Source organism: Mya arenaria, chromosome 1 (assembly GCF_026914265.1).
Source record: "Mya arenaria isolate MELC-2E11 chromosome 1, ASM2691426v1".
NCBI classification, from domain to species: Eukaryota; Metazoa; Mollusca; class Bivalvia; order Myida; family Myidae; genus Mya; species Mya arenaria.
In genome coordinates this window covers 22,875,094-22,947,182 of record NC_069122.1, presented here as the reverse complement: position 1 = coordinate 22,947,182, position 72,089 = coordinate 22,875,094, and the positions used below count along the sequence as shown (strand labels likewise).

The 72,089-nt window shown below is 37.8% G+C and overlaps 2 protein-coding genes across 5 annotated transcripts in view; both read left to right on the top strand.

The window, feature by feature from the left end:
* Window positions 1-6,233, top strand: part of LOC128231409 (late secretory pathway protein AVL9 homolog) — a 36,345-nt gene extending 30,112 nt beyond the window's left edge. For 3 of the 4 annotated variants that reach the window (XM_052944203.1, XM_052944224.1, XM_052944232.1), the window contains 3 exons: window positions 1-41; window positions 1,368-1,456; window positions 5,744-6,233. The exon at window positions 1-41 is cut by the window's left edge and continues 13 nt beyond it. In XM_052944203.1, the coding sequence (XP_052800163.1) occupies window positions 1-41; window positions 1,368-1,456; window positions 5,744-5,817 (204 nt within the window). In that variant the 3' untranslated portion in view covers window positions 5,818-6,233. Of the gene's footprint in view, window positions 42-1,367; window positions 1,457-5,397; window positions 5,463-5,743 lie in introns of those variants that run through there. The other variant, XM_052944213.1, reaches the window with a different exon arrangement.
* Window positions 6,234-42,597: 36,364 nt separating this feature from the next.
* LOC128225574 (uncharacterized) lies at window positions 42,598-68,932 on the top strand. The gene is made up of 6 exons (XM_052935451.1): window positions 42,598-42,799; window positions 54,988-55,108; window positions 55,834-55,947; window positions 57,336-57,520; window positions 68,533-68,682; window positions 68,829-68,932. The coding sequence occupies exons 1-6, from the start codon at window positions 42,727-42,729 to the stop codon at window positions 68,930-68,932; spliced, it is 747 nt and encodes a 248-aa protein (XP_052791411.1). The 5' UTR covers window positions 42,598-42,726.
* Window positions 68,933-72,089: the final 3,157 nt, after the last annotated feature.

Sequence of the window (72,089 nt, the reverse complement as noted above, 5' to 3'; positions counted from 1 at the left end):
GGCAACCTTAGTATGGCTGATATTAAAGTTCGGCTTGCACAGTAAGTATACATGCTGCAAGTAATTATCAAGGATGTGAGAAATCTATTGAAAACTACAAAGGACCTCATTCATACCAGTTTCATAAGTTTTTTTGTTTATTTCTTCTTTGTTTGATAAAAAATTTCATCAAAAATCGCTATTTCAAAAATTATCGCTATTTCAAAATTCACAAATCAAAATCGTAACAAGGAAAAGTATGACAACAAAGTGCAGCAGGACATCACATCATTCTCGAGAAATTAACCAGATCAATACTGAGTTAATCTGAGTTTATTTTCAGTGCATGTATTCTGAACGATGTAACATGTTGGTAACATGTGGCCCTCATTGCAATCTTTAGGACTAAATATTTAATGTTAACAATAATTCGTGAACGCTGTCATTTTCTAATTATTGTTAACTCTAAATATTGTTAATCAGAAGAATTTTTCTGGGTCCAGTAGACTTCCGATAAATGGTGTTTAAATGTATGCATAATTGATGCTGGATTCTGTCTTACTCATTCCTTAATTGACATGCATGCAGATGATTGAATGTTGTATGCAACAGACAGCAACATTAAATGTTAACAGTCACAACAACAAACAGACAGCAACATTAAATGTCTACAGTCACAACAACAAATTGATATTGACACTGTGGTTTACTGGTGTGAAGCCAACAATTTGTTCATCCTTAAAAGTCAAAGGGTACGTTAAAGAGGCTCTTCAAATATATTAAAACTTGAGGTAAACTTAACTTATCAATATACATGTACAGCCCACAAATAGAACAAGTTGAAAATCAAAAGGCATTTACATTGATCAAAATTTAAATTTAAAGTACCAATTAAATCATGCTTGCACTAAAGTAAAAAATGCACTGCTATTGGAAATAAATAATTATCTTTTCAGGATATGAAAAACCTCTATTTTAATTCCTACATATTATCAACAACCTTCTATGGAGCAAATGCAAAAAATCTTACATTTCTGAAATATCAATCCTGCAAAAACATTGCGCTGAAATAGTTCTTCAAAAACTTACTTGCACACCGTTTACGTCCTTGTTTTAAGAGTTGCAATGGCTATCTTTTGAAAAATCAATTTGAATATCACGCAGCAATCCTGGTTCACATACGGGATATTGTGCACTTAGCCAATAACTAATCGCAGACATTAAGATCCACCACCAATAACAATATTTTTCATGTGAAAAAAATATTTGGTACTAAATCCTCATATATTGCAATGCAAACATGGAATGTCTATGAAAGATATTTATGTAACCATATTATGTCTTAATGTGTTATTATTATTACTATTATTATTATTATTAACCCACAGTACCATGCATAATACGGAGGGTGGCAAGAAGATTAATGCTGCCGTGTCCCAGACAGGAAAATATGTCGTACAGACGGGAAAGGCTGTTGGTAGGTACTTGATTCATGGACGATTTAGTAGGCACATCTTCATTTGCTTTTGAACCAGGTTTTCACAAAGTGAAACCCAGTTGTTAGAATGACTTACGTTGATGTTCAGGCAGGCCCGCGGTCTGGAGGGCAGCGTCAATTTAACCTATGGTATTGAATAATTATGCCCCCCTTCGAAGAAGAGGGGTATATTGCTTTGCACAGGCATGTCAGTATGTCGGTCGGTCCGTCGGTAGACCAAAGCTTGTCCGAGTGATAACTCAACAATCCCTGGACGTATGGTCATCAAACTTCACATGAAGGTTGGGGCTGACCAGTAGATGACCCCCATTGATTTTGGGGGTCATCGGGTCAAAGGTCAAGGTCACAGTGACCTTTAATGGTAAAATAATTTTAAAGCTTGTCCGAGTGATAACTCGACAATGCCTGCACCCATGGCCCTCAAACTTGACATGGAGGTTGGGCCTGACCAGTAGATGACCCCTATTGTTTTTGGGGGTCATCAGGCCAAAGGTCAAGGTCACAGTAACATTGAATGGTAAAAGGTTGTCCGAGTGATAACGTGACAATGCCTGCTCCCATGGCCCTCAAACTTGACATGGAGGTTGGGCCTGACCAGTAGTTGACCCCTATTGTTTTTGGGGGTCATCAGGCCAAAGGTCAAGGTCACAGTGACCTTGAATGGTAAAAGGTTGTCCGAGTGATAACGTGACAATGCCTGCGCCCATGGCCCTCAAACTTGACTTGGAGGTTGGGCCTGACCAGTAGTTGCCCCCTATTGTTTTTGGGGGTCATCAGGCCAAAGGTCAAGGTCACAGTGACCTTGAACGGTAAAAGGTTGTCCAAGTGATAACGTGACAATGCCTGCACCCATGGCCCTCAAACTTGACTTTGAGGTTGGGCCTGACCAGTAGCTGACCCCTATTGTTTTTTGGGCTCAATGGGTCAAAGATCAAGGTCACAGTGACCTTTAATAGTAAAAGGTTGTTCATGTGATAACTCAACAATGCCTGCACCCATGGCCCTCAAACTTGACTTGGAGGTTGGGCCTGACCAGTAGATGACCCCTATTGTTTTTGGGGGTCATTGAGCCAAAGGTCAAGGTCACAGTGACCTTGAATTGTAAAAGGTTGTCCGATTGATAACTCAACAATGCCTGCACCCATGGCCCTCAAATTTGACTTGGAGAATTGGCCTGACCAGGAGATGACCCCTATGGTTTTTGGGGGTCATCTGGCCAAAGGTCAAGGTTGCAGTGACCTGGAATGGTAAAAGGTTGTCCGAGTGATAACTCAACAATGCCTGCACCCATGGCCCTCAAACTTGATTTAGAGATTGAGCCTGGCCAGAAAATTGTCCCTATTAATTTTAGGGGTCATTGGGCCAAAATTCAAGGTCACTATGACCTTGAATGATAAAAGGTTGTCCAAGTGATAACTCAACAATGCCTGCACCCATGGCCCTCAAACTTGACATGGAGGTTGGGCCTGACCAGTAGATGACCCCTATTGATTTTAGGGGTCAAAGGTCAAGGTTACAGTGACCTTGAAAGCAAACTCGACAATTGTTGGACCTTTGGTCATCAAACTTGACATGAAGGTTGGGCCTGCCCAGTAGATGACCCCTATCGACTTCGGGGGTCATCAGGCCAAGGTCAATGTCACAGTAACCTTTAACGCAAAAAAGTTCACAAATCTTCCCCCACTGATTTCTCAACAATGCCTGAACCTATGATCATTAAACTTGACATGGATGTTAAGCCTGACCAGTAGATCACCCTTATTGATTTTAGGATTCATAGAGCCAAAGGTCAAGGTCACAGTGATTTTGAATGGTAAAAGGTTGTCAGAGTGATAACTCAACAATGCCTGAACCCATGGCCTTCAAACTTGACTTGGAGTTGCATCTGACTTGTAGATGACCCCTTATGATTTAAGGGGTCATCAGGTCAAAGGTCAAGGTCACAGTGACCTTGAACGAAAAAAAACTTGTCTTGTGATAACTTGACAATGCCTGCACCAATAGCCCTCAAACTTGACATTTAGGTTTCTGGTGACCAGCTGATGACTCTGGATTTTGAGTTCATAGAGTCAAAGGTCATGACGGTCATAACACACTTTATCCTCACACTTTAATGGTCATAATCTTAAAACAGCAACAAATCAGCTGTCATTTCGGTCCATGCATATTTCATTCAATTGTCCATTTAATCCTGACAACATGGCGCTCAGGGGGGGGGGGGCATAATGTTTGACAAACATCTCTTGTTTTAGTTAGGTTTGATATATATGTCGACCAAACTTGTTATATAGGCAGAGTTTATGAGACCTTTCATCGGATGGATTTGGGGACCCAAGGGTCAAGGTCAAAGTCATTTGGCTACAAATGAATGGTTGGTTCTGAATAAAATTAGTTAGAGTTGACATATTGCATCCAAACTTGTTTCTTTATAGAAGAGCATAAAGCTTTGAAAGTGTTGGGTATCAACACAGGTAAATGTAAATGTTGTTTCCAGAGTTGGAATTAACACTGGCCAAATCCTCCCTGTCCTCCATGTACATATGTCCTGGTGAATTGTTGTTTCCAGGTAGACATTTACCCAGACAAATCCTCCCTGCCCTCCATGTACTTATAACCTTGTGTTATTTTTGTTTCTAGACTTGGGATTAACACAGGCCAAATCCTCCCTGCCCTCCATGTACATATAACCTTGTGTTATTGTTGTTTCCAGGCTGGGCAATAACACAGGCCAAATCCTCCCTGCCCTCCATGTACATGTAACCTTGTGTAATTGTTATTTCCAGGCTGGGCATTAACACGGGCCAAATCCTCCCTGCCCTCCATGTACATATAACCTTGTGTTTTTGTTGTTGCCAGGCAGACATTAACACAGGCCAAATCCTTCCTGCCCTCCATGTACATACAACCTTGTGTTATTGTTGTTTCCAGGCTGGGCATTAACACAGGCCAAATCCTTCCTGCCCTCCATGTTCATATAACCATGTGTAACTGTTGTTTCCAGGCTGGGCATTAACACATGCCAAATCCTCCCTGCCCTCCATGTACATATAACCTTGTGTTTTTGTTGTTGCCAGGCAGACATTAACACAGGCCAAATCCTTCCTGCCCTCCATGTTCATATAACCTTGTGTAATTGTTGTTTCCAGGCTGGGCATTAACACAGGCCAAATCCTCCCTGCCCTCCATGTACGTATTACCTTGTGTTATTGTTGTTTCCAGGCTGGGCAATAACACAGTCCAAATCCTCCCTTCCCTCCATGTTACGGCACCTTGTGCTATTGTTGTTTCCAGTCTTGGCAATAACACAGGCCAAATCCCCCCTGCCCTCCATGTACATGTTACCTTGTGCTATTGTTGTTTCTAGACTTGGTATTAACACAGGCCAAATCCCTCCTGCCCTCCATGTACATGTAACCTTGTGTTATTGTTGTTTCCAGGCAGACATTATACTGGCTGTACTCTGTGTGATGAAATAGCGAAAAAAAAGAAAACTGTCCAAAACTGACATAAGCTTGGTATCGATGTGTACTGAAGTACCACATAGTTAACAATTAATTTATTTTTCGCATTTTTTTTTTAATTTTTCATTAAAAAAGATTTCTTGGTATGTCTGCCTAGTAGAATTCATTCCTTATGCGTGCTGGTTAGTCGATGTTATCACGTGATATTACCAAGTTAGGTATATAGCTTAAATATTCCAACTGTTTAGGGTAAGCCTTCGTGGCACAGTGGATACAACACTGGACTGCAATTTTGGCGACACGGGTTCGAACCCTGGTGTCATTAACCCAGCCAAATCCTCCCTGCCCTCCATGTACATGCAACCTTGTGTTATTGTTGTTTCCAGGCTGGGCAATAACACAGACCAAATCCTCCCTGCCCTTCATGTACATATAACCTTGTGTTATTGTTTATTTCAGGTGGGGCATTAACACAGGCCAAATCCTCCCTGCCCTCCATGTACATATAACCTTGTGTTATTGTTTATTTCAGGTGGGGCATTAACACAGGCCAAATCCTCCATGTACATATAACCTGTGTTATTGTTCATTTCAGGTGGGGCAATAACACAGGCCAAATCCTCACTGCCCTTCATGTACATATAACCTTGTGTTATTGTTTATTTCAGGTGGGGCATTAACACAGGCCAAATCCTCCCTGCCCTCCATGTACATATAACCTTGTGTTATTGTTTATTTCAGGTGGGGCATTAACACAGGCCAAATCCTCCATGTACATATAACCTTGTGTTATTGTTTATTTCAGGTGGGGCATTAACACAGGCCAAATCCTCCCTGTCCTCCTGGTTTTCGACATGGAAGACCAGCAACAATATATAACTAGTGGCATTCATAGATGCAAGGGGGGGCATTATGATATCTTTATATTAAAGTAAATGGCTAATACTTAGATTCATTGCTGATGTCAAATTTTGTAATAAATATTACTGAGTGTCCATTTATTGGTCATTGAACATTTATATATGTATGGTACAATCATGCTTTGTTAGTTAATTGAAAAAAGGTTTTTTTGTCTGTTTTCTCGTAGATTTATTTAAATAGAGTTAAGTTTATTAATCATTTTAATGGCTTATTCATTATACATGTATGTTTGTGACATATCCATTTGCTTGTTGGTGTTTTTCAAATATGATATTACTTCTATCTTTTGTCATAATTGTTTGTGCAATATCATGTGTCATTCCTGACTTTGTTTAGTAATTATTACTGTATGTGAAATAAATGAGAAATAACTTGTAAAATTTTGTTTGTAAATCCTCCTCAGACTTCCTCATACTATTATGCATTGGTTTTGCTGTTTTCTTTGATACTAAAGGTATATAGTGTTGTATTAAGGATGCTTTTAAAAAGTCATTCAATTTGTATATTTTATATATGTTGAAATTCTTGATAACCACCTGCTTACATTTTTATGTCGCCTGCGCAGACATGTTTGTCTGTCTACATCATCGGTGGCGATGTTCTTCATATTCAATCACTAACTTATTTTATCTTTACCAAACTATTCACTCTAGAGTTATGGCCCTTGATTTGTCAAAATATAACCAATTTCATTTTGTCTGCTCCTATTTTTCCTTGGTCATAGAGGTGGGACAATGAGGTCATGTTTGAGCTACAGGAAACACGGAGCCAGGCGTGAAGGGTTCGATTTTTTGTCAGGCCAATATTGCAAAGGGCGGAGTAGACTGATGATGTGGAACAGGATTTAAAGTTGATTTGGAAGCTGCAAGGGAGGGTTGTAAGGTGAATGTTGGGTGAAGGAGATTCCATTTACGAATGATAGAAGAATGAATTGGTAGAATTGTGATTTGCAATATTTATGCAAAAAGCTACAGAAACATGCTCAGTAGCAAAAAGTTTAAACATAAACCCGGTTTTGTGGCAATGGGTAAACGCCAAAGACATAGAACACAAAATCACAAACAAGAAACATAGAACAGCACAAAACTCTACACACAGCACAGTGCATAAATATTATATATATATATATATATATATATATATATATATATATATATATATATATATATATATATATATATATATATACATATAAAAATAATTGGTATGTTTATCAAGAATTGTTAGGTACCGCCTTGGAACGGTCAGTAAAATGTAAATTTACTGGGGGTTTAAACCAGTTTATGTGCACAAATCACACTCTTATCCCAACAATCCTTAATAAAGATAAAACGCAAAAGGTAAATCTTATCAAAAAATGCATTAACTTGGGGAAACTTGTCAATAAAACAAATGATAATAAAAAAACGAAAAGGTAAACCCGAAGTACTTCTATGATTAGAGATCCCAACTCTATCTGCAGACAGAGCACCTAATGCAAATACTTATCAAAGATACGATGCAGTCATCGTTGGAAACCAATAACATCACACACAGTCTGCCTTATGAAATAAAAGGTTTAAAACTGTGTGATCATCGAGTTTCATAATAAAAAGCACCATTGTACTAAAACTGGGAACAAATAAAGAAAAACATTACCAAAAATAAGAGCGACTTGTATATGCTATTCTCTCCTTCCAAATGATTTGAAAACGTAAAATATATGAAGAAAATTAAGTCACAGCTAAAACACTCGGAGTCAGTCAACACGTGTTCGCCAAAAAAGGTTTTAAAGATAACATGAATTAGCAAATTCTTCATAAAAATCAAAGCACTCAAAGTTCAGTAATGAAAGAATGCTATATTCAACCCAATATTTTGTTTCAGGTATTCATCTTCAAAAACAAGAAGGCAAGTGCTCTTCAAAATATTGCCTTTATATCTACGGTTTTTATAAAATCCAAGTAATTCATTAAGTCTATCTGCCAAACTAATTAAACATTTTAATTTTACGAATTTTCTTTAAAACATCACCATAAAAATCGGGATGAGCATTACTATCAGCAATGAGTGATTTAAGACTACTATTGTACTTTGATATGAGATTATAATGACCATTAACACATTTTGAGAAAGTTTTCCTTAATTTAAAAGCAATGATGGAATGGAATTATTTTTCTGAAAGTGTACCTGTGGTCGGGCTCGTCAGCAAGCGAGAGCGATAAATATGTAGGTGTTAGATAATGATTCATTTTATACAAAACGGTAAGTTTGTTTGTGCCATCTGTTCAGAGGTTCAATGTTGACTCCATTGTAAAGTTTCAATATATTATATTTTTTATACGAAAAATATACAAAAAAACGGAAGCCCATTAACGTTGCTTTATAGAATTCACAAAGCAGTTGACTCTGTTAACTATTCATCATTTTATGATGTTCTACGTAAAGCAATATCTCAAAACAATATCTCGGGTGTTCGTATTGAAAAATTAAGTCAATATATGCCTTTGTCATAGGTGTTGTTAAAACCAAAATAGGACTTTCCGATATTTTTATTGACCAATAGGATAGCGTCAAGATTGTAGTTTAACTCCAATATTGTTTGCCTTGTTCATAAATGAATTGTATAGCTTGTAAGTTTCAATATATTATATTTTTTATAACGAAAAATATACAAAGAAAACGTAAGCCCATTAATGTTGCTTTATAGAATTCACAAAGCATTTGACTCTGTTTACCATTCATCGTTTTATGATGTTCTACGTAAAGCAATATCTCAAACAATATCTCGGGGTGATCGTATAGAAAAATTAAGTCAATATATGCCTTTTGTCATTGGTTTTGTTAAAACCAAAATAGGACTTTCCGATATTTTTATTGACCAATAGGGTAGCGTCAAGATTGTAGTTTAATTCCAATATTGTTTGCCTTGTTCATAAATGAATTGCATAGCTTGACGTTGTTCTTAAACGAGAATGTAAGAGGTATTCAATCTTTTCCTGTATGTGTATCTGACACCATTGTAGGCCTACAAAGGCAGGTAAATATACTACAGGGCCCAGGTCTTTTGCGATGAATGCAAGCTTGTGGTTAATATAGACAAAATGAAAGTTATGGTATTTAAGAATGGTGGGCAATTATCAAGGCATGGGAATTGGTTTTATGCAAATAGTAAACTGTAGATGTTGTAAAGAGTTTTGATTATATTAGGGTTCATTTCTAAAGTACATTATTTCTTTATAAAATCGCCGAACATACAGTACTGTTAAGACCAAACTTGACAGTAAGTGAACTTCTTGTTCACTATCAGTTCACCATCAGTGCACTTCGTGGTGCACTAGGGTAAGACCAGGGAAAGACTAAATGCAGATAAGGCTTCTTCAGTCTATCATAAAAGCTATCTTTACAGTGAAACTTAGAATGATGAGTGTAGTTTAAACAGATGTTTTTATGTTAATTAATACATAGAGAATAATTATAATCCATTTGGACCTTTCATGTAAATAATATAGATTTATAAAATTAAATAACTGATGTTGTTTTATAAAAAAAAATGGCAAACAAAGATATTTAAATGTTTTTTGTTTTCTTTTGAAATATGCATTGCATTATTTTGATATAAATTGATAGGTATAATGATATAATTTTGCCTCTGGGTTAATGGGTTTCATCTTCAAACACTTATTGAACATAACAATGAAAGGAATTCACGAGCCTTTATTTAAAGTAAAACAATGAGTTTCACAAGGTGATAATTACAAGTTGTTCGTTATTTGAAATAGTAAATCATCAAAGTTCACGTCTTATTGTTTCAAGCTCAAACTGTGAAATTGTTGATTCATTCAAAGGTTATAGAAACAAAGATTTTCTTCCATCTATTCTGAAACTTTCAATTTTATGTTTATTTTTGTTTAACAAATGTATTATGACTTAAGGTGACAACCTCACAGCAATCATTATCAAATAAGTACACCATTAATTATTATAGAATATTTAATACATTGTACCCAGATTTATTAATTGCATTTCTGATTTGAAACACATAATAGATAAACACATATTTTAAATGTTTTGTATAAATGAAAATACAAATGAAATACTATCCATTGAAGGCTAATTTAAGCCTTCTTTAAGTGCCCCCCCCCCCATAGTACACAATTCTGTGTATTGATCTGTATCTTTATTGCCTCCTGCTGCCTGTCAAATCTCAGATCTGTCAGTGTTTGAATAATCGTTTATTTTTTTAAATCATATTAAAGGCATTATTACGATGCTTTAGAGTAAGAATAAGAGTAATGTTAGATATTATTTATAATATCCAATTAATATCATTTATATTATACAACATAAATGGAATGAAACCCTTTTAACTTTATGTGTTTATTATTTACTTCCCATCAGTCAAATTAATACATTGGCTATGCATACATTGTTTATGCAAGAATTGGTTGTGTATTAGAGACAATGCTATTTTCTTCTCTAAATGGTGTCACCTCTAAATGGCCCCGCGCCAATAAACAAATACACAGGAAATTGGCCCTGCAATGACACTAGTGCAATAAACAAGGGATACACAGCAAATAATTATCATGACAATCATTCCTAAAACTAGGCCTTTGAAGGAAACTCAATATATTTTTATAAATTTTGATTTAGAGAAAAGATATAAACAAATATGTGTTGATAAAAGATATGAAATAGGCTATATTTTGTGTTGCAACTGCATTATAAAATAAAAGTACTGCTTCTTTAGGACACTTTTCATCATTTGTTAATCAAATTGTATAGATTTTTTTTATTTACCATGCATATCATGTATTTTTACATCAAATAGCAAGTTTAATAGGAACTCATTCATTGTAATGCCTGCTTAATGGTTGCATGCATAGGATAATTCCCTTTTTTTGGTTCCTGATACTTCCTGTGTTTATTCTATTGGTTCCTACCTATCGGGGCTAACACTGTTAAAATCTCATAATCTCATCACAAAAGTATGAATAAGCATTTTATCATTTTGCTAAAATTCAATTAATTTTAATGCCAGGTTAGTCGGCCATTTGGTAGGATAATTTCCTTTTGTGCTATTTTTATAGACAAAGATAAATAGATACATTCAGTATCAAATGCTCAAACTAGGCTTTTAAAATGTTAATGTTTGAAAAGTAATGAAATAAATCGTGAATATAGTTACATAACATCTTTACAGGACAGTATCAGACAATTGCAATATCATTTAGATTAGCATTTATTAACTTTTTGATGAAGTTATAATGTAATGCATATGAAAAAGCCTGAGCTACTATTTTTAAATCATTTTTTTTCAACATCTTTAAATCACAATTACTTTTTTATCTTAAACATTGGTTTTGCATTCACAGTTTGAATATAAAAGTGCTGTTCTCTAATATACGTAGGATTCAGAATTATTATTTTGTAATCACTAATTGACTTTAATTAAATGTCTGAATTACCAAAAAAATCATAATTGTTTGGATGTTATAATTGTAGCACAATTATATTTATATCACCCCTATTTTCAAATATTGGCTTACAAAGAAATTTATTGTATTTATTTAAGAAATGTTTTATTCTCATTTCACCTACATTAGAATTAAAAAAATGTCAAATATAGTCAGTAAATGACGGGTAGAAACCCCTTGTCTTTAGTTACTGGCCCATTAAATGATTAACATCATAAAGTCATCAGTAAACTGTAACTGCTTGAGGAAATGATCTTATCAGTAAAATTAAATTAATATAGTAAGGCCAATCTGAGTGGACCAGTAAAATCAATACTGACTTATCTAATAGACTATAGACTACATTAGTTTATCCATAGTGCACAAATTGTTCACTACGAGTGCACTCCTAGTGAACAATTTAAGAGTGTAAAGTTTGGTCTTACCAGTACTGTATGCCAATTAAGGCAAATCGAGAATGTTTGCATGTTTTAAGTTCATTTCAGAATTATAGTTATATACCGTATAAAGCATTTTCCAAAGTATTTGATGCACAAATTATGCCAATTATGTAATATGGCTCAGAATTATTGGGACTGAAACGTAATAGTATTGCACGAGCGAAAATACATTTCTATGTATTGCTACGTATAACTATTGCATGGGCTGTTCTCCCCCTGAGAGCATTGCGATCTTTGTGGAGCGAACACCAAACGAAGCAACAAAATGCTTGTAATGATGTGATTATAATTGACTTTGGACGTTTCCCTATGTATATTTATTCATCGAAACGTTGTATTAAATACTGGACTCGTCTTCTTAATATGCCAAAATACTAGATGCCCTAGATTTTGTTATGATATGCGTGTATATTATGATAGGTTTGGCTTGATAATTGAGAGAATGCTGTTAAAGAAAATATATAATAACGGCGTTGGCTACATTTGGGAACGCCAACATGTCGATAATGTTACACTGTTTCCATTTAATATGCATATACTAATAGGTTAAAAGATCAGTATTTACAAATGCGGAGGGCCAGATGTACAGCGAATGTATACGCAACATTAATCAAATTTATCAATTGAACCATATGTTTATGTTTGAAATGTAGGTAAATTTTGGAAATGTTTTGCATCATTTATCATTTAGATGTTCTATAAATATTAATTCTAATGTAGCTGGTAGAAAATGTGGCATACACCGAGAAGAACGCTCTTGTCCATACTGCGAATGCCGTGTATTGAAGATAAATTAATTTTTGTCGTTGACACGTCCTTTATATACTGTTATAATTATAAGGTAGGTATTACGCATTTTGATGAAAAAAGCTTATAGGAGTTTAGTTATGAAATCTTTACATATAATTGTCACAATCTATCACATTTGTATTATAGGTTCTTGTGTTTGAGAATGGGCCGGAAAAATCGAGCTTGAATTTGATCTATTGCTGTATTTTGTAGTACCAGTTATGACCGCCTCAATGTCAGCTTTTAGCTGCTCTGAGACATTGTCCCAGATCAGGTTTCCGTTTTAGAAGGATTAAACAAGCCAATTTAAAATTTCTGTACAATCAGCAGGATTACAGTGTATTAACACTTATAAGTATATATGCTAGTGTCAACAGTAAAACGTCTGACATTGAAGCGTATGTGATGTGGGTGACTATTAAATTGATATAGATAAGAAAGAATAAGGGTCCAACAATATATTGTTCGGGGACCACGGATGAGATATAAGACAAGATTGATTGCCCGTAAGCAACGACTACTCGTTGTTTGCGAGAAGACGGGTATGAGTTTATTCAGTTAAGGGGAATTCCTTTAATTCCGAGATTCTGTAGCTTGAAAAAGAAGGCGCTGTGCCAGACACAGTCGAAGGACTTTGATATATCACAGAAAACAGCACGGACTTCTGTTCCTTCGCCAATGGCCCTACAGATATCATTGTAGATGTAAATGAGTTTATTTACCGTTGAGTATCCGCGGATGAAGCCATCGTTCCATTAGTTTGCCAACACAGCAAAGAAGAAAGATAGGCCGGTAGTTCTGGGGAGCTACCGAGTCAGATTTCTTCAAAGATCGGAGAGACATTTGAAAGTTCCAATTTGAATGGAAGCGTGATGACGATATCAACTTTGTAAAGAACAACGATAGAAGACGCACAAGAGTATCTCAACCTTCGTTGGGGAGTTTAGGACTGACCATGTCCAAGCCACATGACTTAAAAGGATTGGCCTTTGTAAGAGCGTCTCTGATGTCTTGTGGGGGAAATAACAGTTGTTGATAGGAAAAGGATGATTTCACCATAGGCAGTGGATTGTTGACAGAAGAATGCATTCAATAGTTTTCTAAGTCACTGATTGCAGTGGTTCCAGTAGCTGTTAGGGTGATAAATCAGTTTGATTGCTTTTTATTTAACCGTTTTAAAGTTATATGTAGCTTGAACCACTCCTTGATACTTATGTTTTCGCTGATTATTCGTTGATTTAGCTTATATTTGAAAATCGAGTTAGGGTTTACGTATTTCTCTTGTGATTTCGTTGCGTTCAAAGTTTTACCATACCATTTAATTATTTGTTACTGATTTAGCTTTTTTGTGAAGTATTTTACATTTTTTTTATTAAATTGCGGAGGTGAGAATTGAACCAAGAAATGTTGTTTGGGCGGATAGTTTCTTTTGATGGGATAGTTTTTAAAGCTCCATTTAGTAAGTTTTCATTTACTAAGAGACAACTAGATTGTTACTGTTAATAATTTTGTTCCAATCAACATTTTAAAGTTCGTTTCCAAACCTGTCAAAATATTTCGCCTGGTCGTATATTTTCCTTTTGAAATTTTATATTTTAGGTTTATTTAAACAGACTTAAATTGGTACCTGAAGAGTTCTTTCCCTGCCAAAAAGCAGAGAGGGAATAGTATACACGCCTTCCAAAGAAAATGCCTGTTTTTTTTTCGTTTCGCTTCACATCCCGTTCATCCATTGATTATATTTACTACAATTATACTCACTAATGAAACATGGGGTCAAGCTCAATATCACACGGTTAGGTAAAGGATTTGAGTCTCGGCTCTGTGTTCATTCAATTCATTTAACAATTGTTCCAATCAACCTGGGACAATACCAGAATGTGTTTTACGTCTGTGTAAATTTTGGAGCGCGTTAATTTCTTAATTAGGGCTAAGACATGCGGAACATTCGCCAAACAGTCTTCCATGTCGTGAAGTCCAATTAAAAGTACACCTAAATCAAACTAATGACAGCAACAAGGTAACCTAAATGATGATTTTACAACAACAATAACACACTTCTAAGAATGACGGGCATCATGCTCTGCTCCGTCAACTAGCGTTTGTATTTTGTATGATGGGACACACAGCCTCAAAAATAAAGTTACAAAACTTACGATTATTTTACGATAGCGTAGCAGACTCTGTCCGTAAGTATGTAGACCTGTATGTTCCTTATTTCTACACTATACCAATTAATTGACTTTCAGTCTATCGTTTGAATCCTGAACGAAGAGTCAGCACCAGTCCTGTGTCCGAACTGGCAATGGTTGATCGCGGTACATAATGTAAGGGCGGAATTGCAAATTCTGAGCTGAGGTCCACGAATACCTCTGGCACTTTAGAGCTATTTGTTGTCAAGTTTGCCCTTTTACAGTCATATTCTAGTCTAACTAGATTGTGCTCAGATGTATGATTGACTCTGCAACCTGATTGGAATTTTAGTTTGTTGGTTTCAAGGAAGTTACATGACCTAGATTTCATTGTTTGCATTAATTCAGTGAAAGTTAATGTGCGTGGCCGGTGTAACGTTGTAAAGTGACCCCCATAGAATAATGACCCCCCGGTCATTATTTTATATAAAATAATGACCCCCGGTCATTATTTTATATAAAATATTGACCGGGGGGTCATTATATTATGACTGGGGGGTCATTATATTATGACTCCTCACACGTAGAAAAATGACCCCTCACGTAGAAATGTGACCCCCTATAGAATAAGGACCCCCCCCCCAATCCAAACCTTGACCTAACCTATCTAAGGTACACTTGCACAACATAATTATCTTCATCCATAGACATCGGAGGAGAGATGGCACCCGTCCGTGCATGCGTCCATACTGCACGTTTTTTTTTGACCGCAGTTAGATGGAATTGATCCAAGCTTCAGGGATTACCACTACCGATGCCTATTTGTGTGGAAAGAAAAAATGGTTAAAGTCTCCGACCGAGAATCACTTGCCCCTCACCGTTGTGAGTTCGACGCCTACCAGGGTCGTGTATGGGTGACAGGCATACAAACTGTGCGCTGCTCAGTTTATCATTTAAAACATAGGCGATGGACTGCATAGGAACGTTCCATCAACAAAATACGCAACTACTTGTTGTAATTTACGGCCTGTTTGAATATCAACAATCAAAAATATTTATAATCACAGAACTAGCTAGTTTTCAGGGGGCGAGGGTGGCTGGATTTCAATCTAGTATCGTTGGACTTCTTACCAGAACTCGTCTAATCCTGATCTGATGTAACATACTTCGATAGCTTCCTCGCCTAAGAATCGAATCTGTGCAACTGGATTAGGAGTCAACTATATAAACCTCTCTGCGATTGAAATTAAATAATTATTAATTATACAAGCAGAATCACTGTAAGTGCACTGTAAGTGACAAGTGTTTGTTAGTGATTTGAATCATTTTCGTAGTCATCAAAGTTGTATAGTGATTAAACGTCCCACACAGATTAATGGAACTAGCAATGATGAATGACTTAAAAATATTATCCCTTTTTTTCTTTTCATGACCATTCGAAAAGTGGTTTTAGAAATCATTTAGCACAAAAAGGATAAGCAATTCATGCAAAAGATCTGAGTTACAGGTTAATTACAGCAACCTCTTATTATCATAAATGTTCTTTCTTCCCCAGGACTGTGTACCATTGGAACAACCTACCACTTACTGTTGCCCTCCTCCCTACCCCTGAGCAGTTCAGTGCAGCTATATTTAAGAAATGAACGCCTTCTCGCGTCGGTTCACGATTATATGAATACAACAAGTCTCGTGCATAGTTCGTAAACCCCGAAGGGGTTTACGTTAACTATGCACGCTACTTGTTGTATTCATATACCCGTTGAACTATAGCGAGAAGGCGTTCATTTCTTATATTTATATTATCATTTATATTATTTCTACTTATATCAAAAGAATAATAGTCGATTTATTGGATTATCTTCTAAGAAAATCGATTGCATCTTATTAACACGACGATCGCGTCCGTTATTCGGAAGAGCGGTGGCCAGCCCATATGACGTCACGGAGACTTGTTTATTTCGTATGTGCCAATCAGATTGCGTGACGAAATATCTCGCTCATTTTTTGAAGGAATTTAACATTAACTTGAGATATATTTTAACCTTAATTAGAAGACGTGTCGCGCACACCACCCAGATCCGCTCGTCAAAGGTCAAGGTCACACTTGGAGTCGGCGCAAAATCCGTGTCCGGAGCATAACTTCTATATGGATGGAGGGATTTTAATATAATTTGGCATAAATGTTCTCCATGGCAAGGCGGTGTGTCGCGCGAAAAAATTATGTCTCTGTGGCAAAGGTCAAGGTCACACTTAGAGGTCAAATGTCAAATAACAAGTTCAAGGTTACATAGACCTTAAAACTGAAAACGGTTTCCGCTCAATAACTTAATTATTGTTCAACCTTCAGCTGCCAAACCTGATAGGATGATCACCCATATTGAGTAAATGACCCCTATTGTTTTTGGGGTCACAATATCAAAGGTCAAGGTCATTATCATTCTTTCATCTTCACAAATGTCCATTATGAATCTTTCTGTGAAAATTTAAACCTACAAAGCGGGCTCGACATCTGCCCGTGGGCATGCAGAATGTATTTCTAGTTAACCCTTTTAAACATTCTTTTAAATCTTTTTAAACTACTCTTTAAACCTTCTTGCGATTTTGACGCGCAACCATGTCTACGTCCCCGGGGGTGTTTGACATTACCGGAAGACAGACAGACAGACGGACGGACGGACAAACGGACAGACGGACGGACATACTTCTAATTTTGACCTAATATGACTCAGTTTTAAACTCACTCGAATTAACTAGCATTCTGACCAAATTTTATAAAGATTCATATAAAAATGTGGCCTCTAGAGTGTTTTTACTTTTGTGTGAATATAGATACGGGTCTTGGTAGCATTATCGTTGAATTTGCTAGATCTGATTTTATCACATGACATCGCTTGTTTTTCATGTAATATAATCATTACGAATTTCTTTATATTTAACACGTGTAATATAACTTTGACGTGACTCATTTCCGCCAATACATTCCATATAGAAAAAAGGCGTGAAAAGCGTGCGTACTCATAGCGTTAAAAAGGGTTTATTTTATATGTTTTATTTTTATGTTTTAAGTCATGTGATAAAACGAATCTCACATTCGTTGTCAAAAAATATAATATTTTATTAAACTCGTTCAAGAAAATGTTATAAAGCTCGCCCGAGGCTCGCTATGTAACATTTTCTTGAGCTCGTTTAATAAAATCTTATATCATATGACAACTCATGTGAGATCCTATATATCCGTGGTTCGGGAGTGTTGTTCGGTATATAATAAGGACAATTTCATAAACGAAAGGACTTTTTATTTAAAACTGTATGGAATATAGAGGCGAATCCAACAAAACGTCCCAGGGTGTTGACCTGTGCTTTGGTAAAACTACATGTCACATATGTTTATATCTTAAGCTATTATTTTAGTTAGTAAATCACACAAGGTATATTTAGCACGCATTGTTATGCTCATCAGATGCAATATGTTAAACCAAATTTAGCATAAATTGTATCGTTCTCCACTGAGTTGTTGATTTATTCTTGCACGTGTCACTTATCAATTAAGTATGTTTTCGACATCGCTCCAGTCACATACTATATTGAAAATATTTGCATCCACCTCGTCAGATAACCCACGCAGCCCTTCTACATTGTAAGGCGTGTTAGTAAAAGCCTTCACATATACAGTCTTTACACTTTTGTCAAGTTTTAATAGCAAGGCTTCGTCTGCGTAACAATTCACTAAAGCAGCATCTAATATGTCATCACTTATAAGGGCGTGGTATCTTTCTGGAATGTGGTTCCGAATTCGTTTGTATGGCTTTCTTGAGAACTCTTCGCCATCTACCTCTAGCACCGGGACAAAATGGTCGCTGGAATTCTGAATGTACACTGCTCGACCCCTTAAATTACCACCAATGAGGCCTAACGGTTTGTATTCTAACCAACGCCACTGTTCCTTACTGCCATACTGTGAATAAACATACACAACGCTTCTGGTGAGAGTTGCAAAAGCAAATATCTCCACTTCTGTTCCCCAAGTGTTTTCGGAGGCCATCATTGACGTGTCTAGATATCTGGAAACCGAATCACGTGTAATGCCTTTCATTAGAGTTTCGTTTTCTTTCATGAAGTCAACAATCGCTTGCCTTATCAAGCTATGGTGTGTTTGTACGCCAAAAACTAAATAACTGAATGTTCTAAACAAACAATTGCCATCCCCACGCATGTTTACAGTTTTAGTAGGTTTGGCGTCTCGTCGTATATATTTGTCTGGACCGGATGCATACGTGTTTTTGACTGCCGACTTAAATACACTCGAGATTTGTTCCTGCCATTCTTGATTAGATGGTCTGAATTGAAATGGTTGGGGTTCTTGATTAGTAGATTCTGTAGAATTGGTAGGTTGTGTTGCAACATCTTCTCGCGATACTCTTCTCTTTTTTGGAGGGAGATTGCAGTCGTCAGATTTATCGTTTCTTTTTGCAGGTCTTTCAAACGCTTTCTCGTTTGCTTGGGTTCCTGTTTCTTTGTTTATTAGACTGTGGTCATCTTTTGGACCTTCAGTTGGTCGCTTTTCTGTGTTATCTGTAGCAGCATCGTCATTACTCTGCCTATAGCGATTCAGTCTGTTCCCACTTACACTTGTTTTCATTCCTTCTAGGAAATAAGTGCCTTTTCCAGTTACTTTTGTTATTTTGAATGGTCCTTTCCATTTTAGACCCAATTTCCCTCCTTTTCTCGTCAATTTTCTGGTGTTATGAAGAAGGACTTGGTCGCCGACTTCAAAACCTGCTGTATCGTCTTTAGGTAGTGAAGAATCGTAATATTTCTTCTGCTTCGATTGTGCCGTTTTAATATTGGACGATGCTTCTTTTCTGTTGCACGACAGTTTAATGAACGAGTCTATTCTTTCCTTTAGTGACAATTCAGAGTCTTGGTTATCATCCGATTGCATTGCTAAGTCTAGTTCTATTGGTAAGCGTGCGTGCCTTCCAAACACAAGATAGAATGGTGTTTGTTTCGTCGACTCATGTTTAGACGTTCTATAGGCAAACAGTACGTATGGTAACTTAATGTCCCAATTTTTCTGCGACAAATCTACACTGTGCACAAGCATATCGCACAAAGTCCTGTTAAATCTTTCAGTATGTCCTCCTGTTTGTGGGTGATATGCTGATGCAATTCTATGTTCTATCCCAAACTGCTTGCAAAACTTTTCATTCAAGTCGTTGCAGAATTCTCTCCCCTGATCCGTTATTAATACGCTGGGGCAACCATGTGTCGTGACAAACTTTGTGAATACTGATAGTACAGTTTCAGATGACTTGTCTGGAATCCCTTCTGCCTCTACCCATTTTGTCAAATATTCTGTTATAACGACAATGTACTTGTTTCCTGAAATGTATAAATGTAAGCATTTTACAATACTTATTTTAATCAACGATGCATTGTCAAAGACAATACTAGTATATCCCCAGCCGATAGATGTTTCTTTTCAAGTTTGAGTTTGCATAGAAACTAGAATTTCATTCTGCATGTCTACGGGCCAGCATCGCAGTTTTAAGATGTTGCATAAAAATTCCCTCATGCATATAGGATATCCTCTAGAAAAGCACTTCTAATGACCTCTGTTATCTTTACCTTTAACTGGAGACCTGGTTGATGCGTGCGACACTAGATCTCATGGTAGTTAACATTTGTGTGAAGTTATAGTAAAAAAAATCTCTTCATGCAGTTACCAGATATGCCCTGCACAAGCATTTATCAGTGATCTCTAAGAAGACCTTTACCTTTGACCCATAAACCCAGTTCATGCGCGCAGAACTAGAACTCATGGAGGTGATCACTTGTGTGAAGTTTTTACAGAAATTCCTCCATTTTCATTCAAATTGGAGTTATGGTCCGTAAAAATCAGGACGGACACATGCACGCACATATAGCGAACATCAAAACCTGGCGACTAAGGGTCGAGTTCACCGAAGGTGGGCTCGACAAAAATGGAAGGAAAATAAAAAAGCACTACTCTGTTTCTTAATAATATCTTTCTCAAGTTTACAGTTGATATGTTCTATACAAACTACTTTAAGAAAAAAATCCCCCATTCATTTCGCTTGAAAATTGCAAATTGCTAGTCAAATGCTATAACTCTTAAAAAAAATAATTGAAATCTGGCCAATAGTCTTCAAGAAATAGCCCGGAAACAAAATTTGGACGGACGGACAGACGGGACAGACGGACGGAGGGCAATCCTATCTCGGTTACACCGGTAGGGGAGTTCCATAAAAAAATTCAATGTACTTTTGGAGATATAGTGGAATCCAGTTAGGTTAAAGATGTGTTGAATGTTTTTTAAAGCAGACAGACAGACGGACGCAAAAACGAAAAAAATAAATAAATAAAAAGACGTGCATAATCTCCATATTGCCCTTTATCACTATTCCAAGTTTCATGAATTTTTTTTAAGTATTTTGAAGATATCGCGGGATCCAGATTTTCGGACGGACGGACGGACAGACGGACGGACGGACAGACTGACGGAGGGCATTCCTATAGTCCTCGTAGGGGACTAATAAGCCTGATCATATTTGACTGACAGGTCATAAACAGCTGGTACATTGACATATCAGCTGGCAACCGTCGACGGCGTTTAAGTTACAGAACTATCAAAATTTAATTTAATAAACTATGGTTTTCCCGTAAAAATACAGAACTATCAAAATTTAATTTAATAAACTATGGTTTTCCCGTAAAAATACGACATATATTTACAGTGCTTAAAAAGAAATGCAGTTGCTTTCGCACATGGCCCTGTTTCACATGGGCGGTCGCTTTGCTTGTAACTAATCGTAAACTGCGTAAAATCTATTTCAGTTTACCACCACTCAACAGGTGCATTACCGATACGTCTCTACCGCTCCAGTAACTAAAAATCTCAAGTTAAACTGACTACAATGTATTACAACGTTTCAAATGAGTACGGTGGTACAGAGGTGAAATACCCAGTAGGTTGTTTTCCACCATCATTTAGCATTAACTTCACCGTCAAACCACGTGAAGACTGGACATGGTGATTTTATCAATATAAGTATATTGTAACTTAGCAAACTGATCCTTATAGAAATATGAGTCGCATCATTACTTTTATGCATAATAGTGACTAAAAATGAGCAGTGCAACCGTTGGTACTATGTGAAGGGCGTTTTCTATGTGTAGGGGAGATGTAAAATTATGACCCCCAGTCACAGTTTATGACCGGGGGCACAATATTATGACTCTGCCTCACACAGAAAATAACCCTCATATAGTGGTTTGTGTGAGACTCATTTTCCTATGTGTGGAGGAGTCGTAATATTATGACCCCCGGTCACAGTATTATGACCCCCCGGTCATAGTATTATGACCCCCGGTCACAGTATTATGACCCCCGGTCATAGTATTATGACCCCCGGTCATAGTATTATGACCCCCAGTCATAGTATTATTACGGGGGTCATAACATTATTATGCCCTGTGGTGCCGCATAGCGGTGTTGCCGCATAAAGGTGGTCGGACTCGTTTATGCGGTGATTTTCAACGCATATAGAGGGTGACCACCTTTATGCGGCGACATGCCACGCATAAAACAACTAGATATGTGTCCATAGGACACTGGTGCACCCCTACATGATGCTTAGTAACATGTTATATCATTTGATCTTTAGCGCATATTAAGTTTGTCTTAAAAAGGTTGTTGTGCTCAAGCATGAAGAAAACTAATAAATAAATAGCAAAGTTTTAGTCACTTTTGGGAAATTTCAAACTTTAAAGTCCCATAAGGCTTTTATTTTTATGTTAAAAATGGGTTTAACATTTGTCTAAATAGGGAATGTCAACAATAAAACGTAAAGAAACACTCACTTTTAATTATCCTACATGTAAACATATAGTAAAAAGAATTAAGGGAGGTAATAAAATATTTTGTTTTCCTTATAATGCTTATTGGATATACAAATCTGTTAAAAAGCTTTAAGAAAACAGTTATTTCTTATATAATTTAACTTGAAAAATATATAATTTCTTTAGTATACTTTAGTCACAAAAATAGTGGCAGCCACTCCAAACACAAAGGCCTTATGAGGCTTTAAATTTGAAGGTCAAGGTCATTCAGAGGCCAAGGTTATCTTCATATTAATTTTTTGAAGGTCCAGTTCAAAGCTTTGTTGTGTTCAAATATGAAATTAATAAGTATATTAATACCAAAATTATTACTTCACAAATATTTCCTTATATAATGTATAGTGAATAAAACAACAAAGGGCCATAATTCTGCTAAGACTAAACGCAGCAAAAATTCCTGTCTGTACGATCATCAACATATTAAGGTTGATCATCTGTGAAAGTTTGAACAAAATCCCCCAAGCGGTGTAGGAGGAGTTGCGTTCACAATTTTTTTTCCATATATAATGTATAGTGAATAAAACATCAAAAGGCCATAATTTTGCTAAAACCAATCACAGCCAAAATTCCTGTCTTTACGATCATCTACACATTAAGGTTGATCATCTGTGAAAGTTTGAACAAAATCCACCAAGCGGTGTAGGAGAAGTTGCGTTCACAATTTTTTTCCCTATATAATGTATAGTGAATAAAATATGCCCCCACTTAAGATGGAATGACCTTCGGAACTTAAGACTTTTTCAGAGGAAGAGAGAGTGAGTACATAAAACTAGATCCTGGTCTGGTTGAAACTTCATAGAAGTAACTAGTAATTATCGTTTATGTTTTAATGGGTTTCTTTATGCGGCGAAAGGGGGCCTTTCTGCCGCCTAAACATGCCCTCTGCATGCGTTGAAAATCGCCGCATAATTTTGTTTGACCATCTTTATGCAGCAACACCGCTATGCGGCACCACAATGCCCCGACATATATTGTCTACGAGTCAAAGTCACCAGGGTCTACCAAAGCAGCCCAACAAACCGACAGACAAAACTTACCCTGATAAGAGGTTTCTAGAGGACCTATAAGGTCCATGCCCACTTGCTTGAAAGCCTCGGCGGGAACTGTGATAGGTCGCAGTGGCTTCTTTGCTTTCTTCAGGTTCACCTTTCTTTGACAGTTGTCGCAGTTCTGTATAAACGTGTGTACATCTTCGAAACATCCTTTCCAGTAAAACCTAGTCGAAATCTTTTCCCATCTGAAACAAAGCAAACATAACTATTAGTCCAGATAAGTTACCAAAATACAGTCAACCTTGCCTTAGCGACTCACTGATTTAGACAACTTCCTGCCGTATACGACCCTGTTTACGACCGCCTGACGTAAAAAAATCTATATAAAGTCACTGACTGAATTAAAAGACTCCCTGTCTGACGCCACAAACGACCGTAATGTTTGCACCCCGTGATGATAATATGGCTTAATTAAACGAATTTCATGCATTTTTCAGTCATTAACATATAGCGCTTCGGATCTTGGATTTCTTACCAGCGTGTTAACTTTACTGTGTGCTATGGCAAAAATGTTTATTTTTCTCTTTTATTATCTGAGTTAAGTCAATTTAACCATAACTTCTAATATGTCCAAAATTGGACGATCTGTGGATGCACGAGTTCATTTTATATAATCCGTACGAACAACTTTTCTTGTGAGAAAATCGAATTGGAGCTACCAACCTAATTAAAATTTCGAAATTTCAAAATCCCTGCTCCTTTTAGTATTACCAAACAATAATAAAATATGATGGAAATATAATCTCATATAAACCTATCCATTACCCGATGAATAAACGCGGGATTTGAAAACTCAACCGATGTGCAGTAATATGATATCACGGCAGACAAAATGGCTTGCAAAACAAGTAAAAAGGAATTAGACAAATAATAATGCAAATACGTATACATATTCTAAATAGGGAATATCTTATATCAATTTAAATACCATAATCCAAGAAAAAGACAGGCATCAGGATTTACAAGAACAAATAATAAATTGAAACACTTGACGTTAGTGGACCTGAATTAAAAGACTCCCAGTCATACGTGACCTTTTGTTAAGGTCTCACGGAAAGTCACCTATTACAAGTTTCACTGTAGTATCATTACTAAAAATAAAGCTAGCCATGGATGCACCTGAGACAAGTTGAAATCCAATACATGTTGTTCTAAATGTTCTAAATGACGATAGAATTATTAGAATTAGTTTTGAGTTTACATAAGCAACTTTCAATGACTGTGGCGTAGTGGTATAATGGAAGAATGCGGAACACTACACATGTTATGATCATGGGTTCGATCCTCATAAGTGCACAGATACAACCTTTTCCTTTTCGGCGGAATTCAAATACTTTCCTGGCATTCTTATAGTTTACTTGGAAGATACTGTCTACTTATTATGTGTACTCGGACCTTATTTGAATTATACATGCAAAATCGAGATAAGTGAGGTTCTCGTGATTTAGATTTTTACATAACATTACTAAATACAAACTATGTAATTCTTTCCAAAAATGAAATAACAAGAGCTGTCACTGTAAGAGACAAATGCCCCCCTAGCACATTGACCTTAATTTGACCTTTGACCTTGAAGGATGACCTTGACCTTGAAATGTTTGAACTCAAAATTTGCAATTCTGTGAAGTTTGATTCAAATCCATTCAATAGTAAAGAAGTTATGGCTGAGACACGAAAAAATTGAACTTTGACCTTTAAGTGTGACCTTGACCTTGGACCTGGGGGACCCGAGAGTTGGATGCGACACACCGTCTCATGGTGCTTTACAATTCTGTGAAGTTTGATTCAAATCCATTCAATAGTAAAGAAGTTATGGCCAAGACACGAAAGATTTGAACTTTGACCTTTAAGTGTGACCTTGACCTTGGACCTGGGGAACTGAGAGTTGGACGCGACACACCTTCTCATGGTGCTTTACAATTCTGTGAAGTTTGATTCGAATCCATTCAACAGTTAAGAAGTTATGACGAAGACACGAAACGGGACGGACGGACGGACGAACGAACGAACGGACGAACGGACAGACAGTGCAATCACTATATGCCTCCCACTTTGTGGGGGGGGGGGGCATAAAAAAAACTTCCTCACTTGAGGTTCGAACCCACAACCGCTATCGTCATAGATCTGAACGATACCACTGGGCCAGCGACTCTATATGAGAAATTAATATCTGTAATTTCATTAAGTACAGAGCATTTTAGAGGACAATTAAATTAAAGTGAATATGCTAATGCATCAAGTAAATAAAATACTTATCAAAACAATAACATTTACCTGGAGTCATCCGATCATTACACCCCTATTTATTGACAATAAACTCGTATCTCATAATCAGCTTTTTTAAACGGACTATACTTTAATATTGCACACTGCATATCAAAATAAACCAGTATCATTTACTATTGGCATGAAAAGCGGACAATATATAGACAAAACACTTTATTTCAGTTTTATCTAATAATGGAATGATCCAAAGACCTGTTCACCTATATTATAAACTTTAAAATCAAGTACCGTTATATATTCTTTACCTTTTTCAGTATAATGGTTTTGTCAGCGAAAACCAAAATATTGCGTTCGGACTGTTCTCACAATATATTTACAGTTATTATAATCGAAAATTAATCATAACTGATACAAAGATCTAGAGCTTAATGTTAGTTTGTAAAACGACTCATCTGATACGCCTTATTTATACATACATGACTGTTTTAAAGCATGAAATAACTTTGAGAGTATCCCCTGCCTGTCGGTTGTTCGCTCTCAGTGTCCGTGTCCGTCATAATCCGTACAAGTCTAATAACAAGATAGTTGTCTCGTTATAACGAGATACTTAGTCGTTTTTACGAGATATTTATCTCGTTATTACGAGTTCAGTCACGTTTTGACGCTTTTGTTATTCAGCTTTCGTACTAATTTAAATAATCTTAAATGTCATATCTAACACAGGCTCACAGGAATCACAAGTTCCTTTTTGGTCATGATAATGAAATCATTATATCAAACTTACGTTTTTGAAACTCCCAAATGTCCTCCGTGATCTGATGCATGCATGCTCTGAATGATGTCATCTGTCTTCCCTTTCTTAACAACTTGCAAACGTTTTGATGAGCTGGTTTTCTTATAATACAACCCGTCATCAAAAATAAAAGGTTTGCACTTTCTACGAAAATTCCTCTTTTTGTTCTTGTCTTTTACAGAAACGGGATACTTCCCATTTTTTACAAACTCTACAACATCTGTGTAATCTTTCTCGTCCATGCTGCAAGGTTGGACTGACTGCTTACCACAGACCTTTATATATACACGCGTTTACGTAGAACTGCTTTCGGTGTCGCTGTCGTTTTCTTTGATGTTGAACGAGCGGCTTTTCTGAGGTAAATCAAAGGAACTATTTTTAGAAATGATGCAGTCTGCATAAAACATAAAAAACACCGCTCAGTGACATCATGGACTTTGATGTAAGTCATGGCACGAACAGTGACTGCTTAAATAGCTCCTCAAAGCCTTGCATTTTTAACACATTCGTTTTAAGCAATGCCTCCACGGTATGAACAAAGGCTATCTAACGTCAGATGAAGTAGAACAATGTTGTCTTTGAAGTTGAATCATATACAGCTACGTTAAAGCGACTTATGTATATTGTATTACATTGATGATAATTTAAATGAAATTCAAATGGAAGCAATTTTATATTTCATTTCAATAGATGTAGACACAGCAGCTTCTGCAGCAGTAACATGCAGCGGCTCCAGAAGCAAAAACAACAACAACAAATATAAAAGCCATAGAAACACGACAGTGACTTGAATTGATATAGATATGTTAGTAACAGGCTAAGTGGGGGGGGGGGGGGGTCAATATTTTACAGATAAAATCGGGGGGGTCATTATTTTATAAGGGGAGTCAGTATTTTATAGAAAATGGTCATTATTTTATATAAAATAATGACCGGGGGGTCATTATTCTATGGGGGTCACTTTACAACGTTACACCGGCAATGGTTACAGTCTCACTCCATGAATCTGGTGTTGAATCTGATTTCCAGGATTGGTTAAAGGGGCCTAGCAGCGTTTCGGTTTTGAAGAGGGTTTTTTAAGAATTGTATAGTGTACATGCTACCCTCACCTGGTGCCTACTTTCACAATTCCAGTACACGTAGCGCTTAAAAGTGCCTGGATAATGACGATTTCACCGAAACGCCGTATATTTGCTGTTTTAATGATGTTCTTTATACGGTTTCTTTGTTCTACGGTTCACAAAATATGAGATTTTATTTCAAACGTGAATAAAACAAACTTTTGAGTTGTTCAATGTGTTTGAGTAGCTACCAGATTTAATTGCATTTTTGGGCCATTGACATTTTGTTATTTTTCAAAAATGTTGTAATCCCGGGCCTACATGTATACGCCCCTGAGTCTTCAGACAAGTTGTCTTTTGATAGAATCGCGCACGCGTACATGCCCAAAAAGGCTACACACAATTACAGCTTTACCAGATATAGCTTTAATAAGCAAACTTATCTGTACTCAAAGCTATAAACAGCAATAGGCAGTAGCTAGATAATGGGGGGGGGGGGGGGCAGACACCAGGAGCCGTAAACCAGGAGCCGTAAACCAGGAGCCATAAACCAGGAGCCATAAATCAGGAGCCATAAACCAGGATTTTTTTAAAGCAAATTTCCATCATGATACAAGTATGACGTAGTCGAGCTAACCCTTACTCGAGTCCTTAACCTCGGCTTAACCCTAGAGGTGGGGATGAATATTGTCATACGTTACGAGCGCTATACCAGGGGAGGCAACTGCATAATCTTTTGTCGGTGTTTAACCTAGCCGAGCAGAATGATGACGTTCGATATCTGCTTTGTGCAATTGACATACTATCGAGAAGGCTTTGGGTGCAACAGCTAAAAAGGAAGACTGCAAGAGGTTTTAAGCGCTATGAAGAAACTATTTTAAGTGGCAACGAGGGCGATGATGCGATACTTTTTTCGTACGAAGTCATACAATAGCAAAGGGTTTAAGAATATGAGATAGTATTTTGAGTATTAGTCATACTTTGTAAAATGTGTATTGACCTAGTTTTCATGTTATCTATTCATACTACTTTCTGCGGTTACGTTTACCTTGGTTTTCAACACTAAACAGTGTTAAGTTTCTTTACTCATTGGTAAAACAGATTCGGTTGAAAGGTATTGAACGAGTTATTATAAATTAATGTTTATGTTAAAATATAAGCGATTGTTTCCCGTTTAACGAAGGAAAATGCAATGTATAATAGTTGAATCTAAACAGCCGTTTTAAACTAACCTAAGGGTATTATTTCCGGTTTTATGTATAATAAAGGAACACAATTATACAGCTGTTTAAAACGTATCTTAGACTCAAGTTAATACTAATAATACATTAATCAGACGTCTCATTTCGAATCGAGTATTTGGTATTTCAGAATGATATTCGCGTGATAAGCTTTCATGAGTCAACGATACTTATGATTTCGTTTTCGCGTGTATACTCATTTGTATTCAATTATTCTTATTTAATAATTTCGTAATGATATTCTCGGTTTCCTTTTTTGAATGTTATAACACGATGGAATGACGCAACTTGGGTATGCCACTGAAGTGAATATCAGAGTACAATCATGTTGAGGCTTAAAGAAGAGGCGATAATTTCATATTTATTCGAATGTAAACTTTAAAACTGCGACTCTTTTAAAGTTATGATTACTCATATATTTCAAGAGACATTCCTTGATTTCGCGATATTAATCGTGTCACAAAGGGCATACAAAGATGAATTAGTTTTAAAACAGTAACGATATCTGACGTTATGTTTACAGCGACAGTTTTACAAATTGTGTGCATGTATGAGGAGGGTGCATTTTCAGTCTTGTTAACGAAGACGTTTCTCAGTTATGTTAAAGAAAACGTTTTTTAGTCTTTATGAGGAAGTATAAGGTTAGTTAAGGAGTGAGAGATCAGGAAGCGAGGCATGCCTCTCCATTGCCTGTCTCCTCATTGCCTCCTCGTACCTCCTCATTGCCTCCGCATTGTTTCATCACTACCTCATCATACCTCCTCATTGCCTCCTCATCCCTCCACATTGCCTCATCATACCTCCTCCTTGCCTCCTCATACCTCCTCATTGCCTCCTCATTGCCTCCTCATTGTTTCATGACTACTTCATCATACCTCCTCATTGCCTCCTCATCCCTCCACATTGCCTCCTCATACCTCCTCATTGCCTCCTCATACCTCCTCATTGCCTCCTCATCCCTCCCCATTGCTTCCTCATTGTTTCATCATAACAATGAGATGGACTTTTGAGGGATAGAAAACGTCCGCAAAGATGGAACAAAATGCTCAAGAAAATAGCATATTTCAATGTCCCAAATGCGCCTACGTGTTCTTCTTTTGGAGAAATATTTTGCATCATTTAAGAATATGGCATACTAGCGCGTATTATTCTAATAAATGTGTATGCTGCGATGACACGTTTCAAGATAGGAGAACATTTTTTGATCATTTGAAACTTAGACTTGAAACTAAAATCTCGTGACACAATACTGGCGGATGTCGAAAGGTAAAGACGTGTATTTAAAAATGGATTTGTTCGATAAAAATAACAAGACGGCGAACAGGAAGTTTAAAAAGGGTGTTCGCAAAACAAATCAGGTGCCTTATTCCAAAATGGTAATAAGAATGGTTTTACCAGCTGAGCAGACGACGGCTATCGCCAAGAGTATGCTAGAACGTCAGTCAAAGCCTACCCGGACATTGATAGATCTGGAGTTACAGCGAATGGCGGAAGCCAGTAAAAGACGAAATCGCAAAAGTCCCGGGGCCAAGTCGGAAAGCCTTCGCAAGAAGAACAACAAGCGATCTAGAAAGAGGCGTCCTCTAAGAAAGGAAAGCCCAGGCAGAACTCCAACAAGATCGAGTCCATCACGACCATTGGAGAAATATTAAGCTGAATGCTGTCCCGACTCCTCCTCAGTATCGTTCGAGACGTTGAGGACAATGCACCAGTGCGATATTTGTTTAAAGTATTTTGGAAGGCAAGATAATATGTTACGACACAAAAAGTCTGCTCATTCCGACGTGGACTCTAAAGTAGACGCGATGTCGGATACTAGTGTTCAAGAGGATATTTTTGGACCTGTCCCCGAAACCGTTTCCGATAGCAGCGACGACGAAGACGATGACGTATCTGTTGCCTCTGAGGACTCTGTCGATAGTGATCCCTGGCAAGACATTGTTGAGGAAGCGTTTGATAAGTGTCAGTCACAATACGAGGCTGATGTAAATGGACTTATGGAGGAGGATGCAAGTATGAGTGAGCGTGAAGCTAAGGAACATGTCTTTGTAGACATGAAAAACACTTTTCGAAAAGCTATGATGAACGTTTTTGGTAGCAAACTAGGCTGGTTCACCGTTATGAAAAATGATCCGGTGTATAAAGCTGTGAAAAATACAGCGAATAAGCTCGTAGCGGAAGAAAACTATGAACCGGAGGAAGCTTTAAAGTACGCCATTCTGAAGCGGAGATTCCTCTTTGATAAAGTCTTGGATACTTACGATATTCCTCAGTTAGAGAACGACGAAGACATGGAACAAGAATAAAAGTCCAGAGTGACTTTGATACGACTCGTGTTATGCTGCCCGTTGGACATTTGCGGGTACTTTCTCTCGCAAAAGCGCCAAGAGGACTATAATTATATATTTATACTTGATTAAAGTTGTGACTTAAATCTGAGACGACTGTGTGTTCTATTACAAAATGTGGATGCTGCATAAACGTTTTGATCATGTTGCATATATTTGGTTTATGTTGCATATATCGCATTATAGCAAATACACATGAAATAGCATGTACATTTTGCTGCCAATGATATAACATGTTATGTTAGCAGCTATTATTATAATACTTATACTTGCGCGGTATCATTCGACTTATAATATTGAGAATAAAGCTATATTTTCTAAGTCTCACCTGTGCAGAATTGCTTTCATGCTAACAAACTGACGTTTATAGACAAATGCATTTGATATAAACGGTTAAAAGAAAAGAATTAAAAGGGAACAAAATACGGTGTTTGCCTTTTTTTCTTCTTTTTTTTATTCAGCATATATATACAATTAGGATGGATTGCCAAAAAACAACGCTAGCAAACGCATAACCGAACAAAGTATGAATCGAATTGAACCGAAATAATTTTAAAAAGTCAACTGAGGAATTGTTTAAAAATTCGTAAAATATTATGGATTCAAACCGAGTACTAACGAGTTGAATGAATCCCTTATCAAATAAAGTCTATACCTGAAAGCGCGACCCTATAGTATCTCAAGTATAAAACATGATTGATTTTTAAAAATGACCGCGCTTTATGAAAACCGTATGATATCGGGTGTTTAAACAAATTTATTTTGCTATAAAATAGACAACCACTTCTGGTACGATTTTAAATTCACTTTAATGACGCCGGCAAGTTGTGCCATTCCATCATGTTAATACTCTCAGAAAAGCGAACAAAGAATACCAAACGAAACTGTTCAATAAATGTAATAGAATACTAATGAATATGCGCGCGAAAATGAAAACATAATTATCGTCGAGTCAGGAATTCTTTTCACATGAATGACATTCTGAAATACGACACTCGATTCGAAATGAGATGTCTGATTTGGTAAATACGTTATTAGTATTAGCTTTACCCTTAGATACGTTTTAAACAGTGGTATATATTCCATAATTATACATGAACCCGCAACAAATACTTGGTCTACCCTTACATTAGTTTAAAGCGGTTATTTATATTCCACATTCATATATAAACTAACCAGACTGTACAATAACACATTTCAATGTCCCTTTGTTAATCGGGAAACTAATCGCTCGTATTTTAAAGTAGCTGTCTCACGTATTGGCACCAAAAAAATATAATTCTTTAACGAATCTCAGGACAATTATCTAATAGAATGTGTTACGCTTTGATATCATAATTGAAAAAAAAGTACCAAAATGTAAAAAAAAAATTGTGTCGGAGACCGGGTACGAAGGCTAACTCTAATCGGGTGACATATTTAAGCTATACACCTACTCGGTAATATCACGTGATAACACCGACTAGCCAATCAAGCATAAGGCATGAATTCTACCTGGTAGACATACCCAGTCTTTTTAAATGGAAAAATACGAAATAACTGCTAAACTTAAATAAATTGTAAACTTTGTAGTACTTCAGTTAATAAGTTTCAATGCATTGTACAAATCGATGCCAAGTTTATGTCACTTTTCGACAATTTTCTTTTTTCCCCGCTATTTTATCATACGTGAAACAGCCCCTTTAACATAATCGTTAATTAAAGATAACCCGTTTAATACATTTTAACCGATTCTATTTTATCAATGAGTAAAGAAAATAAACTGAGTAAAAAGTGTTCAGTGTTTCAAACCAGGTGTCGATGTGTACAATGTTATTGAAACTAACTTACTGGAGAATCACATTGTTTACAATTAAATCATTTTTCATAGATTATTCAATTATTTTTTTCATATACAAAAGTGAATGGGCTTTTCTACTAAGTAAACTCAACATTACGTTATTTTTCGTGCGATAAGCTAGACGATATGATCAGAGGATGGGTAGGTAGGTAGGTAGGTAGGTAGGTAGGTAGGTAGGTAGGTAGGTAGGTAGGTAGGTAGGTAGGTAGGTAGGTAGGTAGGTAGGTAGGTAGGTAGGTAGGTAGGTAGGTAGGTAGGTAGGTAGGTAGGTAGGTAGGTAGGTAGGTAGGTAGGTAGGTAGGTAGGTAGGTAGGTAGGTAGGTAGGTAGGTAGGTAGGTAGGTAGGTAGGTAGGTAGGTAGGTAGGTAGGTAGGTAGGTAGGTAGGTAGGTAGGTAGGTAGGTAGGTAGGTAGGTAGGTAGGTAGGTAGGTAGGTAGGTAGGTAGGTAGGTAGGTAGGTAGGTAGGTAGGTAGGTAGGTAGGTAGGTAGGTAGGTAGGTAGGTAGGTAGGTAGGTAGGTAGGTAGGTAGGTAGGTAGGTAGGTAGGTAGGTAGGTAGGTAGGTAGGTAGGTAGGTAGGTAGGTAGGTAGGTAGGTAGGTAGGTAGGTAGGTAGGTAGGTAGGTAGGTAGGTAGGTAGGTAGGTAGGTAGGTAGGTAGGTAGGTAGGTAGGTAGGTAGGTAGGTAGGTAGGTAGGTAGGTAGGTAGGTAGGTAGGTAGGTAGGTAGGTAGGTAGGTAGGTAGGTAGGTAGGTAGGTAGGTAGGTAGGTAGGTAGGTAGGTAGGTAGGTAGGTAGGTAGGTAGGTAGGTAGGTAGGTAGGTAGGTAGGTAGGTAGGTAGGTAGGTAGGTAGGTAGGTAGGTAGGTAGGTAGGTAGGTAGGTAGGTAGGTAGGTAGGTAGGTAGGTAGGTAGGTAGGTAGGTAGGTAGGTAGGTAGGTAGGTAGGTAGGTAGGTAGGTAGGTAGGTAGGTAGGTAGGTAGGTAGGTAGGTAGGTAGGTAGGTAGGTAGGTAGGTAGGTAGGTAGGTAGGTAGGTAGGTAGGTAGGTAGGTAGGTAGGTAGGTAGGTAGGTAGGTAGGTAGGTAGGTAGGTAGGTAGGTAGGTAGGTAGGTAGGTAGGTAGGTAGGTAGGTAGGTAGGTAGGTAGGTAGGTAGGTAGGTAGGTAGGTAGGTAGGTAGGTAGGTAGGTAGGTAGGTAGGTAGGTAGGTAGGTAGGTAGGTAGGTAGGTAGGTAGGTAGGTAGGTAGGTAGGTAGGTAGGTAGGTAGGTAGGTAGGTAGGTAGGTAGGTAGGTAGGTAGGTAGGTAGGTAGGTAGGTAGGTAGGTAGGTAGGTAGGTAGGTAGGTAGGTAGGTAGGTAGGTAGGTAGGTAGGTAGGTAGGTAGGTAGGTAGGTAGGTAGGTAGGTAGGTAGGTAGGTAGGTAGGTAGGTAGGTAGGTAGGTAGGTAGGTAGGTAGGTAGGTAGGTAGGTAGGTAGGTAGGTAGGTAGGTAGGTAGGTAGGTAGGTAGGTAGGTAGGTAGGTAGGTAGGTAGGTAGGTAGGTAGGTAGGTAGGTAGGTAGGTAGGTAGGTAGGTAGGTAGGTAGGTAGGTAGGTAGGTAGGTAGGTAGGTAGGTAGGTAGGTAGGTAGGTAGGTAGGTAGGTAGGTAGGTAGGTAGGTAGGTAGGTAGGTAGGTAGGTAGGTAGGTAGGTAGGTAGGTAGGTAGGTAGGTAGGTAGGTAGGTAGGTAGGTAGGTAGGTAGGTAGGTAGGTAGGTAGGTAGGTAGGTAGGTAGGTAGGTAGGATATGATATACACGAACATGAAAAGAACATTGTGATATAATATAGATAGACATTACGAACATTAAACATTTCCAGTAATCATTTACAAAACCAACATCTTCCATGCACATACAACTATGTATAGATAGTCAGATGTAGTCTAAATTGGCAAAATATATGAACGATAATTATTCAGAGTTATCTACTCAAGATGTATTACAGACAATCTCTACATGGCGCTTTCTGGGTAAAATACAAGTAAAGCACATTTGTCCAGATTAGTAATAGCGAAGCAAAGTAAACACTAAGGTTGCCTTAAACAAAACGAAAATTAAGACAGTTTATAGTGAAAACCGTTTTTGAAGCTATTTAGTAAACTAAAGTTACACCCTCCGCAAGAGTCTGACTATTGCAACTGTGACAGGATAGTTGGCAAAACTTTCATCATAAATATCGGTACTAAGTGAAAATAGATACACACATTGATCAGTACATGTCATTGTCATTATCGACTTAAAAATGTCGATCCCACACTGTTCGTAAATTGTATCCCAAAGGGAATTACGGTACTCTTCTTTCGCATGACAATAAAGTAAGAGATGAACAATAATATTGTCTGTCCTTAAATTACAGCATTTACAAATTTGTAAATATGAGCGTGACACAAATAGACCAAAATCACTTAGAATCTGCTTACAGATTGATCGCAGTTTGGGTTTATTTCTTGCAATAATCCATAGTGGCGAACAATTATTAAAAGATATCATATTTTGCATTGCTCGATTTTCGTTCACGGTTCGTTCAAAATGAGTTTGTCTAGCTGGGAGTAACACGCTTTTATGAATAGTTTTTTTTCCATTCATATTTGGATGGAAATTGCCCAGTATTTATATATTGCGTTATAGGTATTTTTGGTACAAGCGATAAATGTCAGGTACAAAACCTACAGTTTGTCTATCAAAGTTGATGTAGCGTATTAGTCTACTGTTGAAGATGATCTTCGCTAAATATTGACACGGAAGTCTGCACATTTGACCGAAAAATTGAAGTTTTTTACAATCGATAAGTACTTCAATAGATGTAATGTTCAAAGCAGATAAAACGAATTTAGTAGCAACACTTCTTTGAAATCTTTGCATGTGTTTTACACAAAACCTATGCGCAACTTCTAGTCTCTGAATTTCATTCTTTGATATATTAGTCCATAGTTCACACCCGTACAGGGCCCGTGGTAGGATCGCTGACTGACAAGTTAGGTATATATATTTTCTTATTTAATATTCCAGTAGTGTAGTGTAAGCCTTAAGTTAAAGATCCCGATTTGAATCCCCGCTCCGACCACGGATATTTATTTATTTCATTTACCTCATGTGTGTCAATCTGATGCATAGTCCCTTTAAACTTATATACACCCACCACGGTCGTCACTCCTTTAAACGAATGTTAGCAAATATTTATCAAAATGCATTTCTTGCTTTTGTAATACTAGCCTTGTCAAAAAGGTCTCACAAAGGTGAACTAGTTGAAATACTGCGCTGTGAATTATCATTGTGCTGACCCGATGATAAAAGTACACATTACGCTCTAATCATCCCCTTACCCATTTCTGACGACATGAGGATTGAAAGGTTATATCAAATTAGCAAGGTAGGTTATGTATCAACTCCAATTTCTTAAATGAACTGCCTTTCGGCAATTGCGGTTATCATCTCAGATTGAAATAACTGTTGTTTTATAAATGGTAGTGTTTTTTTTGAGTGTCTGTCGGCGTGATGTTTATTGCAATAATTTAAATTGGTATGTTAATTAAACATGATTTGTATAAAATAATTATATTCAAAACATCAATATTGTGATGTCATTTGATAACATGATTTCGGTTACAGTCGGGTCGTTCTATTTACGGACTAGGTAAGACAGGATTACTGAAAAGTTTTCTTAAATAAAATGAAGACTTTTTGTTTACAATTCCTGAACGCAATAATCAACTATTGGTGTAAATAAAATTAATGAATTGCGGGATTGATGTCATTATCGGTAATATGAACGCAATTGGGCTGGTTACAGTACGAATAGAGTCCGTCTTAACATTGTATTGACTCAGTTTCAATATTATCCATTCACACTACTTTTTAAACTAATGTAAGGGTTGACCATGTATTTGTTGCGAGTTTATGTATAATTATGGAATATATACCACTGTTTAAAACGTATCTAAGGGTAAAGCTAATACTAATAACGTATTTACCAAATCAGACATCTCATTTCGAATCGAGTGTCGTATTTCAGAATGTCATTCATGTGAAAAGAATTCCTGACTCGACGATAATTATGTTTTCATTTTCGCGCGCATATTCATTAGTATTCTATTACATTTATTGAACAGTTTCGTTTTGGTATTCTTTGTTCGCTTTTCTGAGAGTATTAACATGATGGAATGGCACAACTTGCCGGCGTCATTAAAGTGAATTTAAAATCGTACCAGAAGTGGTTGTCTATTTTATAGCAAAATAAATTTGTTTAAACACCCGATATCATACGGTTTTCATAAAGCGCGGTCATTTTTAAAAAATCAATCATGTTTTATACTTGAGATACTATAGGGTCGCGCTTTCAGGTATAGACTTTATTTGATAAGGGATTCATTCAACTCGTTAGTACTCGGTTTGAATCCATAATATTTTACGAATTTTTAAACAATTCCTCAGTTGACTTTTTAAAATTATTTCGGTTCAATTCGATTCATACTTTGTTCGGTTATGCGTTTGCTAGCGTTGTTTTTTGGCAATCAATCCTAATTGTATATGCTGAATAAAAAAAATAAAAAAAAACAAAGGCAAACACCGTATTTTGTTCACTATTTATTCTTTTTTTAACCGTTTATATCAAATGCATTTGTCTATAAACGTCAGTTTGTTAGCATGAAAGCAATTCTGCACAGGTGAGACTTAGAAAATATAGCTTTATTCTCAATATTATAAGTCGAATGATACCGCGTAAGTATAAGTATTATAATAATAGCTGCTAACATAACATGTTATATCATTGGCAGCAAAATGTACATGCTATTTTATGTGTATTTGCTATAATGCGATATATGCAACATAAACCAAATATATGCAACATGATCAAAACGTTTACGCAGCATCCACATTTTGTAATAGAACACACAGTCGTCTCAGATTTAAGTCACAACTTTAATCGAGTATACATATATAATTATAGTCCTCTTGGCGCTTTTGCGAGAGAAAGTACTCGCAAATGTCCAACGGGCAGCATAACACGAGTCGTATCAAAGTCACTCTGGACTTTTATTCTTGTTCCATGTCTTCGTCGTTCTCTAACTGAGGAATATCGTAAGTATCCAAGACTTTATCAAAGAGGAATCTCCGCTTCAGAATGGCGTACTTTAAAGCTTCCTCCGGTTCATAGTTTTCTTCCGCTACGAGCTTATTCGCTGTATTTTTCACAGCTTTATACACCGGATCTTTTTTCATAACGGTGAACCAGCCTAGTTTGCTACCAAAAACGTTCATCATAGCGTTTCGAAAAGTGTTTTTCATGTCTACAAAGACATGTTCCTTAGCTTCACGCTCACTCATCCTTGCATCCTCCTCCATAAATCCAGTTACATCAGCCTCGTATTTTGACTGACACTTATCAAACGCTTCCTCAACAATGTCTTGCCAGGGATCACTATCGACAGAGTCCTCAGAGGCAACAGATACGTCATCGTCTTCGTCGTCGCTGCTATCGGAAACGGTTTCGGGGACAGGTCCAAAAATATCCTCTTGAACACTAGTATCCGACATCGCGTCTACTTTAGAGTCCACGTCGGAATGAGCAGACTTTTTGTGTCGTAACATATTATCTTGCCTTCCAAAATACTTTAAACAAATATCGCACTGGTGCATTGTCCTCAACGTCTCGAACGATACTGAGGAGGAGTCGGGACAGCATTCGGCTTAATATTTCTCCAATGGTCGTGATGGACTCGAGCTTGTTGGGGTTCTGCCTGGGCTTTCCTTCCTTGGAGGACGCCTCTTTTCTAGATCGCTTGTTGTACTTCTTACGAAGGCTTTCCGACTTGGCCCCGAGACTTGCGATTTCGTCTTTTACTGGCTTCCGCCATTCGCTGTAACTCCAGATCTATCAATGTCCGGGTAGGCTTTGACTGACGTTCTAGCATACTCTTGGCGATAGCCGTCGTCTGCTCAGCTGGTAAAACCATTCTTATTACCATTTTGGAATAAGGCACCTGATTTGTTTTGCGAACACCCTTTTTAAACTTCCTGTTCGCCGTCTTGTTATTTTTATCGAACAAATCCATTTTTAAATACACGTCTTTACCTTTCGACATCCGCCAGTATTGTGTCACGAGATTTTAGTTTCAAGTCTAAGTTTCAAATGATCAAAAAATGTTCTCCTATCTTGAAACGTGTTATCGCAGCACATTTATTAGAATAATACGCGCTAGTATGCCATATTCTTAAATGATGCAAAAAATTTCTCCAAAAGAAGAACACGTAGGCGCATTTGGGACATTGAAATATGCTATTTTCTTGAGCATTTTGTTCCATCTTTGCGGACGTTTTCTATCCCTCAAAAGTCCATCTCATTGTTATGATAAAACAATGAGGAGGCAATGAGGAGGGATGAGGAGGCAATGAGGAGGTATGAGGAGGCAATGAGGAGGTATGAGGAGGCAATGTGGAGGGATGAGGAGGCAATGAGGAGGTATGATGAAGTAGTCATGAAACAATGAGGAGGCAATGAGGAGGTATGAGGAGGCAAGGAGGAGGTATGAGGAGGCAATGTGGAGGGATGAGGAGGCAATGAGGAGGTATGATGAGGAAGTGATGAAACAATGCGGAGGCTATGAGGAGGTACGAGGAGGCAATGAGGAGACAGGCAATGGAGAGTCATGCCTCGCTTCCTGATCTCTCACTCCTTAACTAACCTTATACTTCCTCATAAAGACTAAAAAACGTTTTCTTTAACATAACTGAGAAACGTCTTCGTTAACAGGACTGAAAATGCACCCTCCTCATACATGCACACAATTTGTAAAACTGTCGCTGTAAACATAACGTCAGATATCGTTACTGTTTTAAAACTAATTCATCTTTGTATGCCCTTTGTGACACGATTAATATCGCGAAATCAAGGAATGTCTCTTGAAATATATGAGTAATCATAACTTTAAAAGAGTCGCAGTTTTAAAGTTTACATTCGAATAAATATGAAATTATCGCCTCTTCTTTAAGCCTCAACATGATTGTACTCTGATATTCACTTCAGTGGCATACCCAAGTTGCGTCATTCCATCGTGTTATAACATTCAAAAAAGGAAACCGAGAATATCATTACGAAATTATTAAATAAGAATAATTGAATACAAATGAGTATACGCGCGAAAACGAAATCATAAGTATCGTTGACTCATGAAAGCTTATCACGCGAATATCATTCTGAAATACCAAATACTCGATTCGAAACGAGACGTCTGATTAATGTATTATTAGTATTAACTTGAGTCTAAGATACGTTTTAAACAGCTGTATAATTGTGGTCCTTTATTATACATAAACCCGGAAATAATACCCTTAGGTTAGTTTAAAACGGCTGTTTAGATTCAACTATTATACATTTCATTTTCCTTCGTTAAACGGGAAACCATCGCTGATATTTTAACATAAACATTAATCTATAATAACTCGTTCAATACCTTTCAACCGAATCTGTTTTATCAATGAGTAAAGAAACTTAACACTGTTTAGTGTTGAAAACCAAGGTAAACGTAACCGCAGAAAGTAGTATGAATAGATAACATGAAAACTAGGTCAATACACATTTTACAAAGTATGACTAATACTCAAAATACTATCTCATATTCTTAAACCCTTTGCTATTGTATGACTTCGTACGAAAAAAGTATCGCATCATCGCCCTCGTTGCCACTTAAAATAGTTTCTTCATAGCGCTTAAAACCTCTTGCAGTCTTCCGTTTTAGCGGTTGCACCCAAAGCCTTCTCGATAGTATGTCAATTGCACAAAGCAGATATCGACCGTCATCATTCTGCTCGGCTAGGTTAAACACCGACAAAAGATTATGCAGTTGCCTCCCCTGGTATAGCGCTCGTAACGTATGACAATATACATCCCCGCCTCTAGGGTAAAGGTCGAGGTTAAGGACTCGAGTAAGGGTTAGCTCGACTACGTCATACTTGTATCATGATGGAAATTTGCTTTAAAAAAATCCTGGTTTATGGCTCCTGGTTTATGGCTCCTGGTTTACGGCTCCTGGTTTCTGCCCCCCCCCCCCCCCATTATCTAGCTACTATAGGCCTCTACCTGGGACCAGTAACAAATCCTACTCCTAGCCTCTACTAAAATCTTTTTTTTTGTCAAAATGATCTCCAAGCCTTCGGAGTATTGGCCTTAAGGAAGCTACGCCGCTTCAGTAGTCAATCATCTGACAACTGTAAAAGACAAAATGTTTAATCGCATTAATTAAATGACTGGGGCATGTATAAGTCTAACTTTGAATAGCGCGTGATCTTCGTGTCACGTGCTTATCGACATTTTAGAAGAGTAATTTGGGATCCTGGTTAAATAGCCCCCAAGTCAAATAGCCCCAAAGTCAAATAGCCCCCATTTTGGTCAAATAGCCCCCACACTTTTGGTCAAATAGCCCCCACTTGGACACGCCTGACAACAGTAGCTAAGTGACAGAGGTGGAACACTTTGAAGTGTTAATTGTTAATCATAGTGTCTGATGACAGAATTAATATAATACTTTTTTATTTTTAGTTTATTTTTTTCGCTATTTTTCTAAATAAAAATAAAACTAAATGTTGAACACGTGATGAACATACATTCGAGACTATAATATTCTGCAGATCATATAGTAAGATTTAGTTACAGAAGTAACATAATAGGCAAATTTACTACAGGATATGAATACTATTGAAATCAATTTAATTTCGAACTATTACTGAGCGCTTCACTATTTTACATGTATTACTATATTTACCCAAAACATTTTATTTTCGCCACTTACCTTTACTTATCTCTAATATCTTTTTTTTCGCTAAAAAAGCTTGTCAAGTCTTCTTTACTAGATACACACGATCAAATTATGGAATGTTCAGTTTCATTACGTATGTAGTATAATTATTTAAGATATTTAATAGGAAAAAATATAGATGTTTTTTCTTATTTTCGCTCAAATTACTTTTATTTTCGTCTTAAAAATCCAGCCTTTTAAAAAGCTCAATAAATATCACCTTTGTATCGACTAAATTCGAAAATGACATAATTTTTGCTCCTATTTAAACCAACTTAAAAGTCAATTTTGTTTACCAAACATCGGAAACACAGGGACCGGGAATTAGGAGACCGGATAATACGGTGAGAGACCGGGAAATAGTATCGCCCTTATCCGTAAGAGGTCAAAGGTAAAGATGCTGACGGACCACTTTGCAACCGATTATAATACAGAAAGTAGTTCGGTATTGATCTATGACAATTTTTAAATATATTCTTAGTGGAAACAGAATAATGTACACGCACACGATCCAGTGGATAAAGAATGTTTTTATCTACGTTGATCTATATATTTAGCTCAAATGCAAAACTGGTTATTACGTACGTCACAGCGTAGAAGGTAATTCGGCTGTTGATGAAACTGCTATAAGTTGGAGAAAGTTAATGAGACCATTTTGTTTTGTTTTGAGATTTTAAAAATGTTTCAAGTGGTAAAAATGTTGATGTCAATTTCTTCTATCGTGTGTATGTATTTGCAGACATGATGCTTTTATTTTGCTTACAAACCATTGCTTACATTTTGATGACGAAGGCTGCCAACAGTATTGAAGCAGGTAAAATTCTATTAAAATTTAAATAAAAAATTAAAATATTTCCATGATAAAGTTAGATTACTGAGAGCGACTAGTTTTTACGTACAAGCTTTGTCATACATGTAGCCAACCTGATTGCCAATCAGGGAATTTATTCCTTTTGAAAGGTGTTTGCTCTACAGGTGGCGGTATCAGTTCCAATGGGTGGGTGTGGGATTAAAAAAAGTTCCCTTTATGCGCATTATTGTGGCTAGGTAGGGGATTTGTGTAGCTACTAGGGATTTGTGGCAAACTTGGCTTTTGTCGACCCCACCCGGTACTCGCCCCTCTTAAATCTTCTTCATTATGGGAGACAAAAAAGTAATCAAATGCGCTAAAATGCACCATTTCTGACTACAAATTCTCTCTCTAGAGTTACCTCAGCTCCCATGCATATAGTTTATGCCAAGTTTTGACCCTGATAAAGTTTTTCAAGTTAAACTTTTTAGTCAATATGGTAATAAAAATATTTATATATAACACCTTATGCACCATTTTTGATTAAAATTTGTCAAGGACTAGCCACAATAATGCGCGTATAGGGAACTTTTTTTAACATTTGGATATTCGACTGATTCGTACCAATGTAAAATATATTCTTCAACTGTAACTCCACAATATTTAACACTGCATTGTTAAATTAAAACACAAAAGTTAAACATAAATTATTTTTAGCCAATACCTTTCTCTTATTACACTTAGTGTTTTATAAAACACAAATTTAGATCGATCTATCAACAAAGCATCGCCATTTTTTAACTATCTAGCAGTTGCCCGTTATCTTTCCACTCAATATACTTAGCGTTGGGATCTGTCATTCTTGGCTAGGAAAACAAGTGGGATATGGACTTGTAGAGACGCAAACACAAAAATTGTCAAAGACTCTGAAGCGGCTGTTTATATGGACAAGGGGAGGACTAGCTACAATATATACCCGACAGTGATCTGAACAGGATTGAATTTGTCACGTCTATATATTCTGGGGTAGGAATACTCTATTATACATGTACACAACCTGTCAGATTTGTCCCAGATTTATAGATATCGTGATACTTGATAAACAATCGACACATGTGTTTTATGATATCTGAACAGGTTTTTGGTATAATGACATAAAAATAAATATGTGTTTAATAGTAGGCAATAATATTTTGGTAGAAATTTAAATTTATAACGAAGATAATTTCAAAATTGTGGCCGCAAGGATTTTCTGCGCAAGGACCGTTCGCTACTTTTTGCTGGGATGGTGTCATGACACGTGTCTGCCATAGTAAAAAAAAAATCTTCAAAAGACTCGTTGATGGCCAATTAGGTGGATAAGGGGAGGACCACCCATATGCATAATTCACTGATAGACAGTTGCAGTTCTCGTTTGATCAAGTACTGATCAATCGATATGCTATTCACTGTTTACACTGGCGAATGAGGGTTTCATGAGGTTCAATAAATGATCAATAATAAACAATGCAACAATGTTTTTGTGAAAAACTGAAGATTTTTTTTTTTAATCTTTATAAATGCATCACTAACTTATAATCAAAATAAATTAATATTTGATGATCGATAATCAAACCCTGTTTCTTGTAGTTACGTATTTTTGTTTAAAGTTGATACTTCATTGACTTATCAATACATTGATGCTGCACCCCCAACCTGCACCGATATTTACTCAATTATTGCAGTTGATTTAACAAACAAGACAGTGAATTGATGCAATATTTTTTTTGTCAGAACGCAGGTAGGCAGCAGGTCAAAATTCAAGCCCACATAGACCTTGAACACAAAAACTTTAACCGATCAATATAAAGAGAATGCTTGGACCTATGGTCCTCAAACTTGGTGGAGAGGTTGGTCATGACCTTCAAATACCACACAGATATTTTATGCAAAAGGACTGATTTGCTGCCATTAGGGAGACATGTTCTACAAACATCCCTAGTGCTCTAATAATAGCTACCCGTAAGACAGACAAAGCCCAATCAGGTGCACTTGTTACCTGACCGTGACAGCTCTTGGGGTGATGATAGTTTAACCTACGGCTTACAAGGAGGCAGGCGGTCATCCTGTATGTTGTCCAATCAATAACACAAGAACCATTTGTTCAATCATCACCAAATTTGGTCAGAATATTAATGGCATTATATCGCAGAAAAGTTTGATAACCAGCCATATGCATGTAGCTCTAGTCATTCAAGGTTTATAGCCCTTTAATAATATAAATCTCTTAAAATTGGTCTTGTTTGATCAATATCTTTAGAAGCCTTTGTCCAAGCAGCACCAAAAGTGATCAAAATGTGTAATATAATATGTCAGACAAGTTTGATAACCAGTCATATTGCTTGAGTCACTCCAGAGTTATCACTCTCTAGTTATAGAAAAAATACCTAAAATTGGTCTTGATCCATCAATAACTTCAGAAGCCTTTGTCGAATCATCACAACATTTAGTCAGCATGTGTATGGGCATAATATTTTGGACAATTTGACAGTTTGATAATAGATGTAAATATAATGTTGGACTTATTATCTATAAGTTTTTCATCTACCAATAGCACAAACTACTCATTGCTGTCTGCCACCCATAATGATTTAAGTTTGCTACAAGACAAACTGTATGGTAAGAAGTCATTTACTTATCCTGAGAATCATTATCTTTATTTGCATTTAAAACACAATTCAAAAAACACCTTATGACAAAACAATGACCTTAGTGAATGATTGTTTGTTTAAATGTGATATATTTTTGTCTTTCATAATTTTGAACATTGTATATGTTGTGTTTGAATGTTGTAGTGTTTGTTATTGTTTGAATGAGAAATGTATACTAATGCATTTGTAGAATCCATTGAAGACCATGTTGTAAAGAAGATACTTATGTAACTTAATGTGTTATCTTCACGAAATAATAATAATAATAATTATTATGCCCCCCTTCGAAGAAGAGGGGTATATTGCTTTGCACATGTCGGTCGGTAGGTCGGTCCGTCGGTAAACCAAAGCTTGTCCGGGTGATAACTCAACAATTCCTAGACGTATGGTCTTCAAACGTGACATGGAGGTTGGGCCTAACCAGTAGTTGACCCCTATTGATTGAAGGGCTCATCGGCTCAAAGGTCAAGGTCACAGTGACCTTTAATGATAAAATAATTTTAAAGCTTGTCCGAGTGATAACTCAACAATGCCTAGACCTATGGTCATCAAACTTGATATGGAAGTTGGGCCTGACCAGAAGATGACCCCTATTGTTTCTGGGGGTCATTGGGCCATAGGTCAAGGTAAAAGTGACCTTGAATGGTAAAAGGTTGTCCGAGTGATAACTCAACAATGCCTGCACCCATGGCCCTCATACTTGAATTGGAGGTTGGGCCTGACCAGTAGATGACCCCTATTGTTTTTGGGGGTCATCGCGCCAAAGGTCAAGGTCACAGTGACCTTGAATGGTAAAAGGATGTCTGTGTGATAACTCAACAATGCCTGCACCCATGGCCCTCAAACTTTACTTTGAGGTTGGACCTGACCAGTAGATGACCCCTCTTGACTTTGGGTCATTGGGTCAAGGTCAAGGTCACAGAAACCTTGAATGGTAAAAGGTTGTCTGTGTGATAACTCCACAATGCCTGCACCTATGGCCCTCAAACTTGACTTGGAGGTTGGACCTGACCAGTAGATGACCTTTAATTATTTTGGGGGTCATCAGGCCAAAGGTCAAGGTCACAGTGACCTTGAATGGTAAAAGCTTGTCCAAGTGATAACTTGACAATGCCTGCACCCATGGCCCTCAAACTTGACATGGAGGTTGAGCCTGACCAGTAGATGACCCCTATTGATTTAAGGGGTCAAAGGTCAAGGTCACAGTGACCTTGAAAGCAAACTTGACAATTCCTGGACCTATGGTCATCAAACTTGACAGGAAGGTTGGGCCTGACCAGTAGATGACCTTTCTTGACTTTGGGGGTCATCAGGCCAAGGGCAAGGTCAAAGTAAACTTTAACAACAAAAATAAAATAAATCTTCTCCCAGTGATATCTCAACAATGCCTGAACCTATGATTATCAAACTTGACATGGAAGTTGGGCCTGACCCTTAGATGACCCTTATTGATTTTAGAAGTCATCGGGTCAAAGGTCAAGTTCACAGTGACCTTGAATGCGGAAATGTTTTGAGTGATATCTTGACAATGCCTGCACCCATGGCCCTCAAACTTTACTTGGAGTTGCGTCTGACCTGTAGATGACCCCTTATGATTTTTTGGGTCATTGAGTCAAAGGTCAAGGTCACAGTGACCTTGAACGAAAAAAGCTTGTCTGTGTGATAACTTGTCAATGCCTGCACCCATGGCCCTCAAACTTGACATATAGGTTTTTGGTGACCAGCTGATGACTGCTATGGAATTTGAGGTCAATGGTCATGGTCATAACACACCCTATTCTCACACTTTGAATGGGCATAATCTTAAAACTGCCTCGATGGCATCTTATGTCAGTGACAAATCAGCTGTCATTTCAGTTCATGCATATTTCATTCAGTTGTCCACATAATGCTGACAACATGGCACTCAGGGGGGGGGGGGCATAATGTTTGATAAACATCTCTTGTTAGTATTATTATTATTATTATTATTTTTATTATTATATTGAGGCAAGTTTTCCAGATATTCCTATATTTTCCGCTATATTCAGGGATACTTCTAGTAAGTGATTTTCGCGATTTCTTTCATTAATATCATCTAAATCACATTAAAAAAAAATAAACAGGGTCGACAGATTTCATAGATTCTGCCCCCTTTTCTTATCGCAATGTTCCCTTTTTGGGTAGTGCCTTTTTCACAATTTCTCTATTAACACCTTCTTATCCCATTAGTGCCCTTTTATTACCGGGATGATCACCAAAAACGGACGGCTCTGTAATCCGCTTTCATAATTCAGACATATTGCGCAATACTCAGTCAAAGGTCAAGGTCACAGTGACCTTGAACGAAAAAAGCTTGTCTGTGTGATAACTTCTCAATGCCTGCACCCATGGCCCTCAAACTTGACATATACCATATTATATCATGTATAGGACGCTAGCATAGATAGGACGCAGGCAAAAAAATAGTTGAAAAAACGGGTAAAAACCCTTAATAAATAAGATAGGACGCAGCGGAAAAATGTCAAAATCGGATCCGAAAAATTGAGGTTGGTAAAGTATTTATAACATATAATGAAGTAAAAAAAAATAAAAAAAATTGTATATAAGGCATATTTCAATAACTGTCTTGTGTATTTCGATAATTATCGTTGTATTTTGGTAATTTGGCGTACACAACAATGATATATGTCTTGACATTTGAGAACATTCACGCATATTATAAGACTTATACAAATGCCGTAATAGTCCCGAATGACAATCAACCGTTGCAATCGTTGCAATAGTCTCGACATGCCTTCTTAATGACAGTCAACCGTTGCAATCGCAACAAAACTGTGTATTGTCAAAACTGATGATTGTTTTGATAAGGCTTGTCGCTGCGCAGATTAAAGCATGTCGGCATAATTAATGCGTGTCGGTAATTAGCCTTGCTAGCGGAAGGCACGTCGGGTCAAGTGCGAAAATCAACCATAAGGTATTACCATCGCAATATTTTGTTCTATTGATGTTTTTCTAATGACAGACAGCGGGTGTTTTTCACACGTTTGCACATTTGAAAAGATTTGATAGTGACAATAATGCTACTTTGCATTATGCACATTCCTTTATTAATTTTTTAAAACAGCAACATACAACAAAATGTTATGTAAAATATCGAGACATTAAAATCATGAACAACGATTAATTGATATTTACCTCCTTTCCTGATTTTCCATTGCCGTTATAACTCAATCCAGTTAAAGTGCTGACTCGCATTGAGTTTTTGTGAGTAGCGTCCCTTTTATAAAAAAGTAAACACTGGTGTTTTTTTCAATTTATTTCTCAATAAATCATTTTAAAGTAAACATTCAATATATTTCTGAGTGTGTTAACTTGCGTGATTTTACCTATGTCAGTTGTTCTCTTCGGTGACGCAGTACAGATACTTACTATTACTGTGTTCTTTCCCGGTCCGATATTTTCGACCTGAAATGGACTTGGAAAGACCCCAGATGAAATTCTAATAGCATAGAAAGGACGCAGGCAATTTTTAAGACGAGAATTGGGGGTAAAAAAGTGCGTCCTATGCATGATATAATACGGTAGGTTTTTGGTGACCAGCTGATGAATCCTTTGGAATTTGAGGTCAAAGGTCATGGTCATAACACACCCTATCCTCACACTTTGAATGGGCATAATCTTATAACTGCCTCGATGGCATCTTATGTCAGTGACAAATCAGCTGTCATTTCGGTTCATGCATATTTCATTCAGTTGTCCAGATATTCCTATATTTTCCGCTATATTCAGGGATACTTCTAGTAAGTGAATTTCGCGATTTCTTACATTAATATCATCTAAATCACATTGAAAATAAATAAATGGGAGATATTCTAGCACTTGTTATTAAGCGTTTTTGTGAGCTGGATGAGTTTATGGCTCCTTTTCAACAAAGAATCTGCCAAAAACTATTGTTAATTCCTTATCCCCCACCAAACAAAGTTTTGGGAGTTAGCTTGTAGTTGGTCAGTCTTGTCCTGAAGAAAACTTATGACAGGGTCGACAGATTTCATAGATTCTGCCCCCTTTTCTTATCGCACTGTTCCCTTTTTGGGTAGTGCCTTTTTCACAATTTCTCTATTAACACCTTCTTATCCTGTTATTGCCCTTTTATTACCGGAATGATCACCAAAAACGGACAGCTCTGTAATCCGCTTTCATAATTCAGACATATTGCACAATACTCATGATAGTAGTATTTTCAGGAGGTGTTTTAAGCACCTGCCAACACCATGCTGCCCCTTTGACTGCCGAAAATGTGACATCTTTTTGTGTATTTGCATAATGAGCAGACAACCTGTGTTTTCATTATTGGTAATCTCCTAATCCGATAATTGGGTAGAGTAACAGCCGATTAGTGAAACATCACCAGTAGGTGGAGCTATTGAAAGTCAGCCAATCAGAATGTACATTGAGAACTCACTCATTATATGATTAAAGTTCATGATATGCTATAGAAAAAGTGAAAGGATGGTGATACATGTTGTAAGGCACTAGTAATTACCTTTTAAAATAATGGATAGTTCAGGGCTCGATTTTAAGCTCGCATGCTCGCTAATTGCGAGTAAGTTTTGCCGATATCGACCTGATAAAAAATCTACTTGCTAAAATTTGCGAGTCCCATATTTCAAAACAAAATGACATAGGCTGAATGCTAATGAGTACATAACGAATACCATGTCGCATAGACGCTTAACAACTCATAACAGGTAAGCATAAAACGCTTTTGTGACACTGATCGCGAGTGCCGATTTTTATGACGTAGTACACATTTTTAGTACACAAAATTCCAACACAGTGATCTCCCTTGACAAGCAGACAAGTACAGCAAAATCCACTGTTTTTTTCCTGAATGTGTCGTCTGCAGATATAAATAAACTATGTCAGAATAAAGTCTATTGTTCTATTGATTAAAAAAATATTGTTATGTGTTCTTATTAATAAGGAAAAGTAATGTTTGACACTTGTTCATTAAACATTTAACTAGAACTTGCTTGTATTGACTTTTGTTTCTTTATTGTTCGGCATATAATGGTATTAAAATTAACCTAATTCAATAGTTAGGGAAAAAAGCAATTAACTTTTTGAAAATGTGAGTAAAAAATTTACCCACTTGCGAAAAATTGCAAGAAGGAAAAAAGTTTAAATTCGAGCCCTGTAATTGTATTGCACAAACCTGGCACGCCATTTTAAACATTGTTGCTTTGAAGTAGACGGTCATTGCAAGTTTGTAAACATTGGCAAGGTGGCACTAAGACAATCTCAAACATCACTTATTAAAAATGACTTATTAAAAACTGTTTTGATAGTTTGTTTGTGAAATGTTCATGATGAAATTTGCTTTGTAACCCAAAAATATATTTTAATGCTTTATGTAGCATTTTATCTATCATGTCAGAAAATGGAAGATATTGGAGACCGATTTTTGGAGTTTTATTCAATGTTCCATTCTGAAATAGTGACTTTTTCAGCAAGGGCAGTCATTTTAAATGTAATTTGGTTCCATTTTAAACATTATTTAACCAAAGACAATTAAATAACAGCCAGACTGAATGTAACCCTTCCCTGATCGTAGCAAACTAAGATTTGCCAGCTGCATTTTTTTATATGTATTTATGCCATGATGAAAGGATGAAATGTTGAACTGTCTTTGTTCCTCATTTAAGATGCTTTTTAGGAAAAAAAGTGACATTGCACAAAAGGAGACTCCAGACAAGTACACTTATACTACCTGCAAAAAGAACCATTTTAATTATGCATATGAATTTTGATATTTAGACACCCTTCTAAATTTGGAAAATCAACAACAACAACATTTTGTTAAAGCCTGGAAATGAAGGGAAATGCATTTATTTGTGTATGAAAACCAAATTTTAGTAGGGGGAGACCCCCTTAACTCCCTTAAACACCCCCATTCGCCACTATGCAACTAATGTAGCTTGCCCTTTTTGAAACTCTACCCTGTCCTTTTCAAATCCTGGCTGGAGCACTGCATGTTTAACACAACAAAATACAGGTGAAGTCTGATAATGGTTACAACCCACCAATGTTTGACAGAGTTATGGCCCTTTTCAAAGAAACATTGTTCAATGTGTTTAAACAGGCTGTGTGTGAGGGTATTTGTCCCTCATATGGCAGCTGTCATTCAGCTTAATGAATACAGGTATGATAAAATTCCGGATTAATCTGGAATTCCGGATTTAAGGCCTCACGGATCGATTTTGAGATTAATGTAAATCCGTTGAGTTTTTTTCTGGGGGGGGGGGACAGGGAGCGATTCGAGCTCACTTCGAACAATATGGGTACGAAAGGTGAGTTTTCGGAAGTGTAAAGCCGGAAATTAACGAACCTATTTACGTCTTGGCAATCGAGCTATATGATTGGTTTAGATAGCATCCGGTGATTACGGAAATTACCGATGGGACAAGAAGACAGTATCCAGATGGTCGTATCCAGCTATGACAGACGACGAAGACGAATAAAGGTATATTTACCATTTATTTTTACGAGAAATTCCCGAAACGTTTCTTTTTAAGTTAATAGAAAGTGATCAAACTGAGAATGAATTTTGCGCATGTAGCATTATTTCGGACATCCCGATTCGGATTGTGTCATAATAATTGATTTTTATTTTACAAATTTTATTTGGCTGATTGAAGTTAACGCTCTCAACTGTTTCTTTATTATTCTCATAATGTTAGAAGCATTGTTCTCAATAAGAAGTGGCTGTTGACCATAATGGGAGGTTCAAATGAAAATTAGTTTGGTTCAAATTTAAAAAAAAAATGAATAAATATTTTGTAGTAGTAATATATATTACGTAGAGGCAGTCATTTTATTTATTATTTGAGACAGTTCAACAAAACTTTTTGAGGACCCAGTGAGATTTCAATTCTATAGTTGTAATTTGTATTTCCCCATCCAGGTATGTTGATGGTTACAAAAGTCAGGGATGAAAGACACCTCAGCCAGTGCATCCAGTTGTTCCTGTCAATGACTGACAATTCAATCCAGAAAGAAATAGTGTTGAGACATTTGGCCTCCTTAAAAATCACAAGGGCTGATTCTAAATCAATTTTCATAGAATTTGAAAGCCTGTTTGAGAGACTTGAACTGCCGTGGGACAATCTAGTTTGTGTGCTACTGGACTCATGTAACACCATGAGGGGAAAAAATCTGGCTTGGGGACCAGAATACGTCAATGTCCACCATGTCCACAACGGCTACGCTGCCAAAGCATTTAAGTCCCGTTTGGATATTACTTGGAATAATATATATACTTATTAATAACATTATATTCTCATCAAATGGAATAAATACTCTTATGATACATAAAAATTGAATAAATACCACTTTTACAATAAACATTTGCAAGCATGATAATTGATATGTTGTTCATTATTATTAATCAAACATCCCACAGTGTAGATTGTTCATACATAGGCATTTGATCATAGCCAGTTGAGTTTTATGGGAAGTGGACAACTGAACCAAAATGTCAGGTACATGTCTAATGCCTGTGACTTCAGGTAAAAAAAAGAGTAAATTTAACTTTGTTTAAAGACAAAGGTGTTAATCTTCACTGCTAAGATTCCTGATAATTGTTCTGATTGTGGATGTCTCGTGTTGAACATAATTATATCTACCAAACGGAAAGGTGTACTCCTTGAACACTATTTTAAGGTAAAAAAGGGTATTAGAATCCCTGAAATACGGAAAGCTTCGGGGGGCTTTGCACCCTTTGTCCCCCCACCAGGGCTTTGCCCTGGACCCATCCGGGACCTTGAGCGGCCCCCTGAACCCCACGCAGACATTTTCAGGATTGGCAACTTGGCTCTGTTATCATCCCTGTCAATAATTGAAGTATACAGACTTGCCAATGGCTGCAGGCCTGCGGTTAAGGACTTTACCTCTGGGCCACAGAGGCAGTTAACACTTTTGGGTTATATATTACATAGACAAAACATTGTAATGACAGTGCTCCAGATGAAGTGCATAAGTACACGTAAAAATGTAATGAAAATTTATATGAAAATACAGTGATCTTTAAACCTTTCCTTTTTAAAACAAAATGGATTTAGTCAATATGCAGTGTTCTGCCAAGGATTGAAAAAGATGGGGCCGAATGGCCCAGCAGTTATGAAAATTAGGGGCCATGACCTTTTCCAGGGGAAAAATGAAAACTTTTAAATGAAAGTGTTTTATTTACCCATTATATAATGGTGTAACATCCACATGACATCAATATTCTCAAATATTGGACAGATCCATTTAACATTTAGAAAAAAACTTTAAACATGGCACAAATGAGACACCATGATATATGTTAATGAACAGTTTCACGTGTCAATGTGTTGTTATGCTTTATCAAGGATGTGATTGACCTGGTCGCTGGAGGGCTGAAACCATTTCTGTCATTGGGGCACTTTTGGGGTCAAAAGCACACTGCCGTAGCAGAAAAACTGGCCCTAAAGCACACTTGTATTTTTTTCAATCAGCTAAAAAAACTTAAAAAAAAACTTTTTTTTAAATTTATTTCTTCTTTTTTTTGGGGTGGGGTGGGGGTTGGGGGGCGGGTCCTTGGGGCCATTAGATCCGCGGAATTCCGCGAATCCGCGGCAAATCACATCCCTAAATTACAACCCTCCCTACCCAGGAACATTTTCCTCTGTTTTGCATTCCTTTAATGCACCAGGCCCTCATTGAAATTGAATTTGTTTATATCTCCCCACTCTACTTTGAGGTGTTTTCTTTTTCTCAGCCATGATGATGACATTGAATTTGGTAAAAAAAATATACTACCCCTCGCGGTTGGATAGTTACACATAAACGGACCAATGAAAATCGTTGTTTTATCGAATGAAAGCTGTGCTGTAAAACTTCTGAAAAATAAATCGATTAAGTCAAAAAGGCTCTTTAAAAATTTGATTAAGTCAAAACGGCTTTTCTAAAAATGGGCGCGCCAATCGGCCCATCTACAGGTATTTCGTTGCGCCATCCCGATTTTTTCTGCGCCAATGGCGCAAGGGCGCGTCCTTGGCAGAACACTGCAATATGTATTTATATTCGACCATAGTTTGAATCCAGACAAGGTAATACTTGATCAAAATTGGCAGGGATGAGTATAGCCAGTTTTTTCGTACTGCTTATTTCCTTTGGAAGAACAATACTATTTTCTGTTCATCAGGGAAGGTCAGTGGGTAGAACTGACAGAAATAGGTTTTGCTTCTTTGCAGCAATAAAACCAAATGTGACACACACTGACCACTGACAATTTGGGACAAACTAGGTTACTTTAATAAAGAACTTGATTCCCAGGTTTATATAAATGCCCTGGAAAAATATTTAAATAATGTTCTGAAATAATCTAGGGGTATGAAATATTAATCATCATTTTATGGACAGTTTTCACCATCAGGTAGTTGGGTAAGCATTTTAAAGGCATTAATAATTCAACCTTAATCTTTATTCAGAGATATAAATAAACTAATTTTACTTCAGGACCTGCAGACAGTTGGTTCCATGGATGTGTTGGTAACCTTGACCATGAACTCTTGTCCTGGGTTACAGACGGGTCACAGCTGGATGTGGCAGCATGCTCAAACACCTGTATGGATAATGGGTAAGGCCTTATAGTCAACTGATAAGAGCAGAGGTGAATTTCCCTACTTAAATTGTGGTCGGAGTCTAAACCACAGATGGCAAAAAGTGTATATATAATATGATATTTCTTTATAATTCTAATCTTCATGTAAAGATCTATTTGAACCAGTCAACTTTGTATGTGAAAGCTAAGTTCAAGACGACTTGCACAGCAATTTACTCTTCCTTATACCATATAGTTTTGTCCCTTGAAAAGTGTTGCCTCACCATGACACTAGCCAGGAAGCTCCAGTGTGCCAGTCTGCAGATGAGTGTCTGGCTGGATAGTGGATTAGCCAATTACTAGAACACCTGCCAAGATAACAGGCCATTACTGTTAATTGCTTCACATTGTTTCCCTAGCAACATGTTTCAGGGTCACAGCCAAGAGTTGTAATTGTTAAAGAATTAATAATAAGCAATTTGCATGTCAATTTGAATGAAGTGTGAATTGTTAGAACTGCCAAATTTATGGACTTAAAATCATGACGCCAAATAAATGGCAAGCACACAACATTAGCCCATGCTCACAATGGGTTCAACTTTTCAATATTTTTTAACAAAAATGATATATATGTATATAACGTTAAATAAACATAATAAGAGTTTAAACAATATTTAATATTTTAAAGAAAACTACAGTTAAATGTACAAAGTTAGATTTTATCAGCAAGGTTATGTTATGCTTGTTGTGCTGTCCTCTAGGTTCAGATGGTCGTTGGTAGGACAGACAGATGGCAGGCAGGACCTGCAGTGCTCTTGTACCAACATTACAGCCGCACAGTATCTGCTCCACAACACAGCATCCTGCATTTTGAGGTACTGTAACTGTGTGTGTTACAGACTATTTCTGTTAATTCCCTGGCACTTCTGGAATTATAGCAATATCTGTGGTAGTTTATACCACCTAAATTTGTCAAATGTTATGGTATTGTCTTATCATCTGTATGGAAAGCTCTTCAATATGTTTTCAGAATGATAAAGGTTCATTTAGGATAGGTCTTAAGCTGATGGTTTATATACAAATTTACATTTGTATCTATTGGTACTAAAAATATGTCTAAGACTCACTAGTTGAATGATGTCAAGGTCATGGGTAATTTTCTTATATCAGATAGCTGAGCCTTGTATTAAAGTAACAAAATGCTTCCATGGTAACTACCATGAGTGATATATACAAAAACAATGTTGCTTATAGCTAGAGCCCATTTTGTGTCTTGTAGAAAAGGTTGACTAGGTATAATGCCAGTTTTGTAGTTTTCTAGCTGGTAGAGATAAAGCCAATTATGTTTCTTCCAAAACATATGCGGGGTATTTCATAGATGAGGGTTGCCTCTACAAACATATCTGTTTATCCAATTCTTGAAGCATTTATCCCATGGATCAAGTAAAACAGATGCATCACATTTACAAATTCGGGAATGCATAAACAAAACTTTTTCCTTGTGCTAGAAATAGGTTGCTTGTAAACATTATCTGATGTACAGAATTAGATAGGAAATGAAGCTTGAACGAATATTGTCTGAAAGAAATTGAGGATATAGCAGGGCTGACAGGCAAGCCAATCTCCCAGAAATATATCCAGGCAGCAAGCTTTTTTTCCTTGATATAAAATATGATAGCCATCGCGTATATAATATTGAAAAAGCATTTATAAATATATTGAAGATTTATGCTAGCCCCAAAAGGCTAGCACTGTCACATGCACAACTAAGCTAGGTGGTACCAGTTTGGATAATATTTCACCTGCAGCAACTAACTATATGATATCTTGACACCAGCTGCTTGAAATACCTTTTTTGAAAAATGTTGGTTTAAAAATAAGAAAAAAATAATAAGTGCTTGAATTTAACAAATGTTTTTTGTGATTGCTTGAAACTCCCTATCAGCTGTGTCTATACTACTTTAAAATCATGTTGACTAGAAATAATATAGTGAAAAATGATAATACCCTTGTGAAGACATCATTGTTTTATGGGAAAACAAAGATAGGTTAATAAAAGCTTATGAACAGGAATTGGAAATTTCTATTTTTCCCAGTATGATTGCAAGTATTTTAAAGAGCATTTTCAGATTTAAACTTGCAAAATGTGAGTGTGCACTCCGTGCAAAATATATAGAAAATTACTTGTTCTGCTTAATTGGTTTCTGTAAAAATGCACATAATGAAAGGGAAAAACAATCAATCAATAAACTGTACATTACAGGTCTGGTTTACCAGTTGGTGAAATAAGTAATGGATCCACTCCACATAGTTGGGCGGTCTACAGAAGTGATGGCCCCTTTCTCTCCTCTGTCACCATAGCAACAGATGTTCCCTTGGTTGTTATTGACAAGCTGGTTGCGATAGAGATACATATTACCAGGCCAACAGCTAGAAGTGTTTCGAAAGGTGAGATTTAATTCCTTCCATGTTGGTATGCAAAACAATAATATTTCAGTTATGGTTAACTGAATGTGGACCCAGATTATACAAGTTAGAAATTCCTGTACCCTTCTTGAAAATATTTCATTGACTCCATTTCAACCCAGATTGGTGCTTAAACCCATAACATAAGCATCAGTGTAGCATGTCAGGTTTATATTTACTGCTGCTAGTTCATAAAGAAAACAGTGCAGATTATGTTATTCATTTATTGGCATGGATAAATCGTTCCTTATCAGAAAAGATTTCATTTGTCTTGGCATTGAGAGATTATTCTCATGAAGTTTGTGCTGAGCCCCTTCATGTATGTAAGATGATGTATATCTCTCTCTGAACTCTTTACTGTGACAGGGGCATTGATTTTTCCCCAGCAATCAATCATGATTTAGCGAAATAAGTTAGTTTTCCATGCAAGCTAATTCACAGCATCTACTTCACTGACTTTTTCAAATGTTATTGTCTCCCATCAGTTTTGGGGAAAGGCTCGTTGAGCTAATGGAATTGCACAATTTGTCATCGTAGAATAACAATGTTAACATTGACAAGGGACCACAAGGGACTGATCTTGATAACACATGGGTACACTTCTCAGAAATAATTGACTTGATTTGTACTCCTTTATTCATGGCGGGGAATATTTCAAGCCGTAACATTTTGTTATGCTTTGAAAAAGCTCCAACAAGCATCTTCTATGGTGGTGCCAATTAGTTGACAAGTTGGTACTCTTTGAGTATGGTTTGTTTTTCCTGTACAGAGGTTTATAGGAGTAAAATTTTATAAATCTTGGAGTTTAGTTCCACATATATATGAACGACTGTTTTGTTTGGTTAAATGTGAAATCTGATCGTCTAGAACTTAATTTGCTAGAGCTTGAAGTTGACAACAAAAACATCTGCGTTATTTTGAAAAGTGTTGTCAATCTGTAGGTTTTAGTAATTCCCTCATGTAATTGTAGATTCTTATTGACAACTGATTGCCTTTAGGTTCATGACAAATGGTTGCCTTTAGGTTCATGACAAATGGTTGCCTTTAGGTTCATGACAAATGGTTGCCTTTAGGTTCATGACAAATGGTTGCCTTTAGGTTCATGACAAATGGTTGCCTTTAGGTTAATGACAAATGGTTGCCTTTAGGTTAATGACAAAAGGTTGCCTTTAGGTTCATGACAACTGGTTGCCTTTAGATTCCTGACAACTGGTTGCCTTTAGGTTCATGACCAGTGCTCCAGCTAGCCTGTTTTTCAATGGCGCAGCGCCCGTGCCCCTTTTCTTACCGCCCTAGCCCCTTTTTGAGAAGTGACCTTTTCACAAATGCTCTATTAGCGCCAATTATTCCGTTAGTGCCCTTTTTACTATTAAAATAGTTACGAAAGAGTGGCAGGCCTTAATCCGCTGTCATATTTATTGAGACAAATTACGTAATACTTATGACAATAGTGTTCCCGCTAGGTGTCACCATGCCCCTATTGACTGCTTAAAATATGCCGTACTGGCCTTTCATCTTCCCATGTGCCTTGTCCAAGTCATTTGACAGCTAATTGTGTATTTGTGTAGTAAGCAGACGACCTGTGTATTCATAATCGGTCATCTTTTAATCCAATAATTAGGACGAGCCAAATAGGGAAACATCGGCAGAAGGCTGGGCTATTGAATGTCAGCCAATCAGAATAAACGATGAGATCTCGTTCATTTATTCATGAAAGTTCGTAAAATGCGATGGAAACTGCGAAGGGCTGGATTTTCGGAGTTATTTTACCAATGTTCTATGTTTAATAAGTGATTTTTTAAACCAGGGTAGTGATTTTTATTGTCATTTTATTCTAAATCATCAGCATATTAAACATTATTTTACCAAAGACAATTAAATAACAAACAGGCTGAATGTAACATTCGTACCAAAACCCGATCGTACCAAACTAAGATTCGTCCCCTACATATTTGTGTTTTTTTTGTGTGTATCTATTTATTTGATGTTTAACTCTGTTTCACAGTTTGTTTTTGTCTTCATTTTACAAACTTTTAAAAGAAATATGTGACATTGCACTAAAGAAGATGCCAAACAAGTACAATCATACTACCACAGACAAAAAGACAAATTTTTATTTTGATATTAAAACACACCCTTCCAAATTTTGAAAATCATGGAAAATGATTTAAATTGAGTATAAAAACAAAACAAATTCTAGGGGGAGACCCCCCTCAAAAAAACCAAACAAAACAAAACAAAACAAAAAAACACATTGTGACAGGGGTGGACCCCTCCCACAATCACCCCAATTGCCCATACACGACTCTTGTAGCTTGCGCTTTTCAAAACTCCACCCTGCCCTTTTCAAATCCTGGCTGGAGCACTGATGACAAATGGTTGCCTTTAGATTCATGACAAATGGTTGCCTTTGGGTTCATGACAAATGGTTGCCTTTAGGTTCATGAAAAATGGTTGCCTTTGGGTTCATGACAAATGGTTGCCTTTAGATTCATGACAAATGGTTGCCTTTAGATTCATGACAAATGGTTGCCTTTGGGTTCATGAAAAAAGGTTGCCTTTAGGTTCATGACAAATGGTTGCCTTTAGATTCATGACAAATGGTTGCCTTTGGGTTCATGACAAATGGTTGCTTTTAGGTTGATGACAAATGGTTGCCTTTAGGTTGATGACAAATGGTTGCCTTTAGGTTGATGACAAATGGTTGCCTTTAGATTCATGACAACTGGTTGCCTTTAGGTTCATGACAAATGGTTGCCTTTGGGTTCATGACAAATGGTTGCCTTTAGATTCATGACAAATGGTTGCCTTTAGGTTCATGACAAATGGTTGCCTTTAGGTTCATGACAAATGGTTGCCTTTAGGTTCATGACAAATGGTTGCCTTTAGGTTCATGACAAATGGTTGCCTTTAGGTTCATGACAAATCGTTGCCTTTGGGTTCATGACAAATGGTTGCCTTTAGATTCATGACAAATGGTTGCCTTTAGGTTCATGACAAATGGTTGCCTTTTGGTTCATGACAAATGGTTGCCTTTAGGTTCATGACAAATGGTTGCTTTTAGGTTGATGACAAATGGTTTCCTTTAGGTTGATGACAAATGGTTGCCTTTAGGTTCATGACAAATGGTTGCTTTTAGGTTTGATGGCACCACAACTTTACCATTGGCACAACAAAACGTTCAAAAAATCAAGCCCACTTCACCAAGAATATCAAATAAAGTTCCAAACTTTAAGGAAGGAGGCAACCTTTTGTTTATAATAAGCTACAAATATATATATACATATACATATATGATGGAATTGCTAAAACCCATTTTAACTTTTTTAATGAAAAAGGCAGATTTTTACATTGCCAAGTTATGGAAGTTCTAGAAGGTCATTTTTTTTTATAGAACTTTTACATTTAACACAACTGGTAGTCATCCCATGTGTGAATACATTCCTGAATTTTATTTTCTGATATAAATCTCTGAAAAGGAAAACCCCAGACCATACTCACAAGTTGCCTTGGTTTTCTACTAATTCGCATCAAAACACTGAAATTTTTTCAACGCGTAACACTTTTTTAGCTCACCTGAGCATAAAGTGCTCAAGGTGAGCTATTGTGATCGGTCCGGCGTCTGTCATCCGTTGTCCGTCGTTCGGCGTCAACAATTGGTTGTAATCATCTTCTTCTCCTAAACCGCTTGGACAATTTTGATGAAACTTCATAGGAATGATCCTTGGTTGGTGCTTTTTCATAATTGTTCAAAGAAATGAATTCCATAGAGAACTCTGGTTGCCATGGCAACCTAAAGGAAAAATTACAAAACTTTTTTTGGCAAATACTATGAAGCCTAGTGCTTAAATATTTGGTGTGTAACATTGTCGATTGGTTATCTACCATGTTTAATCAAATTAGGCCCCTGGAGAAAAATTGGCCTCACCCCGTGGGTTACAAGTTCATTATGAATACATTTTGTTAAAATCTGATAGTTATGTAAAGTTTACTCTTGAAGCAAGGGCGGCAAGTCTTGCTATATGGTCTCCCATTTTGTTGGAGATTCCACTACTTTCTATTTTTAGTAACAAGATTTTAAATTTTATTTAGTCTTCAACATAAGGCAATTTATTTATTTCATTGGATGGTGCACTGTTTGTTGTTTGTGTATCCATACCAAAATGTCTTACAGTGTGCAAGCAATTTAACATAGTTTTGTCAGTGTGCAGGCAATTGAACCAAGTCCTGTGTGTGTGCAGGCAATTGAACAATTTTAAAGTCCTGTCAGGGTGCAGGCGACTGAAAAAAATCCTGTCAGTGTGCAGGTATCTGTACGAAGTGCTGTCAGTGTGCAGTCAATTATCAAGTCCTGTCAGTGTGCTGGCAACTGAACAAAGTCCTGTCAGTGTGCAGTAATGAGAATCAAATTCTGTCAGTGTGCAGTCAACCATCAAGTCCTGTCAGCGTGCAGGCAACTGAACAAAATCCTGTCAGTGTGCAGTCAATCACCAAGTGCTGTCAGTGTGCAGGAAACTGTGACAAGTCCTGTCAGTGTGCAGGCAACTTTGTCAAGTCCTGTCAGTGATTATCCAGGCAACATGTTTCACCAGTATGTTTTTCAATATTCTTTGAGAACAAATATCAAGCAATATTGATTACAAAGGTTAAACTCTTTTGCTCAGGTGAGCGATTTAGGGCCATCATGGCCCTCTTGTTTATAATTGTAGTGCAAATGATGTGATTTCCTGCATTCTTACTTAAAAAAACCCTGCTATATAGTCCTGTAACTGGAAAATAGTTGTTTTTCATATGTTTTTGTTTTCTTCGAATTATTTTAATTTAACAATATCTCCAGGTAGTGAGTAGTAATGTTAATATTAACACCGTTGACGTACCCAATGAAATGTGTAAAATGCGTCTCCTGCTGTCTGCTGTCCTTGTACATAAAAGGGGAGATCACATGAATCAAGCGATAGTACTCAAATAATTATTAAATGCAATAAAGTAATCTATCAAACACTCATTCATTCAGATAGGAGACTATCAAGTAGGAAACAATATCTTATTCAATAATATTACAGTGACAATATTGCAAACTAAACCTTCAAGCTGGTTGATGTCATCTGCATGCGCGTGCATGTTTTTGCTTAGAGAACTATGAGATCGCCGGACTCATATGAGGCATGAGGAGTTTGTGTTTAGACATGTTGAAATTCTTAGAGGGAATGTTTTGTTTTTATGTAAGCTTACAATCGAAAATTCAACTTAAATTGGCATTCTTAATTTCCGATACTCAATTGCAATGTCAATGTGAGGAATCACCTGATTTCAACAGGGTTCTCACATTGGTCACCACGGATCAAAACCGATGTGACAGAAAAGATATGAAAATATTTCTCAGTCTATAAGTGACGTTGAGAGAAACATTTAAGATTTGCTTGTATTTTAAAGATGCAATCCTTGGCCAAAATCTTTTTGTGTTAAATTACAAATGGAGTACCCCTATCAATTAACTCATCTTTTTTAATTTGAAATCAAAGGCCAATAATGTTTTTAATTGGAAAGATGTATTTGTCCATTGTATTTCACACGTAATGCCAGTTTATAGTGGGGAGAGTTGGGTTGAGCCACGAATGTGGTTGTCTGATGCAAAATATTCCAGACACGCCTTCTGGCGATCAGCCAACCATTACAATAGCAGATTAGCACGTGACTATACAGCCTACACACCTTCTTGCTATCCTAAGATGTTTATTGTGAATATTGATTACTGTTTTGATAAGGCTTGTTGCTGCGGGGCTTTAAGGTGTGTGGTGTTGATAAGGCTTGTTGCTGCGGGGCTTTAAGGTGTGTGGTGTTGATAAGGCTTGTTGCTGCGGGGCTTTAAGGTGTGTGGTGTTGATAAGGCTTGTTGCTGCGGGGCTTTAAGGTGTGTGGTGTTGATAAGGCTTGTTGCTGCGGGGCTTTAAGGTGTGTGGTTTAACAAATGTGTGTCGGTAATAAGCCTCCCTGCGGGAACACACGTTGGGCTTGGCAAGGCATATTGGCCGAGTATAAACTCTGTTAGAGCAAATAAATAGGCTTAAAATTCAAAATACATAATTGTTAAGATTGTGCAAGGAGGTGTGATTTTGGATGTTCAAAATGCTTCCAGCGGAGGAATGAGCATTTGTTTTGCAAAGAGCAATTGATTTCACAAATCAGTTTTAGCTGTAAATTCCACTTAACACTACAGTCTGGAAACCAAGGTTATTTTATGTTAGGTGGCAGTAGGAAGAATATTACAAATGCATGTCTGTCTCAATGATTGAATTGAGATTGTGTCAGGCCTGTCATATAGGCAAATTCTGGTTCAAGACAGGAACTCAATCTAGTTAAGCTGTCTGATGGAAATGGTTTGTTTAGGAATAAACTTTCAGAGAATGTAAAAGATCAATGTTATATGTTTTTTGTAAATCTTGGGTATGGTTAGAAATCACTTTAATTGGTATAATGGATGCCTTAAGATAGCTTTTGTTTTTCTTGCATACAGGACTTGTCTTTCCGGTCATGTGACCGGTTCTGGAAAAACTTGTCTTACACCCCCCATGTAAGATGAGTCACGTGCAACAACGCTCCACTGCTTATTTCTTTTATTCTATGGTTTATGAAAAGTATATTATGCAATTTCAATAAAGCGCAATTAAAAATATAAGTATACAATGCTTTTAATTAAAATTTAAAATAAATAATCATAGAAGCGCGATTTTTAAAAGAAATATTTGATGTCGATAGTGATTTAAAATTACTGTGCTTTATGATGTCAGTACACAACGTCGCACGTGCTTTTGGTGAAATGTACATAAGTGCGTTTTCTACGTCAAATTTTCCTCAAATTCATAATTTTAGGTATGCAAGAAAAAATATCAATCATGTTTTTCTGGTCCGGATCCAAAAATCCTACCCTCTGGCAAGCCTCGTTACCGGTTTATGCGCGTTCCCTCGGTTTGCATTTTTCTATCCGTACCGGAAACACATGATAGATACTTACAGTAAAGAATCTGTGTTTGAACTTAAAGGGACTGTACACCAGATTGGCACCAAAAAAAAAGTTTTTTTCTGTAACGAATCTCAGGTCAATTATTTAATAAAATGTTCTACTCTTTGATAACATAATTGGAAAAAGAAATACTTAAATGTAAAAAAAAAAATTGCAGTCAAGTGTTGTATCCACTGTGCTATGAAGGCTTACCTTAAACGGTTGGAATATTTAAGCTAAATACCTAACGTGATAATTTCGACTAGCCAATCACGCATAAGGAATGATTTCTACTAGGTAGACATACTTTAGTAATCTTTTTTTAATGGAAAAATATGAAAAAACTGCAAAAAATGTTTTATTTGTTAAATATGTGGAACTTCAGTAAGTAAGTTTCAATGCATTGTACACATCGATGCCAAGTTTATGTCAGTTTTCGACATTTATCTCTTTTTTTTTCGCTATTTCATCATACAGAGTACAGCCCCTTTCAACTCTGTAGATATTGCATGCCATTTTTACAAAATCCCATTTGAAAATGAGGTATCAAAAAAATAAAAAAATGTGGTTGTGTTAGAATTGCTCTTGAAATTAATATTTTGTGAAAAGGCTGTGTTCCATATATCAGTAGTGGCATCATCTCTCTTAATTAATGTGCTCTTGTTTAGCAGATTTATTTTAACTTAAGGCATCTATTGTAGTTGAAAAACTTGTATTGGTAGAAAAAACTTGTCACCAGAAAGGTGATTTTATTGCTTGTTACTTTAGTAATAAGATATTTGTACAATGCTACCTAGAAAACAGTGTTCTTTTTGTAAACAGGAAAGCTGAAGGGCACAGATTTATGTGATTGCTTTTCCATGGACAAGTAATTCCTGTAAATATTGATGAAATCTCTCAAGAGAGTAAGGAAAAATGCCAATATGAAGTATGAACATGACAGGGGTAATGGGGCAGACATGATTAATAACTGCTTGCACTCAGCTTATTCTTTCTCATTATCATAATGCTTTGTTAAGTATTATTCAGCATTTTTTCAGGTTTTGATGCAATTGTCTGATGTTTTAAAGGTGTTTAGAGATATATAAATGTTAGCTGTTTTTATTTTGTTTTCAAAAGGTGTATTTTAATGTATGCCAAACCATTCTGCAGCCTTTGCATGTTGTATTTCTACTTTTTAACAACAGCTATTTATGTCAAAACCTTTCTTTTCCTGAATGTGATTGTGTGTGTCTAAAGAACAATTGAGGTGTTTAATTTTCATTCCTATCAGACTTGCAGAATCCTGTTCCTGCAGGTGTAGGTCCTACCAGACTTGCAGAATCCTGTTCCTGCAGGTGTAGGTCCTACCAGAATTGCAGAGTCCTGTTCCTGCATGTGTAGGTCCTACCAGAATTGCAGAATCCTGTTCCTGCATGTGTAGGTCCTACCAGAATTGCAGAGTCCTGTTCCTGCATGTGTAGGTCCTACCAGACTTGGAGAATCCTGTTCCTGCATGTGTAGGTCCTATCAGACTTGCAGAATCCTGTTCCTACAGGTGTAGGTCCTACCAGAATTGCAGAGTCCTGTTCCTGCATGTGTAGGTCCTACCAGAATTGCAGAATCCTGTTCCTGCATGTATAGGTCCTACCTGAATTGCAGAGTCCTGTTCCTGCATGTGTAGGTCCTACCAGACTTGGAGAATCCTGTTCCTGCATGTGTAGGTCCTATCAGACTTGCAGAATCCTGTTCCTGCATGTGTAGGTCCTACTCAACTTGCGGGTAAAATCAAGTCCCTGCATGTTAAGGTCCTCCCAACCCTGCATGTTTAGGTCCTCCAATCCCTGCATGTGTAGGTCCTACCCTACTTGCAGATTACTGTCCCTGCACTTGTAGGTCCTCTCGTCCCTGCATGTGTAGGTCCTCCTGTCCCTGCACATGTAGGTCGTCCCGTCCCTGCATGTGTAGGTCCTACTGTCCCTGCATGTGTAGGTCACCCTGTCCCTGCATGTGTAGGTCCTACCTGACTTGCAGATTACTGTCCCTGCTTGTGTAGGTCCTCCTATCCCTGTATGTGTAGGTTCTTCCGTCACTGCATGTGTAAGTCCTACCTGACTTGCAGAATTCTGTCCCTGCATGTGTAGGGCCTCCTGTCCCTGTATGTGTAGGTCCTCCTGTCCCTGTATGTGTAGGTCCTCCCGTCCTTGCATGTGTAGTTCATCCCGTCCCTGCATGTGATGGTCCTCCCGTCCCTGCATGTGTAGGTCCTCCCATCCCTGCATGTGAAGGTCCTACCGTCCCTGCATGTGTAGGTCCTCCTGTCCCTGTATGTGTAGGTCCTTCTGTCCCTGCATGTGTAGGTCCTCCCGTCCCTGCATGTGTAGGTCCTCCTGTCCCTGCATGTGTAGGGCATCCCATCCCTGCATGTGTAGGTCCTACCGGTCTTGCGGAATACTGTCCCTGCATGTGTAGGTCCTACCCAATGTGCAGAATCCTGTCCCTGCATGTGTAGGTCCTCCAATCCCTGCATATGTAGGTCCTCCCATCCCTGCATGTGTAGGTCCTCCCGTCCCTTCATGTGTAGGTCCTCCCGTCCCTGCATGTGTAGGTCCTTCCCTCCCTGCATGTGTAGGTCCTCCCGTCCCTGCATGTGTAGGTCCTTCCCTCCCTGCATGTGTAGGTCCTCCCGTCCCTGCATGTGTAGGTCCTACCGTCCCAGCATGTGTAGGTCCTTCCCTCCCTGCATGTGTAGGTCCTCCCATCTCTGCATGTGTAGGTCCTCCCGTCCCTGCATGTGTTGGTCCTCCCGTCCCTGCATGTGTAGGTCCTCCTGTCCCTGCATGTGTAGTTCCTCCCGTCCCTGCATGTGTTGGTCCTCCCGTCCCTGCATGTGTTGGTTCTCCCGTCCCTGCATGTGTAGGTCCTACCGTCCCTGCATGTGTAGGTCCTTCCCTCCCTGCATGTGTAGGTCCTACCCAACTTGCAGATTTCTACATCCCTGCATGTGTAGTTGAGGCATGATTATCATGTAAATTGGTCAATTTGTTTTCCAGTTTCCCTATGGCTCAATCTTTCTCCTTTGTCTTCTCCAATTACCAAGATGGAACATTGCAGCTCTATGGACATTCATTGTTTTTACTAGCGTATTTTATTTTATTTACTTTTCAAATGTTTTGCTCCTCTTCAGAATACAGATATAAGTATGTGGGTATTTATAGCATGCAAGCAGTTTGTCTTGAGATGGGCTTTAAGCGGGTGCGCAAGCAGGTGGCACAGGTGGCGGCCTAGCTTTCAGGTGTTAATAACAATTTTCTTTTTCTCTGTCATTAATGCAATATTTTTCACCAAATCTACATGAAACTTATATTTGTCAGCATGATATTTATGACCAGTGTGGATATGGGTTATGTCTCATAAACAACTATGTCAAATATTTAGACAAAATTTTGTGTTAAAGTTTCTTAGTTCATCAGTAATCATCCAATATTCAAGAAACTCCAAATATTTGTGAACATAATATTTAAGCCCAGGATGAATATGCATCATCTCTGGTAAAAAATAGATCTCTAGGTCAAATCAAAAACAATAATGTGACCATAAATTCAACAGTGTTTATCCAATCTTCATGTAACTCAGCTGGAATGTTTGTCAGATCAATGTGAATATGGGTCAGCAGCATTTACTTTTTCCTGTTTAAACATTCAAACATCCTGTTGTTAAATCACATTTGTCAAAGTGAAACATTATGTGTTAATGCAATGTCCGCATTAATTCCTTGTCTGTTACTGGTTTGGTTCTGATCAATCAGCATGCTGATTGTGATTGGTTGTAGAGGATACTTACCTCATATTGTCTTGATCTCTGCTCTGTGTTCCTAGTGAACATAAGTGAGCATGTTATAAAAGCAAGCCATCAAATAAATGCGCTTTTAAAGAATAAATTAGAAAGTGTTCATATCTTTCCTGTGTTTAAAATGAAAACAAATTTCTAAGGAATATTACCTTGTCCTTTTCAGACGACAGCAATTCGAGTCACATGGTGATGGTGACCTGGCAGGTTTCTGGGGATATCAAAAGTTACCATGAGAACATCAGCATCATGGGGTATACAGAGGTGCTGATCAGACCCCGGTTCACGTTCTCCACAGTGGGGCATTACACAATAGGTAAGGATTAGCATGGCTGGGTTAACATAGATGCTGACCAGACCCCTGTACACGTTCTCCACAGTGGGGCATTACACAGTAGGTAAGGATCAGCATGGCAGGGTAAAAATAGATACTGACCAGACCCCTGTACACGTTCTCCACAGTGGAGCATTACACAGTAGATAAGGATCAGCATGGCAGGGTATACAGAGATGGTGACCAGATCCCAGTACACATTCTCCACAGTGGGGCATTACACAGTAGGTGAGGCTCAGCATGTCAGGTTATACGGAAATGCTGACCAGACCCCTGTACACGTTCTCCAGTGGGGCATTACACAGTAGGTAAGGATCAGCATGGCAGGGTAAAAATAGATACTGACCAGACCCCTGTACACGTTCTCCATGGTGGAGCATTACACAGTAGATAAGGATCAGCATGGCAGGGTATACAGAGATGGTGACCAGATCCCGGTACACATTCTCCACAGTGGGGCATTACACAGTAGGTATGGATCAGCAGGGCAGGGTATACAGAGATGCTGACCAGACCCAGTACACATTCTCCAGAGTGGGGCATTTCACAGTAGGTAAGGATCAGCAGGGCAGGGTATACAAAGATGCTGACCAGATCCCGGTACACATTCTCCACAGTGGGGCATTACACAATAGGTAAGGCTTAGCATGTCAGGTTATACAGAAATGCTGACCAGACCCCAGTACACGTTCTCCACAGTGAGGCATTACACAGTAGGTAAGGCTTAGCATGTCAGGTTATACAGAGATGCTGACCAGACCCCGGTACATGTTCTCCACAGTGGGGCATTACACAGTAGGTAAGGATCAGCAGGGCAGGGTATACAGAGATGCTGACCAGACCCCGGTACATGTTCTCCACAGTGGGGCATTACACAGTAGGTAAGGATCAGCAGGGCAGGGTATACAGAGATGCTGACCAGACCCCGGTACACATTCTCCACAGTGGGGCATTACACAGTAGGTGAGGCTCAGCATGTCAGGTTATACTGAGATGCTGACCAGACCCCGTTATACTTTATCCACAGTGGGACATTACACTGTAGGTGAGGCTTAGCATGTCAGGTTATACCGAGATGCTGACCAGACCCTGGTACATGTTATCCACAGTGGGGCATTACACAGTAGGTGAGGCTCAGCATGTCAGGTTATACCGAGATGCTGACCAGACCCCGTTATACTTTATCCACAGTGGGAATGTCAGGTTATACTGAGATGCTGACGTAACCCCTGTACACGTTCTCCTCAGTGGGGCATTACACAATAGGTCAGGCTCAGCATGTCAGGTTATACACAGATGCTGACCAGACCCCGTTATACTTTAGCCACAGTGGGGCATTACACAGTATGTAAGCTCAGCATGTCAGGTTATACAGAGATGCTGACCAGACCCCTGTACACGTTTTCCACAGTGGGACTTTACACTGTAGGTAAGCTCAGCATGTCAGGTTATACAGAGATGCTGACCAGACTCTGTTATGCTTTCTCCTCAGTGGGCCATTACACAGTAGGTAAGCCAAGCATGTCAGGTTATACAGAGATGGTGACCAGATCCCTGTACACGTTCTCCACAGTGGGACTTTACACTGTAGGTAAGCTCAGCATGTCAGGTTATACAGAGATGCTGACCAGACCCCTGTACACGTTCTCCACAGTGGAACTTTACACTGTAGGTAAGCTCAGCGTGTCAGGTTATACAGAGATGGTGACCAGATCCCTGTACACGTTCTCCACAGTGGGACTTTACCCTGTAGGTAACTCAGCATGTCAGGTTATACAGAGATGCTGACCAGATCCCTGTACACGTTCTCCACAGTGGGACATGACACTGTAGGTAAGCTCAGCATGTCAGGTTATACAGAGATGCTGACCAGACTCTGTTATGCTTTCTCCTCAGTGGGCCATTACACAGTAGGTAAGCACAGCATGTCAAGTTATACAGAGATGCTGACCAGACCCAGTTATACTTTCTCCACAGTGGGGTATTAAACAGTAGGTAAGGCTGAGCATGTCAGGTTATACACAGATGCTGACCAAACCCCTGTACACGTTCTCCACAGTGGGGCATTACACAGTAGGTAAGCTCAGCATGTCAGTTTATACAGAGATGCTGACCAGACCCCTGTACACGTTCTCCTCAGTGGGGCATTACACAATAGGTCAGGCTCAGCATGTCAGGTTATACCGAGATGCTGACCAGACCCGTTATACTTTAGCCACAGTGGGGCATTACACAGTATGTAAGCTCAGCATGTCAGGTTATACAGAGATGCTGACCAGACCCCTGTACACGTTCTCCAGAGTTGGACTTTACACTGTAGGTAAGCTCAGCATGTCAGCTTATACAGAGATGCTGACCAGACCCCTGTACACGTTCTCCACAGTGGGACTTTACACAGTAGGTAAGCTCAGCATGTCCGGTTATACCGAGATGCTGACCAGACCCCTGTACACTTTCTCCACAGTGGGACTTTACACTGTAGGTAAGCTCAGCATGTCAGGTTATACAGAGATGGTGACCAGATCCCTGTACACGTTCTCCACAGTGGGACATTACACTGTAGGTAAGCTCAGCATGTCAGGTTATACAGAAATGCTGACCAGACCCCTGTACAACGTTTTCCACAGTGGGACTTTACACTGCAGGTAAGCTCAGCATGTCAGGTTATACAGAGATGCTGACCAGACTCTGTTATGCTTTCTCCTCAGTGGGCCATTACATAGTAGGTAAGCACAGCATGTCAGGTTATACAGAGATGGTGACCAGATCCCTGTACACGTTCTCCACAGTGGGACTTGACACTGTAGGTAAGCTCAGCATGTCAGGTTATACAGAGATGCTGACCAGACCCCTGTACACGTTCTCCACAGTGGGACTTTACACTGTAGGTAAGCTCAGCGTGTCAGGTTATACAGAGATGCTGACCAGATCCCTGTACACGTTCTCCACAGTGGGACTTTACACTGTAGGTAACTCAGCATGTCAGGTTATACAGAGATGCTGACCAGACCCCTGTACACGTTCTCCACAGTGGGACTTTACACTGTAGGTAAGCTCAGCATGTCAGGTTATACAGAGATGCTGACCAGACTCTGTTATGCTTTCTCCTCAGTGGGCCATTACACAGTAGGTAAGCACAGCATGTCAGGTTATACAGCGATGCTGACCAGACCCAGTTATACTTTCTCCACAGTTGGGTATTAAACAGTAGGTAAGGCTGAGCATGTCAGGTTATACACAGATGCTGACCAGACCCCTTTATACTTTATCCACAGTGGGGTATTACACAGTAGGTAAGCTCAGCATGTCAGGTTATACAGAGATGCTGACCAGACCCCCGTTATACTTTATCCACAGTGGGGTATTACACAGTAGGTAAGGCTCCGCAT

Excerpts from the sequence above, each read along its gene's own strand:
- LOC128225574 (XM_052935451.1), top strand. The coding sequence starts at position 42,727 with ATGATGCTTTTATTTTGCTTACAAACCATTGCTTACATTTTGATGACG. Across the intron at positions 42,800-54,987 it reads TGCCAACAGTATTGAAGCAG|GACCTGCAGACAGTTGGTTC; the intron begins GTAAAATTCTAT and ends ATTTTACTTCAG. Across the intron at positions 57,521-68,532 it reads AGCTAGAAGTGTTTCGAAAG|ACGACAGCAATTCGAGTCAC; the intron begins GTGAGATTTAAT and ends TGTCCTTTTCAG.